We start from the raw sequence: 72,089 nt of genomic DNA, 5'->3' as shown, positions 1-72,089 counted from the left end.
GATAAAACACCAATGTACAGTTCCTTATACACCTCAACAAAATGGTGTTGCTGAGAGGAAAAACATGTCACTGACGGAAATGGCATGATGTATGGTCAAAAGTCAAGCTTTGCCGCATTCTTTTTGGCTTGAGGCCATTATGTGTGCCACTTATGTACTTAACAGGTGTCCTACGAAAGCTTTGCAGTCTATTAATCTATATGAAACATGGCATGATAGAAAGCCTTCTATTGAGCACATGCGTGTTTTTGGCTGTTTGGCATATGCTTTGGTGCCACAAGTGCAGCGCAGAAAATTGGATGATAAGGCTGTCAAATGTATTTTTGTTGGTTATAGTGCTGAAAGCAAAGGTTACAGGTTGTATCATCTGCAAACAAAACGTATTCTGGTTTCTTGGGATTTAGTGTTTGTGGAAGATTCTGTTCAGCCCTTGCTGTCATGTACTAGAGACAGTAATGTAAGCTCACAGGACATTTATGACACTTTGTTGCCTCTTTTCAGTGGTGGAAATACGAATGTAAGTTCCAATGAGGCAAATGTACAGCCTATGGGGGTTTCTGAAAATGTTTTAGATCAGCCTATTACTGATGCAGATGTACATGATGTACTTGATGAGGAAAGGGCTGAAAATGAGCAGGCTAGAGGTATGCCAAAATGGTTGGTGCACACTTTGCGTGACAGTAAATTGGATGCACCTTTGTCTAGTCGTACTCGTTCAGGCTCTTGCCGTGCATCTTATGCATCAGATTGTTATGCTTTGGCTGTGTCTAGTTTACATGATGTTGAGGAGCCTCTATCTTTTGATGAAGCACAAAATTCAGAAAATTGGATGGCTGCCATGCAATCAGAATATGATGCACTTATAGAAAATGACACATGGACTTTATGTGATTTGCCTCCAGGCAAAAAGGCCATTGGTACGAAGTGGGTTTACAAGTTGAAACGCAAGACGGATGGTGAGATCGATCGCCATAAGGCTCGACTTGTTGCAAAGGGTTATGCACAACAAAAAGGCATAGATTATGAAGAGACTTTTGCTCCCACTTGTCGTATGACTACTGTGAGTTTTCTATGTGCATTGGCAGCTCATTTTGGTTGGGATGTACATCAATCAGATATTGTTACTGCTTTCTTGAATGGTGACATATTTGAGGAAGTTTATGTAACGCAGCCTCGCGGTTTTGTCATAAAAGGACAAGAGGACAAAGTGTGCAAATGTAACAAGGCTTTATATGGGTTGAAGCAATCTCCTCGTGCTTGGTATGAGAAAGCTGACACTCATTTGGTCAAACAAGGCTTTCGTAACAGTCCAACAGAAAGCACATTGTATGTAAAGCGTGAAAGTGATGTACTTCTCATTGTGGTTCTTTATGTTGATGATTTGCTGATCACTGGATCAAATGAGAGACATATTGCTGAATTTAAGGCTGATTTGAATGCTACTTTCAAGATGAAAGATTTGGGGCTGTTGCATCATTATTTGGGTATACAGTTTAAGCAGTGTGATGGTGGTATTGCCTTGTGTTAGAAAAGTTACATAGAGACATTGCTATGTAAGTTTGGACTTGAGGATTGCAAACCTATTGTCACTCCCATGGAAACACGTTTGAAGTTGAGTCTACATGATGCTGGTGATCCTGCTGATTTCACTCTTTACCAAACTGTTGTTGGCTGCCTCATTTATGTATGCAACACGAGGCCGAATATTCAGTTTGCAGTCTCACAGGTCAGCAGATTTATGCATAGCCCAGGGTCTAAGCATTGGCAGGCTGTCAAGAGGATTTTCCGCTACCTTAGTGGCACTTTACATCTTGGCTTGTTTTATCCCAAGGGGGGATCATTGCCGCCAGACTTACATGATTTTTCGGACTCAGATTGGGCTGGTTGTTTTGACACGCGAGTGTCCACAAGTGGTTTTTGTTTCATGCTTGGCAGTTCATATATATCATGGTTGAGCAAGAAGCAACCTACTGTGGCCACTTCGAGTTGTGAGGCTGAGTACAGAGCAGTCTTCACAGCTACGGTTGAGTGTGTATGGCTCAGACACCTTATGGCTGATTTGGGTGTTGGACAGGACACTGCCAACACTATCTACACTGACAGTCAGAGCGCATTGGCAGTTGCGAGGAACCCACTTTTTCATGCTCGCACAAAGCACATTGAGGTGCATTACCACTATGTCAGGGAGAGGCTCTCAACAGGAGATATCAGCTTGGCTTATGTGCCAACACAGGACAACCTTGCAGATCTTTTCACAAAGGCATTGTCTCGTGAGAAGCTTGAAGCTTTCCGCAAAGCTTTGGGCTTACTCCCCTTTGTGGACTGATCCTGTCCTCAGGGCATGGCACTTCCCTTTACTCATCACATCACTCCAGGGGGGATTTGTTACCATATACATGTGGTAGTGATGTGTGTGAACACACTGGGACCGCCGGGGCATTTTTTCCCTCTTTAGGAGGTTTTTCCCCCCGTGCATTGTATATACGCCCATCACTCTAGGGCTATCTATCTTTCCATTGCACACTAAGTAACACACTCTCTATTGTGTGCCCTTAGATTCCTTCGTCTTCTCCAAGATGTGTGTGTTTCTCTGCAACCCTAATTCCAACAATAAATATGTGTATCTAATTAGCTAAAGAAATAGCTAATTTAGCAACACGGCAACCACTCTCTCAGATTGTGTCATGTGCTTGTTTGGTCTAACTGTACCATCTCTATGGGTGGCACCACATACACCATTATAGGCTACATAAGCCCATGTGAGGGAAACAAGTTAGTTATTGAGTTAATTACAAAACATCAACGGACTTTCACTGAAGCCATCCTCTTTGTTTGGGAACACCCTCCCCGGGCCCGCTTTCCAAAAGAGAAGAAAAAAGTAGCTACCATGGATTATTGCATGCACCCTGTTCATTTTTTTCTACTAGCTCTGGATGAGTAGAGATCAAAGAGAGCTATGTATACTTTGGGGTTGAACTTGGAGTTCATTTGTTTGTTTTAAATAGAGCCTTGAAAAATGGCAATGGAGCTTCCAAAAAGCCTCTTTGAAACCTCTTTGAATTAAGCTCTATATGGTTACTGACAACCTAGCTTGATGTGAGGAGTGATGGGACATGGTGTTTAGTCTGCCCCCATCCTCGTAATGCTAGTTTAGATGAAAACTTTGGGAAATTCTTTAGACATTTCCCAAAGTGCTAGGATTTTTCTTGTGTGATGACTAGAAGTGATAAACTTCCCAAATTTATGACTCCAAATGACGTGTAACGTCAACAACATAGCCCCCATCACTAGGTGAAGGTTTGGTATGAACATAGTTGCAAGTTGAGAATGTGTTTGGATCGCAATCCATGTAGATCCACTTGCTCAAAAGTTTTTTGCAACCCTTTTTAGACATTGGTGAGATGTATCCTTAGTGAGATTCGCACTGAGCATAGACATCCCTAACATGTACAACATGCTATGTGTTCACATGGTACGACGAAAAAATCGCTTTATGCATACATACAAAAAGATATTCTGTACTTGAAGTGTGCAATCTACATTGACTCATGCAAGTGTTTAGAAGATACCTTTAAGAGGATGCTACCGCTTGTTTCTTGTAGTGTGTATACTAGCGTGCTTGTTGACGGATACGCTGCGATGGACGTCAGCACAGCGAGAACTCACCTAACAAGATTTGTCAGCTTAGGACGAAGCTCAACCCGTAGGCCCGTGGAAGCAAGCATAGGGTGTCAACCTACACTCGACCGACTCTCGACTACTTCCTACAGAGGTCTCTACCCAATGTGTAAGTTACAGCCTTCAGAGTACATAAGAGGAGATTTCCTACGACGCTTTCAAGAGCCAAATACCCATCAAACGTTCTCGAAACGCTACGGAACTTGAAGGAAACCCTATTAACACCAATAGGTCGCTCTCCCTAAGGTCCATGAACCAAAATCCCAACCCTAAACACCAGGTGCAAAATCACGTAGGATGTCTAGTCAAAATTTGCAGAAGGTCGTTTTTAAAAACTAAAGTGCCTAATGTGTAGCTCTACTCAATGCGAATGCGTGGACATGCTGAAATGCGAAAACAGACAACGTATGCTCACCGAATCACCAGATATAGCTCGTGTATCGATCTCGCAAAGCCAGGTCGTACACACGCAATGTAGGTGTTGGCGCGTAGCTCTCTTCGGGGGCAACATGCTGCACTCCTCCGCACTCGATTCCGACCATCGGTGCGCGCATACCATCAAGATAAAACTCTCACTCTCTCTCGTACATAGAGTACACTCACTCACACAGACAAAAAACATCTGAAATGACAAAGGTCCTTTTCATTAAGGTCAAAAGTGGTATAAATACCTTACAATCTCAAACCCTAATGTTCCAATTTAACCATTCACTCAGTCTAAATGTCAAAAATGGGATACAATCTGGAAGCTTCTGCAAGCCCCACTATTTACAAAGGTGAAATGATGGTTTTCCTCAATTAAAGAATAATTACAAAAAATAATATCTTGCCGGGCAATCACCCTTCGTTGGGTGTGTCCAGCCGCTAACACTCCCTCCCTCCTAGTTCATGTCGTCCCCAATATGGCAGTAGAGCTGCGTCTTTAGTGGAGGCTTTCACGCATCTTCAGAAGAGACTCATACCGCGTATGTTGGGCCGAATATTTCTGTATTGATGGTGAAGAACCCGCTGTAGAAGCCTTCTTCAAAGGCGTGGAGGTGATACGAGGGCAAAAACATGATTCTCCGATAAAGGGCATGTATCACCTCATGAGAAGGCCGAGCAGACAGATCATATGCACATCTATATGTGTCTTGGAAGAAGAAGATGCTGTCTGTTGCCTGTCCATGTTTAAAGGTTTCAGAAACCACCATAAGGGCTTTACATATTTTTTTGAGCATGATGCAAGAGAGGTCAAGTGAGCCAGTGAACAATTTAATGGCGCCCGTTAGGGTTTTCACCATGTATTGCTCACTCATTCTCTCGCATGCCTTCAAGCCTGGAAGCTTTGGGTAGTTGAGCCATGTGGGTTGGCTTTTCTGCAGTAGCTCTTGGGCTTTCCAGGTCCGCATCCTTGGTAGAGGGCAAAAGATAAGGTTGTCTCTGAATCTTTTAGGTGCCTCTACCAGATGAACTAAATACTGCGGGTATTTGGTTAGCCATGCCTTTCTCCACTTTGGCTTAGAGTCCACAATCAGCTTAACTCCTTCTAGTTTGGAGATATCTGCTTTGTATAATGGCACTATTGGCTCCTCTTTAATCCGTTTGTTCATTGTAGCAGCTTCATACTTTAGAAGAGGATATGGGAGAGAAGGTTGTAGCCATTCATGCCGAATGATATTGGCATCTAACTTCTGAATGGTCATAGACTTAAATACTCTCTGCTCCCACTCCATTACTTATTTGGCCGTGTCTTTTATTGCTGCTTCTATTGCCTTCTGTAGATTTTCTTCTTCTTCTTGTGTCAGATCTTGGGGTTCTTGTGATGGTCCCACAAGGATGTCCTCTTGCATAGTGGTGTCCACTGGATCTGACATATTTTCTATGTCAATGCCTCCCATTGCTGTTATCCCTGTGCTCAAGTGTTTCTCTTCAGTCTGCTATTGGACTTTCAACTCATCTATCTGCTTTTGATATGCCTTCTTTTCCTGTTCAGCTTGATCTCCCATGTTCACTAAGAGGTTTTTCAAATCTGCATTGGTTTTTTCAGCCTCTTCTAGCTTCCTCTTGGTGTCTTCATTTTCTGTTTGCAATCTCTTTAATTCCTCGTCCATCTTCTTTTTCAAGGCTTCTAGCTCATCTTTCATGGCCTTGTTTTCATCTTCCAGACGTTTTTGCATTACTAGGGAGCCCTCCGCCAGCATCAGTCTTTGTCTCTTCTCTAGTGTCAACTCCTTTTGGAGTTCCTTCATCTGTTCTTCATATAGATCATTCTCTGAAGCAGTGCCAGTCGAGGTAGCAGCTGTGACTCTGGCCATCTCTGACTCTGGCCAGAGATGCCCTTAGCCTTCGGATGGTCTGACCTTTCACTTTAATTTGATCTTTTAGCTCTATCACTTCATCCTGGCTTGCCTCATGTTCTAGCTCAGCCTTTTCCTTAGCATTCCTCAAGGTTTCAACCTCTTTGGACTCATCAGCAAGCTGTACCCTCTCTTTCTCCGCATCTGTTAGTGATTTGCTGATTTTTTTGTACTCCTCCTCTGCTCTTTGAAGCTTTTGTTCCGCTGCTTGACTCTGTCTTTCCATCTCTTGGCATCTTTGTAGTGCCGCGTCCAGATCGGCTTGCATCTTGGTTTGTTTCTCTATGTTCTCTTGGTCCTGTTTTTGCAGTGAGTCCACTTCAGCTTTGATATGAACTTCATTTGTTTTGAGATTATCAATTTCAATCTCAGTGGCCATCGACCACTGAGATTATCAATTTCAATCTTAGTGGCCATCGACCTTGCTCTGAGCCCGGTGAGTTTTTGCATCACTACATCCCAATCATTGGTTGGTGGCTGTAGATTCACTGTATCTGTGGCCATCTCCTTCAACTCCACTAACTGAGCGCTCTGCATATATTCCTTGGGTCTTGTGCTTGACAACTCAAAAGCTGCATTAGCTGCCTCTTCTCGAGAGTACCCAAAAACTAGGAGATCAAGAAATATTCTATAGTTTCTTTCTTCTAGATCTGGCTTCTCATCTTTTGGCTCAACTTCTGCCTTCTGCTCTTCCTCTTTGTTCTTCTCTTGCTTGGAGTCTTGTTTCCCATCAGGTCTGTTCAACTCCTCTTTTTGTTGCGTTTGTGGAGGACTAAGAGGAGGTGGTGATGGTGGTGGGCTGGATTCTCTGCTTGATGGTGGAGCTGGTTGCTTCTTCTTGAAATCCCGATCCGCCTTTGTTTTCCTCTCTCTTTCTTGGCCTTCCCGCTCTTCTAGCAACTGCAGTCTCACTTCGTCCACCTCTTCTTCTGTAAACGGTATATTTGGGATATTCTCCGCTGTAGCATCTAAGATCTCAAAATTCTTGATATAATCTTCAAACCGATCCCTTTGAATCCTTCGGGATGATCCAGACATAGCCTCAAGGGATGGCTTCCATAACTCGCTCAGATCCCCCTTTAGCACTCTCTCGGCTCTGAAACTTTCCATTAGTCTTTCTAGCCTTGCCACTTTTTGTGACTTTTTTTCCTTGATTGGCACCTGTAGAGTTTTCTTCTTTCCCTTCTTTGGCTCTGGCGGCTCTTCTAGCATTGTCTCTAAACGGCGCTTCAACCTTGTGGCTACCCTGGGCACCTTAGGAGGTTCTTCTTCTTTGTGTTCCTTTAGCTTTAGCCAATCATTTTGTGAGGGAGGTAGAGGCCAGTTTCCCTTGGCATGCAATGCTCCATAGACAACTTTTGTTATCAGCTCACCAAGTACAATATAGGTGGTATTTTTGGTCCCCATCTTCACATGATTGTCATGGATGTAAGCGGCATATTTTATCTCTTTTGGTTTGCTCTTCTGCATTGCCCAGGTGAAGGTGGTGGCAATAGCTCCAGGTGACATCCTGTATTTCTGTGGCCGCTTGGTACACATGTGGAAGTATTGATTGTATAGTTGGCTCATGATAGCCACCTTTGGGTTTGCAATATCTTCAAATATATAGTTATTCTTCTTTTCCGAGTAGACCTTAATGTTATCTCGCCTCTTTGTCACACTGTCTCCTTTGTTAGAGATGTCAAGTGCTGCTACCACCACCTTCTCTGTGATGAAAATCATTGTATTAGGCTTGCCTTGCAGATCTATAACTCGGGCTATGCCATCCTCTTTGATTGTGGTGACAAATTCCCACACTCTTTTAACATCAATCCTTACTGGCAAGGCTTCAAAGTAATTGTGGAGATCCAGTTTCTCCAAGTAATCCCCCATCTTGCTCCTGACAAATTCATTGAGCTCTCGAGGTATCATGGGTAGCTCCACTGCATTTCCCTCCGGATCTTTAAATACTCCTTGGTAGATTCTCAGATCATTGGTCTCTAGTAGGTCATCTTGAATCCAAGTGCTTGTGGGCTTCAGGGTTCCCTCTGGGATAACAAAAGGCTCCACTTCTTCTAAGTAGTCCTTGATAGTCATCCTCTTCTTCTTTGCAGGTGATTTTGTGGCTGCCATGGATCCTGTTGCACTCAGTAGTCCAAAGTTCTTATATAGATTGGGTAGGATGTCCTAAACAGGTGGCAAATCATATTCAATTGGGTTGAAATTTGATATATAGACTTCTTATACCATGTAAATGGCTCCCATGAAGTCAATTCCTGCACAGAAGGTCAATATGACACTGGAGACATCCTACGTGTAGGATGTCTATTTTCTCAAAATGACTTGAAGTTGGTTCTGTGGGTAGCCCTTAGCATGTAGAACATGGCCCTGCTCTTAGATTTTGATTTGGATAAGGATTGGTGTTGTTAAGAGCATGTGTAGTGTTTTTAGGCTCAAAAAGTGCATCTTGGAGGTTTTGGGGACCAAATGTGATGGGAATGGCTTGAAATTTGATACACGAGCTTGTGAAGGTGTTATAAAAACATCTGGAACTCAAAAACACCAGCTGGAGGTCAAATAGGTCATTTAGACATCCTACGCATAGGATGTCTATTTCATTAATTTTCATATCTGACCCCACAGTTAGCTTGGCAATGTGCTAATGAGTAAATTGTGCAAGTTTCATGTGATTTGGACTAGTTTTGGTAGGTCTATGACCCATTATTGCCTCTATGCTCCGACTTTCCGTTTTTTGATGCATATGAGATCAACTCTTGTCCAAATGTGATGAAACTTGATGGCTAGCATGTATAAGCTATGTAGAAGCTGTGTATGAGGTGAGATGTTGAGTTTGGTCCCCAAACATGGCCTTGAGATATCCTACCTGGACATCCTACAGGTAGGATGTCTCCTGATGAATTTTATATGAGAAATGCTACTGGTACATGCCTTGAGCCCCCCTGAGTCCTCTTTAAGCCCTATTTCAATAAAAAAGTCAAATAGATAGATAGAATCTCCCTGTTTGGCTTTCAGAGCCTCTGAGCCGTTTTCTGACTCTTGGAGCGCTTTTCAGCGACGATGAAATTTCTTGATGTTAGTCTCCATAGCTTCATGGTTCCTTGGGGATCCTTGCCATATGGTTTTTGTTGGCTTTGGCTTCACCGGAGCTCCATTTGGCAATTTGTCGCTTTGGAAGCACCCGTGGTTGTGTTCACATGTCGTCGATGACTTGTGGTGGTCTACCACCATAGGACTTGGTTGTTGATGGTCTAGAGAAGCCGCTCGTGAAGTTTGGTGGCAACCGGACATCCGGTTTGGTCGTGAGAGCGAGTTGACGCTTTGTGTGTCTGAAGCTTAGTCCTGCTTCGGGTTGCCTTATGGTAATGTGGGCTATATAGCCTTGTAGAGCATGTCGAGATGCTCCTACCCATGAGTTTTGGTAGAATTTGGGCAACTTTCCACCGATTTACCATTTGGTGGCCTCTTGTAGGGCTCTAGAAGTTAGGGTTTTTCCCAATGGTTTTTTTCCGCCTTTGTGCATTCAAGAGTGGTCTCCTATGCTAGGGTAAACCTCCGATGAAGCCTTATTGCTTTTGGGTTAGCCGTTAGGTGGCCACTTCTACCTGTAGGTCTCTACTGCTCGTTTCCCGTGTGAACCCTACACTAGTTTTCGTGACAAAACATCAAACATACGCGAAAAGCTCAAGGTGGTGAGCCTACCTCTCATATCTGGAGCCCGTCGGGTGGTCGTGCGCGTCGTAGAAGCAGCTGGAAGTCCGGTTCGCTCTAGGTGGCAAGAGCTCTCTCTCAAGAAGGAAATAGTAGAAATGAGCTCTAAGTGAAGTGAAAAAATATTATAATGAGGGTCTCCGAACCACTTTCTATGAAATTTGACATGTGCTCCCAACTTCTTGCGAGATGCAGTTTATGCTCGAAAAATTCTTGATTTGGACTCCATTTTCCCAGTTTCCGAGACATTTGACATTTCGGTCAAAATCTGGCCAAAACACGCCTTCCGCTCCATTCACATAATTGCACCCCCATTGTACCATAGGTTGTCCTATAGTCACTGATTATCCCCATGTTTTTTATTTTTCATTACGACCATATTTCACCTGCTTTTTGTAATTTTGAAGTTTTTCTGCCGATAATTAGTAAAAAAAAGAAAATTAAACCCAAAAAATCCCCAAAAATCATAATAACTCAAAAAATTACCTCAAAACCCTATACACACTCACATGCAATTTTTATGGCCGGATTTCTCTGTTTTACCAATATTTTGCCCAAAAAATGGCTATTTATACATATATACACACACTTAGGGGCCTGATTTGGCGTTTGGCCCCATATACTTGTAGATTCATGCTGTATAAGGGCATATGTACTTAGGTTAGTCCAGAAAAGTTCGCAATCAAACGAAAACCCTTCAAAATAGTCGAAAAACATGCCCTTTTTTACTCTTTTTACATTCATTGGGTCTGCATTAGGAATGCCTCCCCCCGTCCTAGTTGGAGTCCTCCTGGACGACAAGGTATTTACTCAGGGTTTGTGCAGTGCATGGGTTAAAAATTGTACTAATGTGCGGCCTTGTAATGTGGCCCTATTTGATGCATACTCAGTCAATGCATGGAAAAATCAATGCTGTGCGAGAGGAGGTAATAAGCAAGATGCTTATTGGCATTCGACGTCGAGGTTTTTTGTTGGTTGTTGATTTGGTTGGTGGATTTTCTTTGCAAGTAAAAGTTGTAACTCTACAGCTCTTTGTTTGATTGTCTTTCTTGCAAAAGTCGCTTGGTTTGCCGCTACTGTCGATATGGCCATGGTTGTCTCCGTGGAGAGAATTGTCGTGGCGGAATTTGCCGTAGTCTTTTTCTCTTTTGCTTTCCATTTGTAGCTTTGTTTTGGAGGTTTTGTAAGTTTATTGCCACGTCCGTGGTCGTCATTGTTGTGCTGCTGATCGGCACCCACATAGATCGGTTTGCCGGTTTCATATGTAGTGTGTGTCGGCATGCCGGTGTTGCTTGTACTGAAGGGAGTTCCCGTTTCTTTGGTTTTGGGATCCAAATGCGAGTCGCATTTAAGTTGTTACTGAGCATTCTCTTTGGGATCCATATTTTCTTAATTCTCGTGGTTGTTGGTTGAATTGTGCTGTTAACTTCTTCTGTTCTATTGTGGTTTGTATGCAATGGCACCTCTATTCTTCCGCACCCATACTTGTTTTTTGCGTGTCGCTAATTTTGATCTTTTCACTGTGGTCTGTGTTGTGTAGTGAACCTGGTTGGCAGTTCCTTGGTTGTTCCTCATGGGTATCGTGTTGTTCTTTAGTGGCACCCATCCTTTTTTTCTTTATTCAGTGATTGTGGTGCTGTCATCTAGTTCTTCCGGGTTTACTGAGCAAAGGCTACCACCTGTTGTTCTTGTGCATGCTGAATTTTGACTGTATTCGAATTCTAATCTAGCTGCACATTATACTCTTTTTGCCAAGGTTGTCCCAACAACATGGGGTGTAGTGTGCTCTCATCCTCAACCACGTAAAACTTGTGGAGGTAAATATATTGATGTATTTGTACACGCAATATAGTCCAGCCCAATGTTCTTAGCGAATGTGGTGTACTACTTTCCAGCACTTGTGGAGTAGGACGTAGTTGATCTTTGGGCTTGAGTTGTTTGTATAATTTGTAAGAGATCAGATTTGCTTGAGCTCCAGAATCAAGCAATGCCGTCGATTCAACTTGATTGCTACCCACTTTGACTGCAATTATTGGTTCCACTGTGTCTTCACCAAAATTCGTTAGTAGAATAGCATTTATTTGCAACGGTGATCCACTTTGTTGTTGTTGTCGTAGAAGTCTTCTTTTTGCAATGCATTCTTTTGCTTCTGCTTGGGCTTCTTCTCGTACCCTCTGTTTCTCCTTCATTCGTTGTTTTTCTTGATGGATTTGTTGAAGCATATCCTGTGTTAGTGGTAAAGGATACTTTTTTAACCGACACCCACTAATCCAGTTTGGCATTTCTTCTCCTGCCAATGTAGCAAGTTTGACAGCTCCACTTTGTGATAAGTCACTAATCACAAAGGGTCCCATCCCTCGCTTTTTAAGTTTCTTGGCATGTTGCTTCAAAGTATAAACAAGTATATAATCACCTGTTTTGAACTCTTTCGTGCGCACATGCTTGTCAAAAAACTCTTTTTGTCTTCTCTTTTTAGCATAGATCGAAGCTACAGCTCTCAGTCGAAGTTCATCTAGCTTTTCAAGATCATCTATTCTTGAAGAGAGATCATGCTCTGTCCATTCTAAGTGTTTTGCTACTCGTAGAGTTGGAACTAAAAACTCTATGGGTAATATAGCGTTTAGACCAAATACCATGTTGTACGGTGTTGTTTCGATTGATGTTTTGTAAGCTACCCTGTATGCCCATAGTGTTGAGTGTAACTGTTGATCCCAGTCTGTCCTTGACTCTGAGATAATTTTAGTAAGAACAGTACATAGTGTTTTATTTGTGGCCTCAGCTTGTCCATTTTCCTGTGGATGATATGGAGCAGATTTTCTATGTATGACCATGAATTCCTCTAGCAGATATTCAATGACTTCATTAGGAAAATGTGTTCCTCGATCATTGACAATTTCTATTGGTAATCCATATCGTACAAAGACATTCTCATACAAAAATTGTGCAGTGGTTCTTGCGTCTGCTTTCTGTGTTGCCTTGGCTTCCGCCCATTTTGTGAGATAGTCCGTAGCCACAATGATATATTGGGTATGGGTGCGATATGCAGGGGGTGAAATAGGCCCACAAAATCAATGTCCCATTTTGCAAATGCCCGTGCTCCCATCATTGGCCGTAGTGGCATCTCATCTCTGTTTATCAGCACCTTAGTGCGCTGTCATGCGTCACAACGCTTTACAAACTCCTCAGCATCCATATGCAATGTAGGACATCATATTCCTGCGGTTAAGACAATTTTTTCCGTCTTATTGCTTGAAAAATGGCCTCCACTTATTCCTCGATGTGCGTGTTCTAGAATCAGCAGGTATTCACTTTCACTTGCACAGATTCTAAGTTGATTGTCCTTTCCTCGCTTGTAGAGTTGATTTCTAATTAAATTAAAGTCGCGAGCCTCCAGCTCGATAGCCCTTTTTTGCGCTTTTGTTATGTTTTCAGGAAATGTTCTTGTTGTTAAGAAATCAATGATATATTGACTCCATTCAGGTGCAATGTTTACCTGAAACAATGTCGCGTGATCCTCCGGTCGTTTGGCACTACATATAGTACAATTGTTAACATAAGCATGTGTGTCAGCATACATAGTTGGCCAATAAACTCCTAATTGTTTCAGTCTTTGGTGTGTTTTCATTGTTGAACAATGAAATGCACAATCCTGGATGTGTGATTCTTCAAGATAACACTCGAACTCCTCTGGATTTATACATAATCGTAGAATTTGGTCCGAGCCTAGATGGTACAGTCGTCCTGCAACCAACTGTAAGTTTTTTGTTTGTTGAATTGTTTGTTGTTTGGATCTGTCTTCCTTGTTATCAACTCTACCTTCAAAGGAAAGAATGCTAACAATTTCCTGAGACCATTTGGGTATCATTTCAATATTGAAAAGATAAGCATCAGGTATGTCATCGTCGACTCCTTCAGGAGCTTCCCCGTTTTGCAGCCTTGAAAGATGATCCACATGTAGATGAGTTTTACCCTTTTTTACTAGATACAAAAGAGCTTGATGATCTGTGAAGAACACAAATTTGTTTGCGAGCAAGTAATGCTGAAATTTCTTTACAGCATAAATCATTCCTAATCCCTCTCTTTCATTGGTTGTGTAGTTCTTTTCTGCACTATTTAGCTGTCGGCTCGCATAACAAACTGGAAAATCCATTGTTCCGTCTCTAGGTTGAGCTAGAATACTCCCAATTGCGTATGCAGATGCATCAATGTGAACATGGAATATCTTTTCCAAATCTGGTGCTTTAAGTACAGGTGCTGATACAAGGTTTTCCTTAAGCTTTTTGAATGAAGTTTCACACTCCTGAGTCCAGTCGTAGCTGACTAATAAACGATACAGAGGTTGTGCAATGACTGCATACACATATATGAATCTTCGATAATATCCGCAGTATCCCATGAAGGATTGTACTTGTTTGGCATTAGTAGGCCTGTGCAAGTCTACTATGACTCTTATTTTGTCTAGGTCAGTGGTTATGCCATTTCTTGAGACAATATGTCCTAAGATGCAACCTTGCCTAACCATTAAAATGCACTTTCCGGGTTGAGACAGATTCGATATGTTCTGCACTTCTCAAATACCTTTTGTAAACGGTCAGTATGTTCTTCTCGTAGAAGAGAGTGGACATAGAGATCATCCATATATATTTCTAAGAATATTCTCAGGTATTCTTTGAACTCATGAGTCATTAACCTTTGGAAGGTAGCTGGGGCATTGGTTAAGCCAAAAGCCATAACTCTATACGCATAAATTCCCCATTCTGTGGTGCTATTTTGTGTTGATCCTCTATTGCAATTGCTAGTTGGTTATACCCTGAAAACCCATCTAGAAAGGAATAAGCCCATTTCCCAGCCACCCTCTCAAGTACATGTTCTGTGATCGGCAAGGGATAATTATCCCTTATTGTGGTTGTGTTTACTTTTTTGAGGTTCACACACACACACACACACACACACACACACACACACACACACACACACACACACACACACACACACACACACACACACACACACACACACACACACACACACACACACACGCAGCTTTTCGTTCTTTTTGGGGACAACCACAATGGGTGACACCCAGTCTGTATGCTCGATTTCATAGATCAATTCAGCATCCATCAGCTTGTCAATATCCTCTTTGATTCGTTTAGCAAATGTGTCATTATAAGTGTAAGGACGCTATTTGCTAGGTTTGACATCTGATTTCAACGGAATTGTATGTTGACATATTGATGGATCAACTCCTTTTAGGTCTTGTAGGACCATGCAAACATATCTTTACACTTCTTGAGAAGTTGTGTTAGTAGCAATTCTTCTTCTTCAGGCTCCAAATCAATTGCTATATAGACCGGCTGAGGCTTTTCGCCTGGCGCAGCGAGGTCTATCCGTTTTGCATTTTTCGGCCCATCGTAAGATTCCTGGTTTGTTCTTTCCCTTATTGGTGGTGTCATTATGATTTTTCTGTCTTGGATGGTGAATTTTTGATAGTGGGATGGTACATTCATGTTTTCTTTTTCTGACTCCTCCTTACCATCACTTTCTCCCTCAGTAATCCATACCTCTCGTAACGACCATTTTAGTTCTTGGTATTTATTTTTACGCTCCATCTTGGTCCACTCTGGGTCTTTTGTTTTTTCCTGTTTTGATTGTTGAGATTTTCTTGATTTTGTTTCTATTTTAGTCTTCCATACTTGTTTCATTTCCTCACGCGTCCTTTCCCTTCGAACTCTTGAGAATCTTCATGATATTTGGTCTTTTACACAATCCTCTGCCTTGACAAGCATTAGATAGTGAGTTTTATCTTTTATCCTGGGCATCAGGTTCTCTCTAATGTTGTTTTCTGCTCTTTTTTTTCTATAGCGTTCCTAGCGTCTAGGGTGTTGATTGGAAAAATCATAAGACTTGATATTCGCTGTTTTCTCCCCACGCTTGCTTGAGCTGTCTCAATACTCGTTATCTGCATCGTTATTTAACTCTAGATGCTCAGAGGAGTCATAAAACTCTTCTTGTTCTGGTGGGTCTACATTCTCATCTCCTGCTGGTATAAGGCTTACCATGTAATAGGGTAGCACATCACAGCCATCTTTATCGCAAAATTTTGTCGTTGGGCTATCTGTAATGGTACAGACATCCAATGTTGCTAGTATGTGTTCCCATTCCAGAGGTTCTAAGGCATCTTCGGGAAAAGGTTCCAAAATGTAATCCTTGTCCTCAATAGCTCTTTCTAAGACACATTCCTCTCTTGTTAAGATCCCTCAATGTGAAGCTCCGCACATCCATCGCTCTTTTTTCTGTCCTAACCATGTTGGGAGTTCGGACCCTGCCAATGTAGCTGAATCAAACTCTTCCACTGGTGTCTGGTTCACATCTTTGTAACTATGGTCTTTTAGGTATATTTTGGTTGTAGTCTCGCCATGTCTGAGGTATGTGGTCGTAACCCCAATCCTGGACCATCTTTAATTGTCTCATGAATGGTCTTCCCAAGATGATCTCGTAATTGTTCTTTTTGTCGAAATCAACTATTGCAAATGTATGCTCATACTCGATTCTGCACGAGGTGACAATTATTTTTTCTAAAAGTCCTAGAGGCTTTTCCATGAACCCATCTGCCAGTTGCAATTTCATTCTGGTAGCTCTCAAAGCCGAATTTCCCCATTTTTTCTAGATTTCCTTGGTGGCGATAGCAACTCCTGCTCCACTGTCAAGAATAGCTTTGGAAACTACTCCTTGGAATTCTACTGGTAGTGTGGTATTTCCATCTTCTCCCTCGCAATATTCTCCAACCTTGTTTAAAGGTACTGGCCTAGTGTTTAGTTGAGGCTTGTCCAATTCTCTGATCCCTTCTTGAAGCTTTGAGGTGGGGTCTTTTACTCCAAATTTTTCTAAGCATTTGCCTACGGTGGTCCACATGTTTGGCCTTAACCTCAGGAGTTCGGCTAATGTGATTGTGCATGCCACAGGGGTGGACAATAACTCAATCAACCCTTGTAAATCCATCACTATGTTGGAAGAAAGTCTTTGAGATGGGATTGCTCTCACCTCAGACTTAGCTTCATACTCCCCTAGGTAAGAGGGTAGAGTTTTTAGCGAGTCTGGTTGGTTGTGCCCCGAACTAATCGATCCCTGGTCTCCCCCTTGTGAATGCATATCAAAGTTCATTTGTGATCTTGCCTCAAATTCTTCAATGGGAGGTAAGATATCATTTTTCTCTTTTCTCGTACTATTTATTTGGTGGCTCACCCTGTTAGCTTTGTTGGCATCACGGATTCGCTTCCACAGGTCATCTAGACCGTTACAATCCTTACCCATTTCTACCAATGTTTTAGGCTGGAAACCATCAATTGTCTCATCTGTTGTATTTGGCACTATGATAGGTTCTCTCCTAGACTCAGAGGCAGTCATGAGTCTCTCCTTTGTGTCTAATTGTTTCTCTAAAGTTGGTTTGATAGGGGTTGGAGCTAGTACCTCGTGCCAACTTGCAGGTTTACCACGCGGGTTTTCTATCCAGGATTGGGTTGTTTCAATCATCTTTCGATACATTTCCAACCTCTGTTTTTCTATTTTTGCATATGGATAAGTCATCCATCTTTTCTCTTGGGTTTGGTTGTTTTTGAGTCTGGCTTCGTATGCTTTTAAAAGTGCGTCTAACTGCTCATTTACCTTTTTTGCCAACACTGATCCTCTTGATCCTGCACTTTTGGGTTCTACTATTTCCTTGGGCCCTATGGTTGCCGCAGTGTGTGAGCTTTGACTAGTTAGATCCTCTAACCGCTGTAATCTATCCTTTGTGTGTTTTAACTCCTCGGATAGAGCCATTTGCTCTCCTTCTCTCCTGGATTTCATACGCACCTTTCTATCTTTCCAAGTGCTTCTTTGATTTTTAATTTCTGCACTTGGGACATCGGTCTTTGGCTCTTCAATTATGGGTTCATTTGTCATTCTTTGAGCTTGGGCTCATGTCACTGCGTGAATAGGTATTGCTGTCTCGTTTTCTAATCCTCCACTAGAAGGCACTACTTCCAGCATGTTCAAGATAGTTTTTTCTCCTTTGCTCGGGTTCTTAGGACAATTAGGAATCAAATGAGTAATTCCACACTCGGTGCAATATGTGTTGACTCTAATGATTTCATCATGAGGACAGTCTCTTAGCCAATGGTCTCCACCACACTTGTAGCAGGGTCCCTTAGGCTGTTGAGGTGCTCCTTGAGCTCCTCTTTGTTGGTATGCATGCCTCTACCCACCCATGCCTCCGTTGGCTATAAACAACAGTGTTCGTTCATCGAAGCTATATCTTCCATCTCCTGCTGCCTGTGTAGCTGTTGGTGGTCCTGCACTTCCCATCATGCTCCAAGGTTCTGGCGTTGGAAGAATCCCAATCTCCGAGCGAGCAAATCCGAGCGAGCACTAAACCGAGCAAACAAATACAAAGACATTGAAAACATTTAGACACATATTTGTTGATGACCAATAGTTTCCAAGGAAAACCCAAAGGATTCATATAGCGAGCAAATCCGAGTGAGCACTAAATCAAGCAAAGACATTGAAAATATTTAGACACATATTTGTTGATGACCAATAGTTTCCAAGGAAATAAATTGGTAGTTTACCGTGCCTCTGACGAGGTAAACCCATATGATTTAGAACTATGTTGTCGTATAAGGTAAAGCCAATATATTCAAAACCATGAACTCTCTTACCACGGTTGTTGGTAGTGAATGCAAAGACAGTGTAGACATTCAAACACAGTGCTATTGATGACCTATAATTTTTAAGAAAATATAGTCGAGAGCATACTAAGTAACTGAACTCACGCAATTCCTTACACGCAATTCCTTACAAGGTAAAGCCAAAAGATGCAAAAATTGTCAACTCCTAGGATAGAAGCTGATAGTAAATCCAAATGCCAACAAAAAACGACCACAATATACTAAATACATGGAAAGTTTATGTGTTCGGAGCCTTATATTTTCGACGTATCCCAAAAATTCAAAATTGCAACCTAAAAACTCCTAAGATGGTGATTGATAGTTAATGTAAACACCCACAAAAAACTACTGCAACGAGAAAATATGAGTGAGCACTAAATCGAGCAAAGACATTGAAAACATTTAGACACATATTTGTTGATGACCAATAGTTTCCAAGGAAATAAATTAATAGTTTACCTTGCCTCTTACGAGGTAAACCCATATGATTTAGAACTGTGTTGTCGTACAAGGTAAAGCCAATATATTAAAAACCACGAACTCCCTTACCATGATTGTTGGTATTGAATGCAAAAACAGTGTAGACATTTAAACACATTGCTATTGATGACCTATAATTTTTAACAAAATATAGTCGAGAGCATACTAAGGAACTGAACTCACGCAATTCCTTACAAGGCAAAGCGAAAAGATGCAAAAATGATCAACTCCCAGGATAGAAGCTGGTAGTAAATCCAAATGCCAAAAAAAAACGACAACAATATATTAAATACATGGAAAGTTTATGTGTTCAAAGCCTTACGTTCAACATTTCCCAAAAATTTCAAAATTGCAACCTAGAAACTCCTAGGATGGTGATTGATAGTTAACATAAATGCCCACAAAAAACTACTGCAACGGTGTGCAGTATATAATTTGAACATCATGTTGTGTAAGTATCCTAAGAACGCACAGCTGCCCTAGTGCCCCCCAGAGCCTGAAAAATTTCTACCTTGGATAAAGAAGCCTGGTGCATGAACTCATTGGCATGTGAGTCTAACCCAAGAATATGAAGAAACACATAGTACATGTGTTTGCACGGCACGTAGGTCTGTTTTTTTGATTCTCTCTTTTGGAAGTCCTCGCATCTGCATCGGGGAAAATGAGAGATTGTCACTGAGTATGTTATCCCCTTTGCCTTGGACCCCTCTGTACTAACATAGAAAACATGTGTTTCATTGCACACAATAATCACTTCTTTCACCAATTTTGCTTCAAGTGTGCTCCCCGAAATAATCCTTGTATGAAAATCTTTTGTCAGCTTTGATCTCCACTTAACAATCTTCCCATCCCTATACCTAGGACGGAAGGCACTGGGAACACTATTTCTTGATCGCAAACCACTACCTAAATTGGTAGATTTTGTTGTCGATTGAAGGAAAAATCCATTTTCTTGCAAGTGCTCCACCTCAACTGGCAACAATTGTGTTCCCTGCGCTACAGGCCAAACACCTGGTGCTGGCCCTGGAGCCCCTACAATCATTTCATGTATCCACCATGTATGCATGCTATTGGAGTTGCAAAACCACACAAAACCTTCCACTAAACCACTTGGATTTGAACCAGAGGCAAGATACTTTCTGCGTCCCCAAAAGCATGGAGCAGCAGTTCCACGTGTGACATCGTCATTCCCTTCATTGATGTATCGTACACATCTAACACTCTGATTATCAACCATCCCAAAGCAAGTCATCTTTCGACCAGGCTTAGTTCTTCTTATAGCCCAAAGTGTCTTTGGAACATTAACCTCGTGCCAATCTTTGCCAACTCCATAGCTAGTCTCTGGATGTACATCTGGCCCTACAAACGGCTCTGTAACTGTCACAAATTCTGGTCTATGACTTTCTTCATCAAGCAGCTCATCTGCATCAACAAATGTTGGGCGCTTCTTCTTAACACTCTTCTCTCGTAAGGGAGCTCTATTCATTTCAGAGGTTTGAAAACCCATCTCATACATTGAAGAGTGTGTCAAGTCAATGAGGGATTTGGAAGCTGACTTTGTTGATGATCGGCCCAAAAATCGCTTTGCGAGATCATCGATCCCAGGACCAGTAGCAGACCTAACACCTTTTAGATAAGCATTGTATTTGACGCTTTGTAGCACTGCCATTGCCATGTCTACACCAACTGCCTCATACAAGCTAATTTTCTCTTTGTAACCAATAGATGCATGCATGCTTGCATGCTTAACCTCAGACAAGTTTGTTGTGGGCACAAAAATTCCAGACTCATCCTGTGTTACAAATCTCCCTCCCCAATGTTGTACTCTTACATCCCACCAAGCCATCCAAGTCTCTAAACAAGCCATCTCTCCATCGACAACATGCCCTGCCTTCCAAAATTGGCGTAGATCTTCTTTACAAATGTCTGCTTGATTCTTAGATGGTGCACTCCGCCATTTTCGGCACAAGATTTTGTGATCCTCTTGTGAAGATGGACGGATACATTTCACTGCATGTCAAATCATGGATTGCTCCCAATGAAAGCCACATGATTATTCTTTGGAAGGTATTTTTGTTTTTGCTCCACCAAAGTAAACAGTCCGAACAACAACCCAATTTTCATTTGCTTCATCTGCCATAAACACTCTGAATTCTGGCTTTTCATACCCTTGATCTTGCACCACTTTATTTAACATTTTCCAAAACTCTATTTGAGCAAATTTATTTTCAACAGTGAATTCACAGGTGGCAATTGTCATTAATTCACGCACAAATGGGTCGTAGACATGAGCAGACATTGTTGGCCACCCTTGAACACGGTGCACATGATCAAAGTGAACCCACATTTTCTCTAAAGTTCCTCCTGGACTCATCTTATTCACCAAGTCAACTCCACTCCCTAGACCTATGATCGACATTTTGAACACATGTGGCTGCTCTGAACCTCCAAGCTGTCCAGGAAAAAGTACACTATGAATGAAATGATACCTACACCTGCTCTTGAGGTCTAGGACAGCTTCCAAACCTTTTGCACTGAAATGATTTGACCTCTTGAAAATCTCTAAGATCCTCTCTATTCTTTGCTTGTTAGATAGAGGAGTAATGGTATCAAGAAATTCTGAAAACTCTCCATCTTCAATAGTGTCATTTTTGCCAGCAGTTTCCATCACTAGCTTTTCTATTATCACGTCTTGGGTAGCAACACATTCTAATTGCTTGGCAGTTGTGAAAGGATTTTGGTTTGCTTTAGTTTGCAGAAGGGAATCTATCATTTGCTCAGCAGACCTATTCTTTCCTTGAACACAAGGGTGCTTATTCTCTCCCATATGAATAGCACATTGAGTAACTCTTTGCTTATCTTTTGGCAAATAGTAATAAATAACAACAGGACATGTTGCAACACAAAAAGGCATTTGATTGCAATGGACACAAACCACTATCCCCATCTCAAGTGTCAATATTCCAATGGAAATAACTTTAGAGAGACGACCACGCCATTATAATTCATTATGTACTCTTGCTCGCAAATAGAAAGGACATGCATCATTGACACAACGGAGATGACCCGAACACCTACTGAAGCGAATGGCACCAGGAAAGCAATCACTGCTACAAGTGACATATTATGTCCACAAATGAAAATCATGACGCTGCTCCATGCCAACCATTGTATTGTCGTTACTTGTTGGTGGCAATTAAAATGCAACATATCCATCGTATTGAGCAGGAATCTCCTTACATTGAACAATTTCATTAGTCTTCTTCAAAGCAGAATGAAGATTGTTTTTATTGGGCATTGATCGAATTATATCCATGACACTGGTTTGATTCTTTGTGACATCACTTGAACCAATATCCAGAACTATTGGAGAAGATTCACTTCCCGGGAACCCTTGATGTTCATGAGTGTTTGTTATTCGAACTTTAAGAAACTGGCACACTTCATGATCCAGTAAAAATACCTCTTCACCAGAACCTGACCTCAAGGATTCCATTTTTACATGTTCCCCATTCAATTTAATGGGTGCAGAGTAAACGAACTGGTAAACAAGCCAAAACCTTCTCTCACTGACTGCAGAGGTAATTCATGGTTTCTGTTTTCAAGAAGTAACAAAAGTTTCTGACCACGAACTGGACTGTAGATAGTAATCTGATGACCCATTGTAGCTGCAATCCACTAGAATGACACAACAGCTTTCAAATATGACGATTCCCTTTTTAACAAATCTAAATATGTTTTTTAATGTTTACAAAAATAAATAAAAATGATTTAACATAAACTTTAATTTTTTTTGCAAGAAAAGCGTTTCATGATTCTCGTTTCATGATTCTCATGCAAATAATTATTCCATATCCTACTACCATAAATGCAGAATCGCACGTTGCAAATGATTATTCCATATCCTGCCCACAATTCAAGACACATTAGTGACGATTTTCTTTTCAAAATATTTTAAAAAATATATATACAATTAGATTTAATATAAACTTTTTAAAAATCAACAGCGTGAACATTTAATGATTGAAAATTATTAAAAATTAAAATCATGAATGCACCAACAAACGTCGTTCAAGACAAATAACTACTCCACCAACTCAAAATCACTAATCCACTCTTCTGGTTTATTCTAACAAATGTCTTACCCCATTCAAGATCTCTGAATTTCCTGGGAGATCTTGATGTGAGCGCACATTAACATGCAGTTCTGGAAGCAGCTCTCAAATCTGCAGCAGAGCGCATGCACTTTGCGAGCAGGTGTCACAACAACTCTCTAAACAAAGTGCATGTGAACGTGCAGTCTTTGGGAGTAGGTCTTTGGACGCAAAGTGGTGCAGGTCCCGATCGGATCAGTTCTCAAAAAACCAAAGCTTTTAGTGAGCAGTGAGCGGTCTTTGAGAGCAGATTACTCAGCACTGTTCTAGAAAACCGGCTAAATTTCTCCAAAAACTGGTAGATTTTCAAAGATCTCCTTTTTTCCAACAACAATTTTTGGTAAACACTGTGGTACTCAGGTTCTTTTAAAAAAACCAAAGAGAAGCAGAGCAGTGAGCGCACGTTAACGTGCGCTCTTTGGGAGCAGAGTACGCAGGCTCAAGTCGGCAGGTCTCGGTAGGTCTGGGCAGCGCAGTTCTCGGCAAATCGCGTCAGCCTCAGGACTCAGCAAATCGCGTAAGCGGCTTCAAGTGGAAAGCGAGCCTTTGTATGTACTGTGTGTGTGTGTGTGTGTGTGTGTGTGTGAGAGAGAGAGAGAGAGAGAGAGAGAGAGAGAGAGAGAGAGAGAGAGAGAGAGAGAGAGAGAGAGAGAGAGAGAGAGAGAGAGAGAGAGAGAGAGAGAGAGAGAGAGAGAGAGAGAGAGAGAGAGAGAGAGAGAGAGAGAGAGAGAGAGAGAGAGAGAGAGAGAGAGAGAGAGAGAGAGAGAGAGCTAAGGAGGAAAATAAGGGAGCTGCAATGGTTGGAGCGTTGACGTGAATAGGATTACTCACATGACGTTATTAACATCACAAAATGAACTAATCTAGCTGCTAGGTTGTGGTACTTTGGTGGGAGCTCATGATGTTGTTCTTGATTGGGATGATGAGAATTCCCGGCTTGCATGCGCTTCCTGACTTACACAAGCTGGATCTGTCTCTTTGCAACACACTAGCACTTGATTATTCAGGTCCATTCCCAGTCTCCTTAGAGGAGCTGAGCCTCTGGGCTACTACTCTGCCAGGGTTTTCGCCCTTGACAGATTTGTTCATATCGGGTTGCTCAGAGCCATTAGAGGAGCCGAGCCTCTGGAATTGCCAGCAAGTTTTGGCTATTGCTCTGGCAGGGTTGTCGTCCTTGAGATATTTGCTCATTCCCGGGTTGCTCTGCAATGACAAAACTAGGTTGAATTTGTAGAGAATGAAAAGCCAAGATTTATAATATGAGAAATATGCTACATGGCACTTGCATTATGTTTGGTACAGGTGCTCTCCACTTTGTGTGTTGGACACACAAAGTGGATTTTTCAACTTCCTTTGACAAAAGTAGGAATGAAAGTCTGTGAGTCTATATGTTTTGAACCAAGGAGACATCAACAAATCGAGGACGAGGGACTCAAACAACAAGATCAAAAAGCTTTTCAATTTGTCCAAGGAAGATGAAGGCAAGGAAGAGGCGTAAATTCTCATTGAAAAGGCAATGAGGTTGCCGAGTATCGGAATCTACATAAGTATGGGAGCATCACGATTGAAGGAGCAGTGAGAGTCCATCTTGCTAAGAAGAGTTCATCTCGCCTCTCTGTTGCATCAAAGAGTTCATCCTAATCCAAGGCTGTATGTGCATTCAAATGCGTGAATTTGCACTTTTTTTGTCAAGTGCGATCCCTTGTGCTGGCTTTGGTTGTCTAATATTTTGAAGATTTTAAAGATTATTTCTGTTTGCAGTTTAGAGAGAGAGAGAGAGAGAGAGAGAGAGAGAGAGAGAGAGAGAGAGAGAGAGAGAGAGAGAGAGAGAGAGAGAGAGAGAGAGAGAGAGAGAGAGAGAGAGAGAGAGAGAGAGAGAGAGAGAGAGAGAGAGAGAGAGAGAGAGAGATTATTTCTGCCTCACCGTGAGTGTGCGGTCTCTTAAGGCTTTCAAAATATGGTTATGAGTCTGAGTTGCACATGCAGGAGAGAAAGCACCTGCGAAGTCTGAGCATCTGTCATCCGAGTATCGACGCAAAGCTTGCATCTACATGCCAACATCACCAAAAAATCGGAGAGGAGCAATGGCGGGACGTAAAGGACGCCCTCCTGTTAGGTACATTTTCTCACCATTTTTTTGATGTCATTATTATACATGTAGAGGTGCAAGTCAATGTGCATGCCTAAAAGCAAATTGTATAAAAAATAATGTATATATCTTTACAAAAGCAAGTTGCTTCTAGAACTACCCGTTGACGAGAATGTTTGTAGCTTGCTAAATTTTATTTAGTGTCTAAAGACCTACATGTTAACGTGAATGCCTAGAGACGATGTTTACATATGAACAAAAGCTTTCAAATCATCCAAGCTTGCTAAATTTCAGATTAATTAAAATGTCAATTAGTGTCTAAAAACCTGCATGTTAACATGCATGTTTAGAGAAAAGTGATTAATGTTTCAAAAGAGATTATTTTTGTTTTTTATATTCAAAATTAAGAAACCCTCATGTGAGGTGTCCATTGGATTATTATATTTTTTGAAATTTTGTTCCACATTCAAAGGAGGTGCTGTCCAAATATTTTCAAAGATTGATTGTGTATTTTATTGAACGTCAACTTAAAGACCTGCATGTCAATGTGCATGTTTAAACCAATGACTAGAATTTGTTCTAGTCATACATGTTACATGTTATCGTGCATCTTTACAAGCAATGTTTGGTTGGAGATAGTATTTATTTTTTGTCTTCAATCTTTATTTTTTGACTATGTAAAGATTAAATTCTATTTGAAACATTACTTATAGACATACATGTTAACGTTCATGTTTAAAGGCAATGTTTTCATTGTTAACGTTCATGTTTAGAGCTTATAGACATGCATGTTAAAGTTCATGTTTAGAGGCAATGTACAAATTTTTTCAGATGTTGATTGTGTATTTTATTTGTAGTCCATCTCGTGGAAGATTAAAGAAAAGTCTACGTAATGAAAAGTCTACACAACCACTTGAAAGTAGTGAACATGTGTCATCAGTGTCAGTAACAGAAATGTCAAAGTGTCATGGCATTGTAGAGGAAGAGATTCACTCTGTGGATGTTGACCAAGGGTCTATGCACGAAATTGATGACACATTGGCTCCTGAAGAAAACGAACTTCCAATTATCCCTTGGGAAATGCGAGATGAGGTAACTGTAGTTGCAGAGATTGATGAGGAGCAAAATATTTTTATGCATAGAGGTGCCGATGTACTTCAGACCACACGTATGTTCAGTTGCTTCGACTGTCCTCCTATACCATTGTGTAGGTTGATTCCATATGCTAGAGTCAGAGGTTTAAGATATGATTTAGGTGGATTAAAAACGGCTTTTGCAAGGGAGCTTTCATTGTTTCACTTTGGACATTTAAGAGAGAGCAAACCATTGCTACAGGTAAGTTGAAGCTTTTTAAATTTGTTAAGTGAATTTCTATTTTAAAAATTCTTTTTGAATTCACTAATTTTGGTTTCTTGTTTTGAAGATGACATCAAGGAAAAGTGGGATCCTCTTTGGATAGAAATCAATGAGGACTATGAGTTGGAGCTCAAAAGTCAACCAAGGTTTGCAGATCTGTCAGACCACATGTTTTATGTTTGGGAGGGCAACCAGTGCATGCTTGCATGGACTGAAGCTATCAAAGAGAAGTTTTCCAACTCAAAGGAGAGACATTGTAGGGTCCTTTGTACTATCATAGATCCCACCAAGGTTCCTGAGATTGCATTGCTAAGTAGCTTGCAACGAATGAATGTGTGAGTATCTACTAAAGCATATATCTTGTTGTTGAATACTTTATTATTGAAACAAATCAATATGGGTTTTATGAACATGCATGCTTTGGTGGCCACTCACATACGGGATGAGATTGTGAACACCAATCACATATGTGTAGCTGAACATGAAAGCTACCTAAAAAGTCTCCCCGACAAAGATCAAAAACTAATTACATCTGTGCGAAGAAAGTATGCTAAAGGTGCAGAACCTTGGTATCCACTCACACGACGCTACCTTGGCATGCTAGTTTATGATGTGAGTTTTGTTTTTTTTTTTGCTTGCAAATTATTTTTAAGTCATTTGAATAACTCTTAGACAAATTGTTTTTTTTTTTAGATTCAAATAACTAAAGAGAAAGAGTCTAGATTGACTCAACTCAAGCAAGGAATGCCTGTAGAGGATGTGAAGAAGGAGGAGAAGAGCATTCATCGTGAGATAATACATAAATATCAAGAACGCATTGGAAAGGTACACTTCACCAAATAATCAAGCAATAGTCATTGTGTTGATTGTTGTTATGGATGTGAAGTAAAACTTCATGCTCTTTGTATTGTGTTGTAGCTCTTGAATATTTTGGATCCCAATCTTGGGATAGACTGGTTGGCAAAGATTATGTCACTCAAATGGGGACATGACAGCTGGGCAACTTTGGAGAAGCTAAACTTGATTGCACTCCATGATGCCCCTATGCAGAATAGAATCCAATGGGTTTCACTACTCGAGTCTGATAGGATCACAAGGACTGCTTTTGGTTTGAAGAAGGGAGATAATTTGTTTCGACAGTAAGTATGGTTTACTAGTTATTTAATGTTTGGCTTGCTTTGTCTAAGAAATAATATTTGTTGTGGTGTTTTGCTTTTTTTAAATTTGTAGTTGGCTGCGTAGAGAGGGCTACCTTGCGCCTTGTTTTGGACAATTCAAATGTGCCAGGAGGGGTACCATTGCCACATGAATGCACATTGGGGTTCTACTTTGATGAAATTAAGTTTGAAGCTAGGCCTTTTCTCTATCCTTTGGAGGTTTCTTTGGAGGCCAAAAGCAAAGATGTAGAGAAACAAGCACTCAAGAAAGTTGATACTTTTCGAATGGCAGCTCAACGATTGGATTACAGGTTTGTAACACTTTTGATCTTGCTTTGTATGTCACTATCGAGTCATATGTTCAATGTTTTTGTTTCTTGTTAGGTTTTTGTCACTTTTGGTTTCAAAGCGGATCTTGCCAACTCTCCCATTTATGGTGAGACAGTGGGCACAGACTGTGTCAAAGGACACATATATGTACCCCCCTAGCATGCCCACTTTGACAACATGGGAGAAAGATACATGTCCATGGTGGTTAGATATGGTGCAGGGTCACATCCTTGAGAGAGAGAAAGAGCTTCGAGAAACCATGCTTAGGGATGCAGCAGCAGAGGTGAGACAACCACCACCTGCTACTTCAGAGGCGAGACAACCAGGTATGCTTATGTCATTCTTTAACTTTTATGTTTTCATGCTGTTGATTCTTGTAGGTTATAAAACTGTTGTATATGTCTTTTAAGGTGTCCACTTGTCTAGTGAGAGGATGGAGACTGTAGTTGATACCACTATTGTGAAGGATGTTCTAGAGCATGGTAAGTGTCGGAATTTTTATTGTCGACTATTATTAATACTTTGTGAAAAAGTTCACATATCATAAATATGTTGTCGCAGACTCCTCGTGCTTGATTGTTGTTAGGAGGAGCATACAATTTGTCTATGTTTTGGAGTCTCCTTTGCGTTACCCAATGCTTCCTGTTGATACACGATGTATTGCTATTGTTGGTGATTACATTTCTATCGCTGCAAACTATAGAGAGGGTACTCGCAATGCATCATGGAATCTTGTGCATCAACATATGTCTCGAGTTTGCTCAAGCGGTGTGCCATACACTCGTGGGGGAAAGTCTGTTTCGTGGGCCGCATATTTTGTCTTCTTGGATCTTCCTTTTGGTGGATTGCATATTGGTTCTTCTTCTCCATCTCGTTGGGATATTTGCACTGAGGAGCATGTACGATCTGCTATCCATTTGACTTTTTCTACACTTGCAGATTCTGGATGGCTGCTTATTATGGCTTCTACTGCAGGTATTTGTGTTGTGTTTGATTACTTGCATTAATATTATTTCATAATATCGGTAGTTTTTTCTTACAAGAACCTATGAATAGGAGAGGTTATTGGATGGGTGGAGAGGTTCTGTCGTGCTTCAGAGATGGTGGTACATCGTCGCATTATAGTGCTCCATCATAGTTCATATGGATATGTTGAGAGTTTATCTGGTCGAATGCAGGTATTGTTTTCACTTCAGTATTGCATAGTTTTGTTGAGGCCCCTCTTTCGCATGGTGTGTTCTTTTACCCAAATGGCCAGGACTAAGCAAACTACAAGGAAGGTCTACCAAGCCCCAACTGATCTAGAAATAGGTGATGCTGAGAAAGATGCAGAGAAAGCACCCCCTCCACAACCTCGTCAGAGGCCCAATGCCAGAAAAAGATTGAATTATTAGGTGAAGTCCCTAAGAGAAATAAGAAAAGCACAAAAGTCTACTTGTCTACTAATTCCAAAGCTCTCTTTCATGAGGGTTGTGAAAGAGATATCTGATAGACTTGTAAGCATGATGAATATCAAAAATTTTGTCTCAGTAAGGTGGCAGTCTCAAGCTGTGATGTGCCTTCAGGAAGCTGCTGAGGATTTTCTCATTTTCTCATAGACTTTATGAATGATAGCTACATTGCAGCTGCATTTGCTCACAGGGTCACACTTATGAGCAAAGATTCTGTGCTTGTGTCAAGGCTAAGGTACAAGTTTGATAAGGCTCTTGAGCTCATTCCTAGTGAGGATCTTAGAGCCTTCCAAATTTTAAACATCCCTCCTTCCAGGCAGCAGAAAGATTCTGGGGTTGTCATTGAGGATGTTACACATGAGTACGAGACAAGAAAGTCTCAGGATATTAAAGCAGGAAAGGAAGTTGAGAGGGAGCAAGACATGATATCCGAGGACGCTATCCTTAAAGAGAAAGCTGAAATTTTTAGAGCATCCAACTCTCTTCTTTATGAAAAAGTCACAAGCCAAATGGTGGTGGATGTCTCCTTGTTTGGAGATACTGAGGCATATTTGGACATATTCCCTCAAGACACAAGTATGCTTGTAAATCCCAACATTGACCTTGGTGACACTGTGCTCTATATCTCTCTCAGGTGTGTTGCTTTGCTAATTATTATAATGTGCATGTGCATGGTAGACAGGCACAAGGGGCTCATTGTGGCTTGTGTTTCCTTTTCCAGGTGTCTTATGAGGGATCTTCCAGAGGCTCCAGCTATGCAAATTTCCATACTTGACCCCTCTAGTGACACAGTGCCTTTTCAACAAGCAAAGAACCCTTTCAAGTTTTTTTGATGATTTTAACATGCTGACCTGCAATTACATATTATACCCCTATGTTGAAGCGTAATTCTTAACTCCTTACATGTTATTTTTAACATTTTGTGATATTCTTAGTTAATTTGTTTCTTATTTTGTAGAGGACATTGGAGTCTTATTATCTTCAATCTTTTGGAGAAAGATATTATATTTATGAATTCATTGTCAAGTATCCATGGGAAAAGTAAACTGTAAGTATAAAGCATAATCTATGCTTGATGATGGCCCATTGTTTTCTATTAGTAGCTTTTTGATTCAATGTCTTCTTGCAGTGCTGCCAAACTTATTGTTGGTCACCTGAGTAGCACAAACAAGGATTACAATATAGAAGCTTTCAAGTTCTACAATCAAAAAGTTCCTTTACAGACAGACTCAACATCTTGTGGATGGAGGGTGCTTGCAAATGCATGGAGATATCTTGAGTCAAGGTGCCGGATGACTACACTCACTATAAGTGTGGTTCATGTATTTATTTTGATGTTTTATGTATGTATGTCATGTCCTTTAGTTCCTTTTTCTATTTTTTTCAGTTGCATGACTATCCAGAGTCTTGGGTCACGTGGGTGAGAGAGAAGGCTGTTTCTATGGTTTTGGAAAGATCAATAAATCCAAATGACCCAGATTCTCCTTTGCCACCAAAGAAAGGTAGAGCCACCAAAGGTTTGGATGCAAAGAAAATGGATCAAAAGAAGAAAAGTCCTGCAAAGAGTCATACAAAGAAAAAGGATCACAAGAAGAGTCCTACCAAGGTGAAGAGTCCTGCCAAGGGGAAGAGTCCCAAGAAGAAGATCCCTGCCAAGGGGAAGAGTCCTGCCAAAGGGAAGAGTCCCAAGAAGAAGTTCCCTGCCAAGGGGAAGAGTCCCACTAAGAAGACTACCAAGGGAAAGAGTCCCATTAAGAGCCCTGCAAAAAAAAGAGAAGATACAAAGGGCCATCCATTCCACTCACCATTGAAATTTAAGGTTCAAAAGCGTCGTACACTGAAGAACAATAAGGGGGAGTCACCTAGCTCACCTTTCAAGCTACCATTTATGTTGTCAAAGAAAGCTGCCAAATCACCCAAGACAGCCAGTCCTAAGGAGCCCAAAGCACCAACCCCTACCAAGTCACCCGTGCCAAGCCCTAAGGGTTCCAAAGCACCAACCCCTGCCAAGTCACCACCACCACCCACTCCTGAACTTTCACCCCCTTCTGAACACAAAAGGAAAAGGGTCTCTGAGGATGCAGAATCCTCTCAGGCAAAAAGAAAAGTGGAATTTCATGATTGAATAGTTCACAAAAGCTATGTACATTTTTGTTGTTCATTTTGTCCATATGAACATATATATATACCCTTTGGTGATTCATAATTTTGTACTTCAAATACTTAATACCAACTGTCGATTCTTAAATGTGTATCATGATGTCATGTAAGTTTAAAACAACATAAGTAGAGAAAAGATAAATATATTTGCAAAATGATTACAATATTGAACTTGTTTTTTCAAGTCCTTGCAAGTGGCTCAAATACAACTCTTTTTGGGGGAAGGCATGTGATGCAAGAGGTTGAATTCTCCTCTTGCATGTGATGCAAGAGGTTGAATTCTCCATCCTTGTGCTCACCACAATTTCATCCACTTTGAATCTATACTCGGGAGATGTTTCATCAAGAAACTCAAGAGATTCTCTAACATCATTTAGTCTCCAATTTGTTGTTACTATCAGGCTTCTATACTCGGTGTGTGGATGTACTGTGACCTTTAGTTCAAACTCTGGAAAATTTTCCTCAAAGTCGAGAGGAACCCAGCTACCTAATTTGCTTCTCCATCTCCTATAGTCGTAACCCATAACTAATGATTGACGACATAGTTGATATGAGATAGACATAGAATTTGGGCTTACTCTACAACTAATATTGTCACCAATATGGAAAGTTTCTTTGGTGCTCCATCTGTCTCCAAGAACATTATCAAGTTCAGTCATAGAAAGTCTTCTATTAAGCCACATCGCCTTTGTCCTCTGCAAATCCATTGTTTTGAAACATGCCACAAAGACATGTATAGGCAAGAACCATTGAACTTTAATCCTTCTTGATATCCTGCCCGGAGACATAGCTTTAAGGATGTCTTCTTTGATCGTGGATTTGAAGCTTGATATAGTACATGCATCAGGAGCTTCCCAATCAAGTGAACTTATGGTGGGAACGGGTAACTGATGTAGTTCTCCATATGCACCTTCTCGTGATGGAACTTTGTATTCTGCAAAATAGACAAACAAATCCATTGTTTTGTAAAAGGAAGGTGGCTTGTCAGCATACATAGCATTTGCAATCCCTTTATGCATTGCTTTGAACGTCCCACTCAGACTCTCCACAGGCTGCCATTCCACAGCTGTTGAAGGAAATATATCTGGAATGGAATCAAAAAATGAGAAAAACAATGGGATAATGAAAAAAATTACTGTATCAAATAGTTTTTTTTGTACTTACAGTAAGAATGCAGTGTGGGATGTTCTTCCCAGTCTAACACCATATCCTTGGCCATGTACACATGTTGAACCTTAGCTAGCCAACCATTGTCGGTCACTTTGAAAGCAAGAACATGACCTTTCCAATGGTTTTTTACTTTATTGCGTTTAGTTCTCTTCACTCTGTGTACACCTTTGCATGAAGGAATCATTGTTACCCAGTCATTCACACGAAAAGATATGGACTTCCAAAGACCATCCTCTCTAACGTTATGAAAGTCATAAGAAGTTATGTTATGTGAAGGGCGACGTGCAAAAGACGCCATGGAAACTCAGATATTAGAGAAGAAAGAAAGTATAGACGAAAACTAGAGAAACTAAAACCTCTCACAAACTAGAGAGCGAGAAAGGTATACGTTTGAAAAAAGTAGGTGATTTGTCATTAATGCTCTTGTTTTGAGAGCCTTCTGACATAGATTTCCTATCTTTTGACAACGCTTTTGTGAAATATAAAATAGAATAAAAGACGAGACTTCATTGCTTTGAGCCGCAAATTTAATGAGCTCTCTCGCCGAAAGCACCTAAATATAGCAGTTTCAGCCTTGTGATCAAGACATTTAGCGGTTCTCCGTCAAAATAGGACCACCAAAACCCACAATAGAGGAGACAAGAGTGCCATACTTTTGTATACGTGTCAAATAACTATTGGACTATTCCTTAATCCTTAGATTAACAAACAGCCCTTTTTGAGTCGTTTTTGGCCCTAATGTTGACTTGCACATTATGGTGGGATGCTATCTCAGCATTTTCAAGGATCTCCGCAATGAGAACATACATATGTTGTAGAGGATGCTCAAGTTCTTGCAAGGTGGGAGATGGATCAATGATCCCAATCCCATCGAAAATGTTTTCCTTATTGATAATACCCTCTCCCAAGAGCCGTTACACTTGATGAGAGGAATTTTGAAGATATACTTGAGCACCTCCATGATCTTGGTTCTATGTTACCCTTGGAGTCTCTTATGCAAGGGCTTGCCACTTGTTTTCTTTAATGCAATTGATAGGGACATCAAGAAACCAGTGGGGTGGAAGTTTGATGATAGTAGGCCTATTTTTTGGGTGGATCCCCAAGGTGCATACTTCTAAAATTGAATGGATGGAAACTTTTACACCATCATACCCAAAGGGACATTCATCCTATTGGATCTCACTACAACTTGACATGTCATAGTTTTTATTAGTTCCTTCTTATGATAGTTTAGGTTTAGCTTACCTAGTACGTTCAAGTTTGCGGTTGTATCCTCCCTAGCTATTTTGACACATGAGTAGTGGACACCATTACTTGTAAGATGTGAGACTTCAATACTACCATATTTAATGCATTGTTAGAATAATGTCTTAATCTTAGTATATTGAGCTCTTGATGGGTCATTCATGTACATGGATCATGGATATACTCCTGTCTGAAATTTTTGAAGATTTCTTGTTTAAGACTACAGTTTAAATTAAGGTCGTTTCCTTAACTTTTTTATATAGGCACTAGTGGTTACACTCTTAAGTTTGGGGATGCTTTGAGTGCAGATAGTATTGACATGTACTTACATTGAAGTATGCATAATTTTGCTTGTATTTGCTAAGTTGGAAAAAAAAGGCATGCTCAAAGATGATCTAAAATGCAGTATGGACTTCATGTATGATTTCCATTTGGTTTATGTTTACATTTTAAAAATGGAGGCTATAATCCCCTTTATTTTTTGCTACTGATTGGTCCTTATTGGTATTTGTTCCTTATGGGAAGGGTGAACACAATTGATAGTGCAATTGCAATGGCACACTGGGAGCAAGATGCATAAGTAGAGGCATCCAAATGTCCCAAGATGGAGGAGCCCGATGCTACAAAGGAGGTCAAAGACCTGAAGAAACTTTTCAGCCAATCTCTTGCAAAGATTCCCAGCCTCAGAGATGGCTAGAGTTATCAGAGGCACGCATATAGGTGTTGGAGGCAGGAAATCCAAACCTTTACTCCTAGCTCTCTCTCAACCGAGAGTTCGCAATCGCAAACTTGATTTAAGCTTGCATGCACACTTTGATGGCGTCGTTAGTGACATTGCTAGTAAAGAGGTTGCTCTATTGCCACTTGTGGCATGGCAAGGACCATGGCCAAAACGAAAATTGCTGAGCATTAGCTATTTAATTATGTGGTGCCTCTTTTACAACCAAATTCTATACAAACCAACACTTTTGGTGCAAGATTTTTTTTGGGAGTAGCTAGGGGCTGAGATTTTACCTCTAGCCCCCTCAACAATGCGCTTCAAAGTTTTTAGGTCTTCCTCGTTGTAGCTGGCTACTATTAACATTGCTGTCCCTCAACTAATGCTTCTGGATAAGGATAAGGTAAAAGCTTATATGCAGCCAGCAGAGCCCTTTGACTTGCACATTATGGTGGGATGCTATCTCAGCAATTTCAAGGATCTCCACAATGAGAACATACATATGTTTGAGAGGATGCTCAAATTCTTGCAAGGTGGGAGATGGATCAATTATCCCAATCCCATACACAATGGTTTCCTTATTGTTGATAATACCCTCTCCCTCGAGTAGTTACGCTTAATGAGAGGCATTTTGAAAGAATATACTTGAGCACCTCCATGATCTTGGTTCTATGTTACCCTTAAAGCCTCTTGTGCAAGGGATTTCCAGTTGTTTTCTTTATTGCAATTGATAGGGACATCAAGAAACCAGTGGGCTGGAAGATTGATGATAGTATGCCTATTTTTTGGGTGGATCCCCAAGGTGCATACATCTACAATCGAATGGATGGCAAGTTTTACACCATCACACCCGAAGGGACATTCACCCTTTTGGACCTCACTAAAACTTGACATGTCATAGTTTTTATTAGTTTCTTCTCATGATAATTTAGGTTTAGCTTTTACCTAGTACGTTCAAAGTTGTGGTTGTATTCTCCCTAGCTATTTTGACACATCAGTAGTGGACACCTTTACTTGTAAGATGTGAGACTTCAATACTGCCATATTTAGTGCAATGATAGAATAAGGTGTTAATCGTATTATATTCAGCTGATGGGTCATTCATATACATGGATCATGGATATACTCATGTCTCAAATGATTTCTTGTTTAACACTACAGTTTAGATTAAGGCCGCTTCCTTAATTTTTTTATATAGGGACTAGTGGTTACACTCTTACGTGTGGGGATGCTTTGATTGATATGTACTTACATTGAAGTATACATAATTGTGCTTGTATTTGCTAAGTTGGAAAAAAAGGCATGTTGGTAGATTATCTAAAGTGCAATATGGACTTCATGTACGATTTCCATTTGGTTTGTGTTTACATTTGAAATTGAGGATATAGTCCCCCTTATTTGTTGCTACCGATTGGTCCTTATTGGTATTTGTTTGTTATGGGAAGGGTAAACACACTTTTATTCAATATATGTATAGAGTTCATAGTGAAATTGCAATGGCACATCGGGAGCAAGATGCATCAGCAGAGGCATCCAAACATCCCAAGCTAGAGGAGCCCCTTGCTACAAAAGAGCTCAGAGACCTGAAGGAAATTTTAAGTCAACCTCTTGTAGACATTCCCAAAATCGATAGACGGCTAGAGTTATCAGAGGAACGCGTACAAGTGTTGGAGGTAGCAAATCCAAACCTGTACTCCCCCCTTTCTCTCAATCGGAAATTGTCAATCAAAAACTTGATTCATGCTTGCATACGCACGTTGAATGACATCGTTAGCGACATTGCTAGTAGAGAGGTTGGTCTTTTGCCACTTGTGGCACGGCAAGGACCATGGCCGAGGAGAAAATTGATGAGCATTAGCTATTCAAATATGTGGTGGCTCTTTTACAACCAAGTTTTGTACAAACCACAAGCTTTTTTCTAGGAGCAGCTAAGGGCTGAGATTCCACCTCCAGTTCCCTCAACAACGCACTTCAAAGTTGTCAGGTCTTCCTCATTGTACCAGGCTGCGTTGTCCCTCAACTAATGCTTCAGGCTGAGGATAAAGTAAAAAATTATATGCAGCCAACAGAGCCCTTTGAATTGCACATTATGGTGGGAAGCTATCTCATCATTTTCAAGGATCTCCACAATGAGAACATACATATGTTTGAGAGGATTCTCAAGTTCTTGCAAGGCGGGAGATAGATCAATGATCCCAATCCCATCCACAATGTTTTCCTTATTGATAATACCCTCTCCCTGGAGCAGTTACACTTGATGAGAGGCATTTTGAAGGATATACTTGAGCACCTTGATGATCGTGGTTCTATGTTACCCTTGAAGCCTCTTGTGCAAGGGCTCGCCACTTGTTTTCTTTAATGCAATTGATAGGGACATCAAGAAACCAGTGGAGTGGAAGATTGATGATAGTATGCCTATTTTTTGGGTGGATCCCCATGGTGCATACTTCTACAATCGAATGATGGCAGCTTTTACACAATCACACCCAAAGGGACATTCCTCCTATTGGATCGCACTACAACTTGACATGTCATAGTTTTTATTAGTTCCTTCTCATGATAGTTTAGGTTTAGCTTTTACCTAGTAGGTTCAAAGTTTGTGGTTGTATCCTCCCTAGATATTTTGAAACATTAGTAGTGGACACCATTACTTGTAAGATGTGAGAACTCAATACTGCCATATAGAGTGCAATGTTAGAATAATTTGTTAATCTTATTATATTAAGCTCTTGATGGGTCATTCATATACATGGATCATGGATATACTCCTATCTGAAATATATAAAGATATCTTGTTTAGGACTACAATTTAAATTAAGGTCGCTTGCTTAAATTTTGTATATAGGGACTAGTGGTTACACTCCTACATGTGGGGATGCTTTGAGTGCTGATAGTATTGAAATGTACTTGCATTGAAGAATGCATAATTGTGGGTGTATTTGCTAAGTTGGAAAAAGAAGACATGCTGGAAGATTATTGAAAATGCAGTATGGACTTCATGTACGATTTCCATTTGGTTTGTTTTTAGATTTGGGTAATTGAGGCTATAATCCCCCTTATTTGTTGCTACTGATTGGTCCTTATTGGTATTTATTCCTTATGGGAATGGTGAACACAGTTTTATTCAATACATGCATAGAGTTCATAGTGCAATTGCAATGGCACACCGGGAGCAAGATGCATCAGTAGAGGCATCCAAACGTCCCAAGCTGGAGGAGCCCGATGCTACAAAGGAGCTCAGAGACCTGAAGGACCTTTTCAGCCAATCTCTTGTAGAGATTCCCATACTCAAGAGATTGCTAGAGTTATCAGAGGCAGACATACAGGTGTTGGAAGGAGAAAATCCAAACCTCTACTCACCCCTCTCTCTCCACCGGGAGTTGGCAATCACAAACTTGATTCATGCTTGCATACACACTTTGGATGGAGTTGTCAGGGACATTGCTAGTAGAGAGGTTGGTGTTTTTCCACTTGTGGTACGGCAAGGACCATGGCTAAATCAAAAATTGATGAGCATTAGCTATTCAAATATGTGGTGGCTCTTTTACAACCAAGTTCTATACAAACCAACAGTTTTGATGCATGCTTTTTTTGAGAGTAGCTAGGAGCTCAAATTCCACCTGCAGCCCCCTCAACAATGCGCTTCAAAGTTTTCAGGTCTTCCTCGTTGTACCAGGATACTATTAACCTTGTTATCCCTCAAATGATCCCTCTAATTTAGGATAAAGTAAAATCTTATATGCAGCCAACATATCCCTTTGACTTGCACATTATGGTGGGATGCTATCTAAGCATTTTTAAGGATCTTCGGAATGAGAACGTACATACGTTGTAGAGGATGCTCAAGTTCTTGCAAGGCGGGAGATAAATCAATGATAGTATGCCTATTTATTGGGTGCATCCCCAAGGTGCATACTTCTATAGTCGTATGGATGAAATATTTTACACCCTCACACCCCAAGGGATATTCATCCTATTGAATCTCACTACAACTTGACATGTCATAGTTTTCATTAGCTCCTTCTCATGATAGCTTAGGTTTAACTTTTACCTAGTACATTCAAAGTTTGCGGTTGTATCCTCCCTAGCTATTTTGACACATTAGTAGTGGACACCATTACTTGTAAGATGTGAGACTTGAGTATTGCCATATTTAGTGCAATGGTAGAAGAAGGTGTTAATCTTATTATATTCAGCTCTTTATGGGTCATGCATATACATGGATCATGGATATACTCTTCTCTGAAATATTTGAAGATTTCTTATTTAGAACTACATTTCAAATTAAGGTCACTTCCTTAACTTTGTTATAAAGGGATTAGTGGTTACACTCTTACATTTGGGGATTCTTTGAGTGTTGATAGTATTGACATGTACTTACATTGAAGTATGCATAATTCTCGGGGGGTTCACTATGTGTAAAACTACCATATCACGTGCGTTCAAGACATGTTTATAAAACCCCTTATCTGTGAATTTTGTTAAGAATATAATGTACCCTTTTCTTTGAAAATCTGTAAGTTTTTTTCAAATTTGAAAAAATAATGCCCTTTTGTATATATATTTCTGTAAATTTCAAGAACTTTAAATACCCTTCTGTTGAACTCACGTGATAGGTTACATTTTTATTAAGTGACCTACCTGGGGCATAATTGTGCTTGTATTTTCTAAGATGGAAAAAAAAGGTATGCCTGAAGATGATCTAAAATGTAGTATGGACTTAATGTACGATTTCCATTTGGTTTGTGTTTACATTTGGGAAATTGAGGCTATACCCTTCATTATTTGTTGCTAATTGTTCCTTATTGGTATTTGTTCCTTATGGGAAGGGTGAACACACTTTTATTCAATACATGCATATAGTTCATAGTGCAATTGCAATGGCACACTAGGAGCAAGATGCTTATGTAGAGGTATCCATACGTCCCAAGTTGGAGGAGTTCAATGCTACAAAGGAGCTCAGAGACCTGAAGGACTTTTTCAGCCAATCTCTTGGAGAGATTCCAAGCCTCAGGAGATAACTAGAGTTATCAAAGGAACGCATACAGGTTTTGGAGGGAGAAAATCCAAACCTCTACTCCCCCCTCTCTCTCAATTGAGAGTTGGCAATCACAAACTTGATTCATGATTGCGTACACACTTTGGATGGCGTCGTAGGCAACATTTCTAGTATAGAGGTTGGTCTTTTGACACTTGTGGCATGACAAGGACCATGGACGAACAAAATATTACAGAACATTAGCTATTTGAATCTGTGGTGTCTCTTTTACAACCAAGTTCTATACAAACCAACAGTTTCGGTGCAAGCTATTTTCTTGGAGGAGGTAGGAACTGAGATTCCACTTCCAAGCCCCTTAACAATGCACTTCAAAGTTGTCGGGTCTTCCTCGTTCTACCAGGCTGCTATTAAACTTGGTGTCCCTCAACTGATGCTTCAGGTTGACGATAAAGTAAAAGCTTATATGCAGCCAATAGAGCCCTTTGACGTGCACTATGGTGGGAAGCTATATCAGCATTTTCAAGGATCTCCACAATGAGAACATACATATGTTTGAGAGGATGCTCAAGTGCTTGCAAGGTGGGAGATGGATCAATGATCCCAATCCCATCAATAATGTTTTCCTTATTGATCATACCCTCTCCCTGGAGCAGTTACACTTGATGAGAGGAATTTTGAAGGATATACTTGAGAACCTCCATTTCTTGGTGCTATGTTACCCTTGCAGCCTCTTGTGCAAGGGATTGCCACTTTTTTTATTTAATGCAATTGATAGGGACATCAAGAAAGCAGTGAGGTGGAAGATTGATGGCAGTATGCCTATTTATTGAGTGGATCCCCAAGGTGCATACTTCTACAGTCGAATCGATGGAAACTTCTACACCCTCACACCCGAAGGGACATTCATCCTATTGGATCTCACTACAGCTTGACATGTCATAGTTTTTATTAGTTCCTTCTCATGATAGTTTAGGTTTAGCTTTTACCTAGTATGTTCAAAGTTTGCAGTTGTATCCTCCCTAACTATTTTGACACATCATTAGTGGACACCATTACTTGTAATATGTGAGACTTCAGTACTACCATATTTAGTGCAATGTTAGAAGAAGGTGTTAATCTTATTATATTTAGCTCTTGATGGGTCATGCATATACATGAATCATGGATATACTCCTGTCTGAAATATTTAAAGATTTTTTTTTTAAGACTACAATTGAAATTAAGGTTGCTTCCTTTACTTTTTTATATAGGGACTAGTGGTTACACTCTTACATGTGGGATGCTTTGAGTGCTAATAGTATTGATGTGTACTTACATTGAAGTATACATAATTGTACTTGTATTTGCTAAGCTGGAAAAAAAGGCATGCTGGAAAATTATCTAAAATGCTGTACGGACTTCATGTACGGTTTCCATTTGGTTTGTGTTTACATTTGGGAAATTGAGGCTATAATCCCCCTTATTCGTTGCTATTGATTTTTCATAAAATCTAATATCTAACCAACCCAAATGTTTATTTCATATTAAACTAATCATTTAATGTGTGAGACAAAACGGGAACAAGGGGTAAGATATAGACATGTGCTTATAGATCTATCTCAACACGGGGCCAATGGTAAAGGGGTCCAAATGAGAGATGGTATTTCAAAGTGCAAGGCTTAACCAATGGAGCATAAGACCTTAGGGTTAGCTTCATTGAAGACCTCCAATAGTTAGTGTAAAAGTACTTTTACCTTAGGTAAGATAGGGCTGAGATTGAGGTGGGAACCCGGCCCAAGCTTGAGGTGGCTGAGGTGCTTGACATGCTAGGGCTGTACTTGAGGTGAGAACCCAACCCAAGCTTAAAGTGCTTAAGGGCCAACCTTGTAGTGGGAACTGGGTCTAAGCTTGAGGTGTCAAAAGTCAAAGATTCAATCCCTACAAGGAGTGGGCGAGCCCTCTATGAGGGGGGATGAGAGAGAACACCCACACACTCACACAAAGCATACTTGGTACAAAGAAAGCATAAGGGATACTTGTCAAGTTACTCCTTATGTTTCCCTCATGGTGTGCCTGAAGCCTATTGGTTGGCCACCCAAGCGGTCCAATGATAATTTAGGAGATTTAATTAATTGTCTTTGCATTTATCAAGTCCTCTCTCTCAAAGGGAAAAGGGGGACACTTGTCCCAAGGCTATCCTTGTTGCTTGTGATGCTTCCTTCTTGTGATTGGCTAGGCCTAAAAAGGTTCAATGAGCTTCAAGCATGAGCTACAAGGGGGGATCGACCACAACAAGCTACGGGGTTGCTTAGGGGGTATTCTCTCCAACATACTCTCATTATGATTTGTGCAAAGTGCAAGAGCTCCGTCTCCTTCTCTTTGCAAGTAGAGGTTGAGAGCCTACACCAACACTCTTGGCTATGGAGTGCAAATCCAACCAAGAGCCATGATTCAATGCTTAAGCTTGCCATCTTCTCCATCTTCATTACTATGCTATTACGTATGCTAGCAAGAAGAGTTATGATAAGTGAGGAACTAATTCTTTCTCCTATGAAATGTTTCGTCTTCCTCTTCCCTAACCTCATTCCCTGCTAGCTCTCTCCACCTTTGAAGGTGTTTGAGGTCTAGGGACTGAGGCTTGGGATAGTTAAAGATTTATTCAAAGTTTTATGTTGTGCTTGTGAACACACAGATTGTATTGTAACAAGTCTCTCTTAATGGGAGGAATCATAATACAAATGCCTATTGGAGGGGGGGCCGGCCCCACATAAATGCGGTCCTCAATTGTTGTCATGTTCTCTAAATTCTCTCTCTTTCAAAAGTATTGTTCATGCCAAGTTAACTAATTGCTATGTTTATGTTGTTATCTTCAACTATGTTCACCCGCTATGCTCACAAAGTAGTTTCTTAAAAGTATTCTCATTAATTACCTATGGTTCTGCTGCGAGTGGAAAAAATTATGTTCCTAATGCTTCTACTGGCAGCAATTCGTCTGGAAATTCTGGTGATAAGGGCAAAAAGAAGAAGCGTTGCCATTATTGTAAAGCCAATGATCACTTGATCAAGTCGTGTCCTAAGTTGAAGGCCAAATAGGCTAAGAAGAAAGAGGGTGGTTCCACTGCAAATGCTGGTTCCACTACAAATGAAGCCATTGTTGAGTCTTCTGTGAAAGGAGACTGTGTTGCTGATGTTGATGCAGAATGGGCTTTTAGCGCAGAGTGCACTTACAATCCTGCTGTCCATGATGCATGCTTGTCAGTTTTGCTGCAGATTCACATGTGTGGTATTTCGACAGTGGTGCTACAAAGCACATTATCTCACATCATGAATTGTTTACCTCTCTCGAGTTTGTCCCTCATGGGAATTCAGTCACTTGTGCCAACAACGCCTCTTATCCAGTTCAAAGAGTTGGAAAGATTGTGCTCACTACTGCTAATGGCAGTTACTTCACACTTGTTGATGCACTTTATGTACCTGGGATCAAGAAGAATCTCTTGTCTGTATCCACACTTGCTAGACTTGGACTTGTATCCACACTTGCTAGACTTGGACTTGTAGTCAAATTTGTGGATGACAGATGTACAGTTCATGATCTTAGTTTTGGTGATGAAATTATTGCATCTGGGCTTTTGTGCTGTGGGCTGTATAAGCTCACTTTGTATGACAAGTGTGGACAAAATTTTGCAAATGCTGTTGCAGATTCGAGGGCTATTTCAGATGCAAAACTTTGGCATGCACATTTTGGTCATCTGAATTTTGCCAGTTTGCTGCGTTTACAAAAATCTGATATGGTTGCTTCTTTGCCAGCTCTTGAAGCACCTGTCAAACATGTTTGTGAAGGCTGTATTTTGGGTAAGATGCAGCGTTCTAAATTTCCAAAGGATGGTTCAGTTCGGGCCACATGCAGGTTGCAGCTTGTGCATAGTGATGTTTGTGGGCCCATGCAAACTCCGTCTTTGGGCAATAACCTGTACTTCATGACTTTCATTGATGATTAATCTAGGCATGCATGGGTATTTCCGCTTAAAGCGAAGTCTGAAGTTTTTATGTGCTTCAAACAATTTCTAGCTATGGCTGAAAATGTCTCGAAATGTACTATGTGCACCCTCCGTTCCGATCGAGGGGGGGAGTATATGTCTCATGAATTTAATGCATTTCTGGCTAGTCGTGGGATAAAACACCAATGTACAGTGCCTTATACACCTCAGCAAAATGGTGTTGCTGAGAGGAAAAACAGGTCACTGACGGAAATGGCACGATGTATAGTCAAAAGTCAAGCTTGCCGCATTCTTTTTGGCTTGAGGCCATCATGTGTGCCACTTATGTACTTAACAAGTGTCCTACGAAAGCTTTGCAGTCTATTACTCCATATGAAGCATGGCATGATAGAAAGCCTTCTATTGAGCACAAGCGTGTTTTTGGCTGTTTGGCATATGCTTTGGTGCCACAAGTGCAGCGCAAAAAATTGGATGAGAAGGCTGTCAAATGTATTTTTGTTGGTTATAGTGCTGAAAGAAAAGGTTACAGGTTGTATCATCCACAAACAAAACGTATTCTGGTTTCTCGGGATGTAGTGTTTGTGGAAGATTCTGTTCAGCCCTTGCTGTCATGTACTAGAGATAGTAATGTAAGCTCACAGAACATTGATGACACTTTGTTGCCTCTTTTCAGTGGTGGAAATAGGAATGTAAGTTCCAATGAGGCAAATGTACAGCCTATGGGGGTTTCTGAAAATGTTTTAGATCAGCCTATTACTGATGCAGATGTACATGATGTACTTGATGAGGAAAGGGCTGAAAATGAGTAGGCTAGAGGTATGCCAAAATGGCTCGTGCACACTTTGCGTGACAGTAAATTGGATGCACCTTTGTCTAGTCGTACTTGTTCAAGCTCTCACCATGCATCTTATGCATCAGATTGTTATGCTTTGGCTGTGTCTAGTTTACATGATGTTGAGGAGCCTCTGTCTTTTGATGAAGCATAGAATTCAAAAAATTGGATGGTTGCCATGCAATTAGAATATGATGCACTTATAGAAAATGACGCATGGACTTTATGTGATTTGCCTCCTGGAAAAAAGGCCATTAGTACAAAGTGGGTTTACAAGTTGAAACGCAAGCCGGATGGTGAGATCGATCGCCGTAAGGCTCGACTTGTTGCAAAGGGTTATGCACAGCAAAAAGGCATAGATTATGAAGAGACTTTTGCTCCCACTTGTCGTATGACTACTGTGCGTTTTCTATGTGCATTGGCAGCTCATTTTGGTTGGGATGTACATGAATCAGACATTGTTACTGCTTTCTTGAATGGTGACATATTTGAGGAAGTTTATGTAACGCAGCCTCGCAGTTTTGTCATAAAAGTACAAGAGGACAAAGTGTGCAGATGTAAGAAGGCTTTGTATGGGTTGAAGCAATCTCCTCCTGCTTGGTATGAGAAAGCTGACACTCATTTGGTTAAACGAGGCTTTCGTAACAGTCCAACTGAAAGCACATTGTATGTAAAGCATGAGGATGATGTATTTCTCATTGTGGTTTTTTATGTCGATGATTTGTTGATCACTGGACCAAATGAGAGACATATTGCTGAATTTAAGGCTGATTTGAATGCTACTTTCAAGATGAAAGATTTGGGACTGTTGCATCATTACTTGGGTATACAGTTTAAGCAGTGTGATGGTGGTATTGCCTTGTGTCAGAAAAGTTACATAGAGACATTGCTATGTAAGTTTGGACTTGAGGATTGCAAACCTATTGCCACTCCCATGGAAACAGGTTTGAAGTTGAGTCTACATGATGCGGGCAATCCTGTTGATGTCACTCTTTACCAAAGTGTTGTTGGCTGCCTCATTTATGTATGAAACACGAGGCCAAATATTCAGTTTGCAGTTTCACAGGTTAGCAGATTTATGCATAGCCCAGGGTCTAAGCATTGGCAGGCTATCACGAGGATTTTTCGCTACCTTAGTGGCACTTTACATCTTGGCTTGTTTTATCCCAAGGGGGGATCATTACCACCAGACTTACATGCTTTTTCGGACTCAGATTGGGCTGGTTGTTTTGACACGCGAGTGTCCACAAGTGGTTTTTGTTTCATGCTTGGCAGTTCATGTATATCATGGTTAAGCAAGAAGCAACCTACTGTGGCCACTTCGAGTTGTGAGGCTGAGTATAGGGAAGTCTTTACAGCTACGGTTGAGTGTGTATGGCTCAGATGCCTTATGGCTGATTTGGGTGTTGGACAGGACACTACCAACACTATCTACACTGACAGTCAGAGCGCATTGGCAATTGCGAGGAACCCAGTTTTTCATGCTCGCACAAAGCACATTGAGGTGCATTACCACTATGTCAGGGAGAGGCTCTCAGCAAAAGAGATCATCTTGGCTTATGTGCCAACACAGGACAACCTTGCGGATCTTTTCACAAAGGCATTGTCTCGTGAGAAGCTTGAAGCTTTCCACAAATCTTTGGGCTTACTCCCCTTTGTGGACTGATCCTGTCCTTAGGGCATGGAACTTCCCTTTACGCATGTGCCAACTCTCGCTCACCGCATCACTCCAGGGGGTATTTGTTACCATATACATACGGTAGTGATGTGTGTGAACACACTAGGACCGCCGTGACATTTTTCCCCTCTTTAGGAGGTTTTCCCCCCGTGCATTGTATATACGCCTATCACTCTAGGGCTATCTATATTTCTATTACACACTAAGTAACACACTCTCTATTGTGTGCCTTGAGCTTCCTTCGTCTTCTCCAAGCTGTGTCTGTTTCTCTGCAACCCTAATTCCAACAAAAGCATCTCTCCATGTTTCTTGTGTTCTAGGAGGAATCCTTGGCAGACTTCTTCCCCTTGCAAATGGTCCTCATGACCCCACCATAGCAATATATCCTCCAACATAGTTTAGGTGATTTTTGCTTTGGGTCTCGTAGACAACCATCGTAGAATTATGTGATCCCAGTGATCCTATCTGTTGAGTCCCACAAACATAAGTATGCTCCCTTGGCTCATTGGTCCCATTCTCCTAGTCTGATCCTCTAGTCCCCTATGGATTAGGCTCATGTCTACCATGTGGGTCTATAACTCGTGGAATATAGTAGGATGAGATTGGATTCTTCATAAAGGTGTATTTATCCAACTCTTATTGGTCTACCATTTTATACTCCTGCTCGTATTTTTCTACTAAGAAGAGCTGTATTCTTTGGAGGTCTGAATACGTGAAAGCATATAGGTTTTATAGTCTTACAATTATCTAGGATTGGGCTCTAGGAAATTGTTCTAACTTTTCCTTGCTCTTGAACTCCGTGTAAAGCGGTTGCACAAGATGTATGCGCTCCGCTATGTTTGGCAAGGAAGTAATTGCAAGATTTTTCAGTTCTTGAAAGGTTTTCATGATTTGTCCAATGGTTTGTTTGACCATGTTTACTAAAGCACCTGATGTCAGGAGGGCTATGTCAAAAATAGCTGGTGCAAACTCTTCCTGGAGCTGCTCAAACACAGACTTGGTCAGAGTCTCTGTAAGCTGATAAAAATGCTCCGGAGCGACAGGGTTTAAACAACGCCTAATCTCTACCTCTGACGTGTAATTAAAGTGTCCCACAATCACTTCGGAGAAGAACTTTTGTTGATGTTTCGTTAGCTTCGTGTCTGCCATATCTGTATGACAAAATTATAAATTAAGAATCTTACGAAAAGATTGTACACCATAGTAACATAGTTATTATATAATGAGTGTTAACCCTATATATATTAAATGATGATACAAATTTATTAAACAATATTAAATTATTTCAAATTAAAGAGAATCTTTTGATTACAAACCACATTGTGCGAATCGACCATGAAAATTAAATTAGAGAGAGAGAGAGAGAGAGAGAGAGAGAGAGAGAGAGAGAGAGAGAGAGAGAGAGAGAGAGAGAGAGAGAGAGAGAGAGAGAGAGAGAGAGAGAGACAGAGACAGAGAGACAGAGAAAGAGGCCAGGAGTGTGAGATGCTCTCAGCACAAGAACTGGACCCTGCTATGTGCAGAAGTGTGAGATGATGAAAGAAATTACATCTAAAGGGTTGGAAAATCGTACATGTGAACATCTCAGCTAGTGTGAGATATTCTCAGCACAAGTCCTGGATGCTGTTGTAAAATAGATTGATAGCTTTTATCAATCTAATCCCTGATAAAGTGTGTGGAACTCACAACACAACTATCAGCGGATAAATTAACAATTGCAGATGTAAGTTACCTATCGTATGTGTTTACGTCCAAAACAACACCAAGTCATTTAATGATGAAAAATAATGTTCTTTTGGAATATGAAACACACGAGTAACTAGTATGTTACATTAAGGTGAAGAGGGCATGAAAATATGCATCTCTTCACTCTTAATATAACGAGTGGTAACGCTTGTGTTTCTATGTAACAGATAACAGAAAAACTTAATCTAAAATTGTAAATTTTATAAGCTATTTCTAATGGAGTGTGTGGAACGCACAACACAACCATCAGCAAACAGCTCAACAATCTCAAATGTAAATCAATTGTTGTATATATCTACGTTCAGAGTAACACCAAGTCATCTGCTGATGAACAATGATATTACTACAGAAATAGAAGCACAAAAATAACGAAAGTCGCATTAAGATGAAGAGGGCATAAAGTATGCATCTCTACACTCTTAAAATGACGAACGTTAATCTTTGTGCTTCTATGTAGAATAATCAATAATGATTTACTTTAAGATTGTAAATTTTATAGGCCACTCTGAAGTGAGAGGTGTAGCATCATGCCTACTACACTCCACGAGTTGACCTCTAATCCTAACTCATCTCTATGGTGAGAGATATACTACTACACCATACGAGTAAGAATCTAAATTTACCCTAAACCTTCCCTGGAGTGATTTATATAACTACACACCACGGGAAAGGAAACTATATTCTATACACCTCTGGAGTGAGCCATATCGCTACACACCACGAAGTGGCCTACGACCTGCAAGCCAACTTTGTGGTGAGAGTCGAAACTACTGCACCACACAAGTCTGGCACAACACAAAAAAAAAGTTAGTATTTACTGAAAATTAAAAAAATATACCTAAAAACTGTTGTAAACCGAGGAGGCTGTCGCTATCTGCTAATCTCTCAAAAGCTCCAAGCTCTCCAACCTCCAAAAAAGTCCACAATGCTTTTCGATATAATACGACGACGATTGTATATATATACAGTTTCTCGATCGAGATATTTTTCGATCGAAATACTTTTCGATCAAAAAATATCTCGATCGAAAACTGTTTTATACAGATATTCGGTAATTATTCAGAAATACGGCATATACTCACGTTTTATACGTATATTTTTTGTTATACGGGCGTATAAATGCAACGTAGGGAAGAAGGAGGCAAGGAAACAGAGCTTAGTTTTAAAAAATGCAGAAGATTGAGCATTAAATTCAGCACTCATCACGCATAGTGAAGTGTTATCATGACTGGAATACTTTTTGGGTTTTTTAATAAATGTACCTTGAATGAATAAGATATCCTGATTTTAGAAAACATGTATGAAAAAGGGTTAAAATTATTTTTCTAATATCTCTCTCTACATTGACATGGCATTTCTTACAAGCTTCAAATTTGAGTCCATAATATTCCTAATGTAAGTTTAATTAGCATGGCTGACAATAACCAAGAGAGTAGAATGAACATTGATAACTTTGATTTTGCATATGAAGGTGCTAATGATGATGCCCCCATGTTTGTTAATTACCTTCTTACTAGGTTGCAGCAAGCTATGGGCCACCCTGCTTTGCAAGCCAATGTTACCTGTTAGCAGGCTGGACACACCCAACGGAGAATGATTGCTCGGCGAAATATTATTTTTTGTAATTATTCTTCAATTGAGAAAACCCGACATTTCACCTTTGTAAATAGTGGGGCTTGCAGGAGCTTCCAGATTGTATCTCATTTTTGACATTTAGATTGAGTAGATGGTTAAATTGGAACATTAGGGTTTGAGATTGTAAGGTATTTATACCACTTTTGACCTTAATGAAAAGAACCTTTGTCGTTTTTAAAAAAAGTTCTGTCCGTGTGAGTGAGCGTATTGTGTACGAGAGAGAGTGAGAGTTTCATCTTGACGCTACACGCGCATCGATGGTCAGAATTGAGTGCGGATAAGTGCAGCGTGTTGCCCCCGACGAGAGCTACGCGCCAATACCTACATTGAGGGTGTACGGTATGGTTTCACGAACTCGACCCACGAGCTACATCTGGTGATTCGGTGAGCATACGTTGTCTGTTTTTGCATTTCAACATATCCACGCATTCGCATCGAGTAGAGCTACACATTAAGCACTTTAGTTTTTGGAAACGACGACCTGCAATTTTCGACCAGACATCCTACGTGATTTTGCACCAAGTGTTTAGGGTTGGGATTTTGGTTCATGGACCTTAGGGAGAGTGACCTATTGGTGTTAGTAGGGTCTCCTTCAAGTTCTGTGGCGTTTCGAGAATGTTTGATGGGTATTAGGCTCTTGGAAGCGTTGTAGGAAATCTCCTCTTATGCACTCCTGAAGGCTATAGCTAAGACATTGGGTAGAGACCTTTGTAGGAAGTAGTCAAGAGTTGGTCGAGTGTAGGTTGACACCCTATGCTTGCTTCCACTTGCCTGCGGGTCGAGCTTCGTCCTTAGCTGACAAATCTTGTTAGGTGAGTTCTCGCTGTGATGACGTCCGTCGCGGCGTATCTGCTACCATTGGCGCCACTGCCGAGGACGAAAAACCTAGGTAGGTGACTGAGACTAGTCCTTGAGGATAGGGATTCTCTGGCTTGCCAGAGTTTCATTTTACATCTAGATAGGATCAGAGGGTGGAGGACTCTCTAGGTCTTAGGAGGAGTCCAGGGAGCGTGTGTCTAGCCGAGATCCTTCGACTTAGGTAGACTTAGATAGTTTTAGGTATTAGTTGAGTTGTGGTGTAGAGAGTAGGAGTTGGAGTGGTAAAAGCGGTGAAAGGAGAGCTTGAGAGTCCGGAGAGGCTAGGAAGCAACCGAGACACCAATATCACCATTTCGCATGATGAGTAGGAGTAGGGTAAGTAGGACATCATGAATTATGATTTGGAGCACTGCATGTATGTTATATTTGCTGTTAGGCTCATCACAAGGTTGTAAAAGACGGAAAAGAGTGTTTAGAAGCTGAAGTGGAGTTCAAAAGTTTCTCTGAGTGTTTCTGATAGAGCTGGAGAGCATCAGGAGTACTTCTGTCAGGAAAAAAATAAATTTTAAGCCAAGAGACATCCTATGCGTAGAATGTCTATAGGGTGATTTGGTGGAAATTAGAAATTCTGAGTTGACCAGTGTGTTTAGAAGGTAGGTTTTACCCTATTTTCACCTGGAAAGTGGAAGTTTGACCATATCTTGACAGGATAAGGCCAGATAGACAAAAATTGCCAGACATCCTACCCAAATTGTGCCAAGGCATTATTTTAAGACCAAAACCATAGGATGGCTGCATCAGCATGATCTGCATGATTTATTGAGTGCCTGAGAAAGGTTTCATCTCAATTGGGTGAGAAAATTGGGTTTTAAGCAGGCCTTAGCATTTTTGACTGAAAAGGGCTAGGAAAGCTAAAATTGGGGTCTTTTGAAATCCAAACTAAAATCTAAGCATAGCACTGGGTTACTGACATCAAGGGGAAGCTATGGCTCAAGTTTGGGGTCAAACAGACCAAATAGACATCCTACGCGTAGGATGTGTTCTGTGTGATTTAGCACTCCAAACCCTGATTTGAGCATGCCAAAGTGATCAGCACCTTAAGAGGAGTCTGTGCTTTGCATTTGAAGCTATTTTGGGCAATTAGACATGCTACGCAAAGAATGTCTAATGCATGAAATTGAAGCCAGAAATTTATTGTAGGCACAGCAGGGTGTTGTATAGCCTGAGGCAAGCCTCCTAGTCAATTTTGGTCCAAATTGGAGTTGATTTGACTGGTCAGACCAATATCAGGCTGTTGGAATAGATTTCTGATCAATTGACCAACTTATAGGAGTCCAAATCAAAAAGTCAAAACAGCTGTGGACTCAGCACATCAAGGGTAATCCATAGTGCGAACTCCAGGCAAAACAAAGCAGATAGACATCCTACGTGTAGGATGTCTACAGGGGCTTAGTGAAGAGAAAAGCTGACTGAGGATATAGGGTGATGTTCCAATTGACTTGAGGGCTCCAAAAATTCTTTCAGAAGTGAAATTGGACCTTGTTTGACCTTTTGACGGAGCAAAGACGAAATTAAGACTTTCCATGTAAAATGTCCAACATCCGAGGGAAGTACAGTTCCAAATTGGCAGACCCAATCAGAACATCAGAAGTGTATAAAATACAATAGTGGTTGCGGTTAACCCTCCAGTTATACCAATCATTACTAAGACTACCTCTAATGCTTTGATTTGATTGCCGAAATTAAACGCTTGTGTACAGGTATATTTAGTGGCAAAGCAAGAAGTTGGGCAGAAATTGATCCTTTACCAGGTGAGTGGTTGGATTTGTGATAAGTTGCATTGCTAAGTTTGATGAATTTAAGATCAGGAAGACACATTCTTAGAGATCAAAATGTGGCAGTGATCAAGGTAGCTTAGTGTCCACCGAAGAGAGTGTAACTTAGGCAAGGCTAGATCCATTAGCACCGATCATTAAGGAGGGTAGTGATACTGACACTTCATCAGATAAGTCCTTCTTCATGATGGGTAGTCAACAGCCAGGAGGTTTCTTCGATGAAGGACCAATGCTAGGAGGAAGCACCTCCCTAAATCCTTTGAACGATTCCAAGTTCACTATAATCTTCTTAGAAGGAACAAACTCTAGGGGAGCCCTAGTTTATTCTGACTATCAAGGACGGAAGTGTATTTATATTAAAGAAAGACCTGCTCAGATATTGGATATAATTTGTATATTCCGAGATGAAAAGGGGAACCACTATCTGATAGTTAGTAACGCTGAGGATTACAATAGATATGGAGATAAAGTGGCAAAAGGAAAAATGGTTTCAGAAACTCAAGAACCGCCTCCAAACATTGATCGACCTGGAGCTCTTTTTATGTATGATAAGAAAACAACCACGGTCTCTACTTATAAGGAGAATGTGGGAATTTACAAGCATGAGAGCGAGGGAATAGTCTCTTACTTTTGGTGCAAAGAACCCTACCCAAACGAATTAAGCAAAGACAAGGTTCTTTACTTATTCTCTTATGAAATTGCTATGGGGAAGGATATCGTTTTTGTTGATAGGTACGGGCGAGAATACAAATGTATTCTCCCAGAGGAGGTAGAAAAGGCAACAGTTCTAGAAGCATCAACATATGCCCCCAAAGAAGTGCCAAGGGTTTCCTACACCCCTAGCAATTCGACAAATCCATTTTTAGAAGAGTATGACGCGACCTCACATTCTACCCGACAACAGACGTTCAACTACCATAACCAACCAGCAACCCAACCATCATTGCAGGCATGGCTTCGATAGAGTGCAACATTAGAACAAGACCAAAATCGAGATGGTTATCCAACCGCACAAGGGCTAAGGGAATTACAAGAACCACCACTCTATTCACGGTATCAAGGTGAAAGTAAGCCAAAAACTCAAGGGTCAACAGAGCTTGGAAGACAACCCATAGAACGAGTTCAAAGAGATGAACCATCTCTTGCAAAGACCGTCAAAAATTATGGCTTAGGAGCATCACTGGGAGAGGAAACCACCCACTACCGAAGGCCAGAGGAGGTATATCGATTGGGACGAGGAGAACCTATGATGAGATTTGTAGACCATCGTAGAATTAGACCTTCTCAGGTGCAAAACTGGGTAAACAAGAAATACACAGGAAACAGAGATCCTAGGGATCATGTAGCAGCCTTTGTGCGTGTAATTAGAGCTAAAGAGGTGTTAAACTTCCCTACCCAATTTGCAGGGTTTGGACTGACCCTAGAAGATGATGCTGCTACTTGGTTTGACTTTGTGGAGCGTAGAGACTTTGAGTCTATGGAGGAGGTGTTTGACGAGTTTATTGAGGAATTCACACAAAGGGGGATAGCTCATAATATAGTCTCACAAATCCATAAATTCAAACAGAAAGAAGGGGAGTCTGTGCGAAAGACAGCCCTACGACTAAAAAGATATGTTAAGTTCTACCCTGTGGAAGAACTGCCAACTCAGTCCAGACTTATGCTTATATTTATCCAAGGACTAAGGAATGCAGATCTCTAGAAGAACTTACATATGAAGAGGAGCATGACGTTAAATGAGTTAACTAAGGAGGCTCTTTACCTGGTAGACAATTGTGCGGTCTACAAGGAGGGTGAATTCAAGAATCTTGATCACGATCTATCCTCACAACAAAGTGGAAGCAAGTTCCCTAAGACAACACCGAAAGGAGAACTAGCTGTAAGCCAGGAGCAGCTTGTAGAGGAAGTGCTAAAAAAGATTAACCTGTATGCCAAACCTCAGCGTAAAAAATCCAAAGTGATGTGCTATTGAATAAAAATGGACAAACCATGTGACGGAGGAACATTATTATAACAAGGGATATGTGAGAGAGAGACCTTATGCTCCTCAGAATCAGGTAGCATCTCCTCAACTTCCACCGATGCCTAGGTATCAAGCAGGCAACCTACCAGGACCTGTAGGTGTAGAAAGACCACAACCAGTGTTGGGGCAGCAACCACCCCTACCAGGATTACGACCAATCGGCATAAGATACATACCAACCGTAACCAAACCAGAAGATAAGGATTTGGTGCCTATGCATGCATATTATGAAGATCCCAATGGATATGATGCAAATCCTATTTATTATCCACTGGAAGAATCCCCAACACCAGAACCTTGGAGCATGATGGGAAGTGCAGGACCACCAATAGCTGCACAGGCAGGAAGAGAAGGAAGATATAGCTTGGATGAACGAACATTTTTGTTCATAGCGAATGGAGGCATGGGCGGGCAGAGACATGCATACCAACAAAGAGGAGCTCAAGGAGCACCTCAACAGCCTAAGGGACCCTGCTAAAAGTGTGGTGGAGACCATTGGCTAAGAGATTGTCCTCATGATGAAATCATTAGAGTCAACGCATATTGCACCGAGTGTGGAATTACTCATTTGATTCCTGATTGCCCTAAGAACCCGAGCAAAGGAGCAAAAAATACCATGAATATGCTGGAAGCAGTGCCTTCCAGTGGAGGTTCATAAAACGAGACAGTAATACCTATTCAGACACTGACACGAGCCCAAGCTCAAAGAATGACGAATGAACCCATAATTAAAGAGCCAAAAACCGATGCCCCAAGTTCAGAAATGAAAAATTAGAGAAGCACTTGGAAAGCTAGAAAGGCGCTGTGAGGATTTTTTTGGAGCAAGGGATTGCGCATATGTACATATACATGCATGGTGCATCAAATAAAGAATTGCCCATTTTTCAGAGCCAGGTGGTTATGTGGGGCCCACATGTGTACAAGTAGGACAGGGTGTACATAGTGCATCGATTTTCACTATTACCAGTACCACTGTGTTTTTTCTACAATAAGGAGGAGTTGGTAGCGCGTAAAAACTCTCGAGTAATCTATCCGCGGGCCGACGACATGAGGTAAGCAGGTGCGTCAGATGGCATCGAGTGGCGTAAGGAGGTCGAACGGGGTCAATACTTGCACGCGGAGAAGTATGGACACGACGTGGGTGTTTTCTTGTGATACTTATGCAGAAAGGTCATCATGAGGACCACTTTCTGGGGCCAATTCACGTGGTTGCGGGATGCATCATTGGGAAAAACTGAGTGCCAGGTGTGCGGATGATGCAAAAAGGTGACAACTATGCACTGCGAGGTCAGTTTTTGGCCTGTTTGGGGTCCGTTTGGGGTCATCTAAAAGGCCAAGGGTGCCCAAATAATAAAGCTAAGTGTGGGAACTGAAAAAATAGAGAGAAGACCAGAAAAAACGTGGAGAAGAGAGGAGGAACAACCGCAAGTGTGTTTTTGCTGTTTTTGGAGCATTTTTTGGCCCTAAACTGCTCATCCGAGGTCGGATTTGAGCACTGTGACATAGTAGGGTGGGGTTTTTGGGCGTTCCGGACGCAATGGCACTGTCCATTTTGCCAAATTCCTCACAGATTTTCTACTGTTTTTCTGTGTAATCTTCTCCGGTGAGTGAAGCCTCTGCTTAACTTTGTGGTTGTATCTGGTGTATTTCCTCAATACTGTGTAAACTATTTGCCCCATTGGTGTTGGGCTGAGCTTCATTGAGTCTAAAAAAAAATAATTTGCCTCCTTTGAGCTGAATTGAGAGTGTGTGTGTGTGAGTGTGTATGTGTGAGTGTTGAGTGGGCAAGTGGAAAATCTCTCTCTTCTCACTCCATCTGTGTGTTTCCTGTCTCGGCCAGGCTGGTTGTGTAAGCCGAGTGGTGCCCCATAATGTGTGTGTGTATCATCCCAAGAGTGTGTGTCGGGTCATTATAGAGGTGTTGTGTGTGTTTCCATCCCGCTCACAGCGCGTATGAAAGCCAGGAGAGAACGAGAGCAAACAGCTCTATCCGAGGAGTTAAAACACACGAAGGATATATTAGAGCGGTTAGAGGATCTAGCTAGTCTAAGCTCACACACTGCAGTAACCATAGCACCCAAGGAAATAGTAGAACCCAAAAGTGCAGGATCAGGGGGATCATTGCTGGCAAAAAAGGTAAATGAGCAGTTACATGCACTTTTAAAAGCATACGAAGCCAGACTCAAAAACAACCAAACCCAAGAGCAAAGATGGATGACTTATCCATATGCCAAAAAAGAAAAACAAAGGTTGGAAATGTGTCGAAATATGATTGAAACAGCTCAATCCTTGATAGAAACCCGCTTGGTAAACCTGCAAGTTGGCACGAAGTACCAGCTCCAACCCCTATCAAACCAACCTTAGAGAAACAATTAGAAATGAAGGAGAGACTCACGACTGCCTCTGAGTCTAAGAGGGAACCTATCATAGTGCCAAATACAACAGATGAGACAATTGATGGTTTTCAACATAAAACATTGGTAGAAATGGGTAAGGATTGTAACGGTCTAGATGATTTGTGGAAGGAAATCCGTGATGCCAACGAAGCTAACAGGGTGAGTTACCAAATGAATAGCACGAGAAAAGAGAAAAATGAGATCTTACCTCCTATTGAAGAATTTGAGGCAAGATTACAAATGAAATTTGATATGCATTCACAAGGGGGGGACCAGGGATCAATTAGTTAGGGGCACAGCCAACCAGACTCGCTGAAAACTCTACCCTCTTACCTAGGGGAGTGTGAATCCAAGTTTGAGGTGAGAGCAATCCCATCTCAAAGACTTTCTTCTAACAGAGTGATGGATTCACAAGGGTTGAATTGAGCTATTGTCCATCCCTGTGGCATGCACAATCACATTAGCCGAACTCCTAAGGCTACGGCCAAACATGTGGACCACCGTAGGCAAATGCTTAGAAAAATTTGGAGTAAAAGACCCCACCTCGAAGCTTCAAGAAGGGATTAGAGAATTGGACAAGCCTCAACTAAACACTAGGCCAGTATCTTTAAACAAGGTTGGAGAATATTGCAAGGGAGAAGATGGAAACACCACGCTACCAGCAGAATTCCAAGGAGTAGTTTCCAAAGCTATTCTTGACAGTGGAGCAGGAGTCGCTATCGCCACTAAGAAAATCTAGAAAAAATGGGGAAAACCAGCTTTGAGAGCTACCAGAATGAAATTGCAACTGGCAGATGGGTTCATGGAAAAGCCTCTAGGACTTTTAGAAAAAATAATTGTCACCTTGTGCGGAATTGAGTATGAGCATACATTGCAATAGTGGATTTCAACAAAAAGAACAATTACGAGATCATCTTGGGAAGACCATTCATGAGACAATTAAAGATGGTCCAGGATTGGGGTTACGACCACATATACCTCAGACATGGTGAGACTACAACCAAAATACACCTAAAAGACCATAGTTACAAAGATGTTAACCAAACACCAGTGGAAGAGTTTGATTCAGCTACATTGGTAGGGTCCGAACTCCCAGCATGGTTAGGGCAAAAAAAGGAGCTATGGATGTGCGAAGATTCACATTGTGGGAGCTTAAAAAGAGAGGAATGCGTCTTAGAAAGAGCTATTGAGGACAAGGATTATATTCCAGAACCTTTACCCGAAGATGCCTTAGAACCTCTGGAATGGGAACACATACTAGCAACATTGGATGTCTGTACCATTACAGATAGCCCAACGACAAAATTTTGCGATAAGGACGGCTATGATGTGCTACCCTATTACATGGTAAACCTTATACCAGCAGAAGATGAAATTGTAGAACCACCAAAACAAGAAGAGTTTTATAACTCCTCTGAGCATCTGGAGGTAAATAACGATGCAGATAACGAGTGTTCAGACAGCTCAAGCTAGCGTGGGGAGAAAACAGCTAATATCAAGTTTTATGATTTTTCCAATCAGCACCCTAGACGCCAAGAACGCTATAGGAAAAAACGAGAAGAAAACAAAATGAGAGAGAACCTGATGCCCAGGATAAAAGATAGAACTCACTATCCAATGTTTGTCAAAGTAGAGGATTGTGTAAAAGACCAAATATCATGCAAATTCTCAAAAGTTCAAAGGGAAGGAACGCAAAAGGAAATAAAACAAGTACGAAAGATTAAAACAGAAACAAAATCAAAAAAATCTCAACAATCAAAACATGAAAAAATAAAAGACCCAGAGTGGACCAAATTGGAGTGTAAAAAGAAATACCAAGAACTAAAACGGTCATTACAAGAGGTATGGACTACTGAGGGAGAAAGTGATGGTAAGGAGGAGTTAGAAAAAGGAAACATGAATGTACCATCCCACTATCGAAAATTCACCATCCATGACAGAAAAATCATAATGACACCCACCAGTCAGGGAAAGAATAAACCAGGAATCTTACGATGGGCCGGAAAATGCAAAACCAATAGAGCTCTCTGAGCGAGGTGAAAAGCCTCAGCCGGTCTATATCGCAACTGATTAGAGCCTGAAGAAGAAGAACTTCTAACACAAATTCTCAAGAAGTATAAAGATGTGTTTGCATGGTCCTACAAAGACCTCAAAGGAGTTGATCCATAGATATGCCAACATACAATTCCTTTGAAATCAGATGCCAAATGTAGCAAACAGCGTCCTTACACATATAATGACACATTTGCTAAACGAATCAAAGAGGAGATTGACAAGCTAATGGATGTTGAATTCATCTATGCAATCAAACATACAGATTGGGTTTCACCCATTGTGGTTGTCCCCAAAAAGAATGGAAAGTTGCGCGTGTGTGTGAACCTCAAAAAAGTAAATGCAGCCACCATAAGGGATAATTATCCCTTGCCGATCACACAGAACATGTACTTGAGAGGGTGGCTGGGAAACGGGCTTATTCCTTTCTAGATGGATTTTAAGGGTAGAACCAACTGGCAATTGCAATAGAGGATCAACATAAAACAACATTTGCCACAGAATGGGGAATATATGCATATAGAGTTATGCCTTTTGGCTTGATCGATGCCCCAGCTACCTTTAAAAGGTTAATGACTCATGCCTTCAAAGAATACCTGAGAATATTCTTAGAAATATATATGGATGATCTTTGTGTACACTCTCTTCTACGAGAAGAACATATTGACCATTACAAAAGATATTTCAGAAGTGCAGAACATATCGAATCTGTCTTAACCCGAAAAAGTGTATTTTTATGGTTAGGCAAGGCCACATCTTAGGACATATTGTCTCAAGAAATGGCATAACCACTGACCTAGACAAAATTAGAGTCATAGTAGACTTACCCAGGCCTACTAATGCGAAACAAGTACAATCCTTCATGGGACAAGCCAAAAACTTCCAATTGATTGCAGGACGCTGATTGCAGGACGACTGTATCATCTAGGCTCGGACCAAATTCTACGATTATGTATAAATTCGGAGGAATTCGAGTGTTATCTTGAAGAAGCACACGTCCAAGATTGTACATTTCATTGTTCAACGATGAAAACACACCAAAGACTGAAACAATTAGGGGTTTATCGGCCAACTATGTATGCTGACACACATGCTTATGTTAACAATTGTACTATATGTAGTGCCAAACGACTCGTGGATCACGCGACATTGTTTCAGGTAAACATTGCACCTGCATGGGGTCAATATATCATTGATTTCTTAACCACAAGGAAATTTCCTGAAAACATAACAAAAGCACGGAAAAGGGCTATAGAGCTGGAGGCGTCGACTTTAATTTAATTGGGAATTAACTCTATAAGCGAGAAAAGGATAATCAACTTAGAATCTGTGCAAGTGAAAGTGAATACATGCTGATTCTAGAATACGCACATGGAGGCATAAGTGGAGGCCATTTTTCAGGCGATAAGACGACAAAAATGATCTTAACCGCAGGAATATGGTGGCCTACCTTGCATATGGATGCTGAGGAGTTTGTAAAGTGTTGTGACGCATGTCAGCACACCAAGGTGCCGATAAAGAGAGATGAGATGCCACTACGGCCAATGATGGGAGCAAGGGAAATTGCAAAATGGGGAATTGATTTTGTGGGACCTATTTCACCCCCTGTATATTGCACCCATACCCAATATATCATTGTGGCTACAGACTATCTCACAAAATGGGCGGAAGCCAAGGAAACACAAAAAGCAGACGCATGAACTACTGCACATATTTTGTATGATAATGTCTTTGTACGATACGGATTACCAATAGAAATTGTCAGTGATCGAGGAACACATTTTCTTAATGAAGTCATTGAGTATCTGCTAGAGGAATTCATGGTCATACATAGAAAATCTGCTCCATATCATCCACAGGCAAATGGACAAGCTAAGGCCACAAATAAAACACTATGCACTGTTCTCACTAAAATTGTATCAGAGTCAAGGACAGACTGGGATCAACAGCTACACTCAACACTATGGGCATACAGGGTAGCTTACAAAACATCAATAGGAACAACATCGTACAACATGGTGTTTGGCCTAAACACTATATTACCCATAGAGTTTTTAATTCCAACTCTACGAGTGGCGAAACTCTTAGAATGGATAGGGTACGAGCTCTCTTCAAGAAGAAATGATCTTGAAAAGCTAGATGAACTTCGATTGAGAGCTGTAGCTTCAATCTATGCTAAAAAGAGAAGACAAAAAGAGTTTTCTGACAAGCATGTGCGTAGGAAAGAGTTCAACACAGGTGATTATGTACTTGTTTATACCTTGAAGCAACATGCCAAGAAACTTAAAAAGCGAGGGATAGGACCCTTTGTGATTAGTGACTTATCACAAAGTGGAGCTGTCAAGCTTGCTATATTAGCAGGAGAAGAAATGCCAAATTGGATTAGTGGGTGTCGATTAAAAAAGTATCATTTACCACTAACAACGGATATGCTTCAACAAATCCATCAAGAAAAACAACGGATGAAGGAGAAACAGAGGATACGAGAAGAGGCCCAAGCAGCAGCAAAAGAACGCATTTCAAAAAGATGGCTTCTACGACAACAACAATGTGGATCACCGTTGTGAATAAATGCTATTCGACTAACAAATTTTGATGAAGACACAGTGTTGGAAAGTAGTACATCACATTCGCTGAAAACATTGGGCTGGATTATATTGCATGTACAAGTATATCAATATATTTACTCACACAAGTTTTATGTGGTTGAGGATGAGAGCACACAACACCCCATGTTGTTGGGACAACCTTGGCAAAAAGAGTATAATGTGCAGATAGATTGGAATGCGGATGCAGTCAAAATTCAGCATGGACAAGAACAACAGGTGGTAGCCTTTTATCAGAAACCCCGAAAGAACCAGATGGTAGAAACACAATCACTGGATAAAGAACCAAAAGGATGGGTGCCACTAAAGAACAACACGATACCCATGGCGAACAAATAGGGAACTGCCTACCATGTTCACTACAAACATCCAACGAAACAGACCGCAATGCCAAGATCAAGGTTATCAACACGCGACAAATAAGTATGGGTGCGGAAGGATAGAGGTGACATGGCAGACAAACCATAATACAAAAGAAGAATTCAATAGAAGCAGACAGTTCAACCAAAAACCAAGGAATAAAAAAGATATGGATCCCAAAGAGAATGCTCGGTAGTAACAACTTACATGCGACTTGCATTTGGATCCCGAAACCCAAGCAACAGGAACTCCCTTCAGTACAAGCAAGATCGGCATGCAGACACACACTACATATGAAATCGGGCAACCGATCTAGGTGGGTGCCAATCAGCAGCACAACAATGCCAACCGCGGAAGTAGCAATAAACCTACAAAAACCTCCAAAACAAAGAAACAAATGGAAAGCAAAAGAGACAAAGACTACGGCCAACTTCGCCACGACAATTCTCTCCAAGGAGACAACCATGGCCATTTCGACAGTAGTAGCAAACCAACGACTTTTGCAAGAAAGACGATCAAACAGAGAGCTGTAGAGTTACAATTGTTACTTGCAAAGAAAATCCGCCAACCAAATCAACAACAAACAAGAAACCTCGACGTCGAATGCCAAGAAGCATCTTGCTTATACCCTCCTCTTGCATAGCATTGATTTTTCCATGCATTGACCGAGTATGCATCATATATTCCACATTACACGGCTGAGCATTAGCACAATTTTTTTACTCCATGCATGGCACATACACCGAGGCGATACCTTGTCGTCCGGGAGGACTCCGGCTAGGAGGGGGGGAGGCATTCTCAAATGCGGACCCAATGGTAAAAAGAGCAAAAAAGGGCATGTTTTTCGACTATTTTAAAGGGTTGTCGTTTGATTGCAATTTTTTTTGGATTAACCTAAGTACATATGCCCTTATATAGCATCAATCTACAAGTGTATGGGGCCAAACGCCAAATCAAGCCCCTAGGTGTGTGTATATAAGTAAGAATAGCCATTTTTCGGGCAAAATCATGGTGAAACGGAGAAATCCGGCCAGAAAAATTGCATGTGAGTGTATATAGCATTTTGCGGTGATGTTTTTGATTTATTATGATTTTTGGGAATTTTTTGGATTTAATTTGCTATTTTCTTTTTAATTTTACTAATTATCGATAGAAAAACTTCAAAAAAACAAGAAACAGGTGAAATACGATCATAATTAAAAACAAATAATATGGGGATAATCAATGACTATAGGACAACCTATGGTACAATGGGGGTGCAATTATGAGAATGCAGCGAAAAGCGTGTTTTGGCCAGATTTTGATCGAAACGTCAAATTTCTTGGAAACTGGGCAAATGGAGTCCAAATCAAGAATTTTTTTCAGCCTAAACCGCATCTCACAATAAGTTAGGAGCACATGTCAAATTTCATGGAAAGTGGTTCGGGGACCCCCATTACAAGATTTTTTCACTTCATTTAAAGCTCATTTCTACTATTGCCTTTTGAGAGAGAGCTCTTGCCACCTAAAGCAAACCGGACTTCCAGCGGCCTCTACGACGCGCACGACCACCCGACAGGCTCTAGACATGAGAGGTAGGCTCACCACCTTGATTTTTGCGTATGTTTGATGTTTTGTCTCGAAAACTAGCATAGGGTTCACACGGGAAGAGGGCAGTAGAGACCTACAGGTAGAAGTGGCCACCTAACGGCTAACCCAAAGCAATGAGGCTTCATCGGCGGCTTACCCTAGCATAGGAGACCACTTTTGAATACCCAAAGGCGGCGGAAGACCATTGGAAAAAACCCTAACTTCTAGAGCCTTGCAAGAGGCCACCAAATGGTAAATCGGTGGAAAGGCACCCAAATGCTACGAAAACTCATGGGTAGGAGCATCTCGACATGCTCTTCAAGTCTATATAGCCCACATAGCCATAAGGAGACTCGAAGTGGCACTAAGCTTCTGAAACGGCATTAGACACACAGAGCGTCACTTAGCTCTCACGGCCAAACCGCATGTCCATTTTCCACCAAACTTCACGAGCAGCTTTCCTAGACCATCAACAACCAAGTACTATGGTGGTAGACAACCACAAGTCATCGACGGCATGTAAATGCAACCATGGGCACTTCCAGAGCGACAAATTGCCAAACGGAGCTCCGGTGAAGCCAAAGTCGGCAAAAACCATATGGCAAGGATCCCCAATGGACCGTGAAGCTATGGAGACCAACATCAAGAAATTTCATCGCCGAAAATCACTCCAAGAGTCAAAAAACGGTTTAGAGGCTCTGAAAGCCAAACAGGGAGTTTCTTTCTATCTATTTGATTTTTTTGTTGAAATAGGGCTTAAAAGAGACTCAGGGAGGCTCAAGGCAGGCACCAGTAGCACTTATCACATAAATTTCATCAGGAGACATCCTACGCATAGGATGTCCATATCTGGGCACCAAAGTCAACATCTCATATCACACACAGTTTCTGAATAACCTGTACATGCTAGCCACCAAGTTTCATCACATTTGGACAAAAGTTGACCTCATGTGCATCAAAAAAACGCAAAGTCAGAGCATAGAGGCAATAATGGGTCATAGACCTACCAAAACTAGTCCAAATCACATGAAACTTGCACAATATACTGATGAGCACAATGTGAAGCTAACTGTGGGGTCAGATGTGAAAAATGATGAAATAGACATGCTACGCGTAGGATGTCTAAATGATCAATTTGACCCCCATATGGTATTTTTCAGTTCCAGATCTCTTTATAACACCTTCATAGGCTCATATGTCAAGTTTCAAGCCATTCCCATCACATTTGGCCCCCAACACCTCCAAGATGCACTTTTTGAGCCTAAAAACACTACGCATTCTCTCTTTAAAACACCAATGCTTATCCAAATCAAAATCTAAGAGCAGGGCCATGTTCCACATGCTAAGGGCTACCCCCATAACCAACTTCAAGTCATTTTGATGAAATAGACATATTAAGCATAGGATGTCTCCAGTGTGATTTTGACCTACTGTGCAGGATTTGACTTCATGGAAGCCATTAACATGGTGTAAGAAGCCTGTATATCAACTTTCAACCCATTTGAATATCATTTGCCACCTGTTGAGGACATCCTACCCAATTTGTGAGCCAAAAGCCTGAATCTGCCAAGAATTGCACTTTTTGATGGCCAAATCCAATTCCAATAACATAGCCATGTTGCACAGGTCAAGGACCACCAGTTTGCCAAGTTTCACAAAAAACAGGCAAGGTAGACATCCTACGTGTAGGATGTCTAAATGATAATTTTTAGCCAAAAAGCTACTGTGAGCACATGCAGAGTTTCCCTAGTTCCTTTTGAGCTTTATTTTCAATTTTCAAGTCATTGGGATAGTTAGAACTCAGTTTATCAGAGCTAATATGGAAAAAACGCTAACTTTGGACTACTGAGTGCAACAGGATCCATGGCAGCCGCAAAATTATCTGCAAAGAAGAAGAGGATGACTATAAAAGACTACTTGGAAGAAGTGGATCCATTTGTGATCCCAGAAGGAACTCTGAAACCCACAATCACATGGATTCAGGATGATTTGGCGTATTAAAAGACCCTGAAGGAAATTCAGTGGAGCTACCCATGATACCATGGGAGCATAATGAATTTTTCAGAAGCAAGATGGGGGATTACCTGGAGAAGCAGGATCTACACAACTACTTTGAAGCTTTGCCAGCAGGAATTGACATCAAAAGAGTATGGGAATTTGGAACCACGATCAAGGAAGAGGGAGTGGCCCGAGTCACCGATCTGCAAGGCAAGCCAGATACCATGATTGTCATCACAGAGAGGGTGGTGGCAGCCGCACTTGACATCTCAAACAAAGGAGAGATGAATTCAAGGTGTACTCGGAAAACAAGAACAACTACACTTTTGAAGATATTGCAAATCCAAAAGTGACTATCATGATCCAGCGCTACAATCAATACTTCCACATGTGTACAAAGCGGCCACAAAAGTACAGGATGCCACCTGGAGCCATTGCCACCACCTTCACCTGGGCAATGCAGAAGAGCAAACCAAAAGTGATCAATTATGCTGCTTACATCCATGAAAACCTGGTGAAGATGGGGAACAAAAATCCCACCTATATTGTACCTGATGAGATGATAACAAAAGTGGTCTATGGATCATTGCATGCAAAAGGAAACTGGCCTGAACCTCCCTCACAGAATGATTGGCTAAATCTAAAGGAAGATAAAGAAGAAGAACCTCCCAAAGCACCCAGTGTTCTACGTATGCTACCCTATACTTTCTTGCGAATGGGATTTGATAGAGAGCCTTGCATGTGAGAGAAATTTTGAGGAGTTAGAATGGCTGATACGTCTATGGCTAACTAGTGATCCCTACCCAGTAGCGAATGTGTCTCCAATGGCACATGCTTATTCTTTTGCACAAGATGAGTATCCACGCATCGCGAGGTTCTTGATTAGCATGCTTGCACAAGAGGATGATGAAGAGGAACTAATAGAGACCGAGGAAGACTATGGCCTCACGGACAACGATTTTATTTATCTAGATGATGAGGCAAGAGGCCTAGCCTTAGGGTGGCCACCCGGTTTATATAATATCCTCTTTCCTTGATTCTAAAAGGGGTGACAAATAGGTAGGTTAGGGGTCTAGATTGTGTTTTGAGTTTGTTTTTTAGGAGTTTTAATTTTTCACACTGACATGCCTCATAGAGGTATAGTGCCGGTTTTTGGATGTGTTAGGTAGGACTTATATGGATCTCCATCCTAACTCTTTGAATATTCCAGTTAGAGTGCGCCTGTCATCGGCGATCACCCTTACCCTGTTCCTATTGGTCCGACAAGCCCGGTACCTGACTCTAAACAATACAACGTTTATAGATCATAGGGTGTCCGTGTGTCGTGAGGGTTAACATGCCCCCCTTCCTGATGTAGATTCCGTCCTCGGAAGCTATCCAGTTGAAGCTCGTTTGTCGAGATGGGAGAGCAATCGACATGGATGTGTGTAGCCTTCTTCAATCACTGCAAAATCAAAACAACAGTGCCACAATAATTGCATTCTCATATACAATTAAAAATCATATGCAATTTTAGACAGACAAATTGATTGGTAACAGAATTTTAGACAATTTGTCATTAATAAACATTAAATTGCAATATAATCAAATGCATAAACAGATGTAAAGGTAAAAAATTAAACAAGTCCGGGGTCGCTAATTTAACGGTCAAAAGGCACTAGAGCTCGACTATTAATACCATGGGTAACTTCTCAATTTTTTCTGGTCATTTAAGTTGTTTAATCGTGAGAGCCAAGTATTTGATGTTCGAGGGCTGACTAGAGGCTATACCTAGAAGACCTTGTAGTTAAGCTACAATAAAAGTAATTTCTCATGAAATCATCGCCTGACTGATTACCTTTTCTTTGACCCCCCAAAGTCTTTTCACATTGATTCAATTTTGATGTGTGTGCTTATTTTGTATGCCTTGGGTTTTTTGCTTTTCAAGGAAAAGCGCCCACACTGGGAACCTCTAGGGCTCTAGTACCATAGGCGATACGTGTGAGTGAAGTATCAATTTAAGCAAATGTTCAACAAACTCAAGATCAAGAGAACGACAAAAGATTGAGTGTCTCCAACGATGATCAAATTCAGCATATGTGGAGAAACAAGCTTAAAATCACATATTCAGTTTTGATAGATCCAGATGCGACAAAGAATCTAATGTCTTATGGAACGTGGACAATGATGTGAAAGTCATCGATCACTGAGCTAGAGGAGATAGTGTACACAAGTTCCAAAATGACGATTCCTAGCTTTGGAGTGGCATAAGCCGTACTCAAGTTAAGTATTGGGGAATTCAATGACACTTTCCACATCATCAACTCCCATCACATCAAGGAGAATCTGGTCCTGACAGAAACCTGAAGAAACATCTTCTTTCATCAACAACCAAAAGCTTCGACAACAATAACGGTAAGAATCCCTGAATCTTCTCAAATCCATGCAAAAATGATACAACCATCCATAGCCAAAAAAGGTAAAGCTAAGGTAAACATTGAAGTAGATCGACCTTGCAAGATGACTTTACCTTCAACAAGCCTCCATCAAACTTCTACATCAAGAGCCACACCATTGACAATGCAATGGAAACCACACCATTGACAATGCAATGGAAACCAAAGCAAAAAGTTTATCAACCAAAGTTTCCATCACAAAAAAGCCTCCAAAAGAAGCCAAAGAGAATCAACCAAGTGTTGGTATCCAAAGAGCACATCAAAGTCAAAGATCCAATTTGGATACACCACTTACAAGCCCAACCTCAAAAATCAAAGGTGATAGGGTGGGTAGTATCAAATGAATCACTGCTCAAGGCTACTTCTAGGGAAACACCAATGTTTTGGCCAAAAAGCCTAAAGTAACAGCCTAGACCTACTTACCTCAATCAAAGATTTCTACAAAGAGCAAGCCTATCTATCAATAAAAGACAAACACGGCAAGCGGGAGAAAGAACAACCACAATTGGCAAAGAAAAGATCAAAGAAACAAGCAATGCGATGAGCATGGCTACCAAAGTCAGACTTCAACAAAGCTACCCAACAAAGACAGGTGCAGCAACGAATGATTCCAGTCAAGCTATTCGAAGCTCAAGGGTTTTATGAAGGTAACACTTAAATATGGTTACCAAAAGTAGTGAGCAACTGAGATCAGTCAGGGAACACAGGGCTCCACTCTTCAATGTTTCTTCAATGTTGTGGTTTTGTAATTTGATTTGCATTGCTAGTGCTCTATGCTACTTATGGTACACAGGATTGGGATGCAGCCAACATGCTTTGTGGCTGAAAGCACCACTATGTTCTCTCGCTTGGGTATCCAGCCTTCAGATTCGTTCATGACACACCATTTTCCGGAGCCTTCCTTAGCTAGATCAGGATCAGGGATGCCTTGGCGGGGTGAGATGCAGCGGAGCCAGGCTTTTGTTGTAGCTTTTGTTGAGCTGCTTTGTCGACATGGAGGTATTTGTTTGGAGCTTGGGTGTGGTGCAGCTCCCGTTTTGGTTGCATGTTTATCATCTGAACGAGCATGTGCTGCGCTTGACACCGATGAGTCTCTTATTAGAGACTATGTGGTTCCCTTGCTTTGCCCTAAAAAGCGAAGCCGAGAGGAGGCATCTACTTCTCTGGATGTTGAGGATGAGGGTGACATGCCATCGCGTGTTGACCCTTATGATGACTAGCGAGACTTCGCTCCTACTATGACATTGACATTACTTTTGTGTTTTTGATCTTTATGTTGTGTTTCACTTTTTGGCATTTATGTATCGTGCATAAAAATTACGTCTAATGTTATTAGATCCATAGATTAAATTTTGATTACATTCATAATAACCACATATACTGTTGTTTGTTTGTGGAAGTGCATTGCCGATTTATGCAGAGGCAGCGGCTCAAAGAATGGAGAAGGAATTGAGATACGACTTTCGTATATGTGAAATGCGTCATAAACGCAATGTTTTCATTGATGACGAATGCGACTCTTCATAGAGTCTAAGAATTATTAGCGAGTGCTTATGATATAGAGTTCAAGTATTGACAAATGGACATATCATTCCTTCTATGATTTTGAAATTGAATATTTTGAAATCCTCATGTGAGGTGTCCATTGGACCATGGTTAGTTTGAAATTTTCTTCATTTTACAAAGGAAGCTTTGTCCAATTTTTTTAATGAAAGGATCTTGTATTAATGATTTGACAACATAATTTGTATTATGGATAATACATAACATTGTGAATTGATGAGAAGAATGCGACTCCTTCAAGAATTTAGAGAATTATTGACAAGTGTTTGTGATGTAGGGTTTAGTTATTAACAAATAAGATAGTGTTTGTGAAAATGTAGCTTGTTGAGTTCATTTTCTTGTATTATGATTCACTTCCCTATTTTGTTTCCTCTGTGTTTTGGGTCTTTATGTTATGTTTCACTTTTCGACATTTATGTATCTTGCGAAAGAATTACGTTTAATGTTATTAATGAGATCCATAGATTGAATTTTGAGTGCATGCATATTGACTACATTCACTTTTGCTTGTTTGTGGAAGTGCATTGCCGATCTATGTAGAGGCAGCGGCTCAAAGGATGGTGAAGCAATTGTGATACGACTTTCATATCTATGAAATGCGTCATAAACGCAATGTTTTCATTAATGACAGATGCGACTCTTCATAGAGTCTATAATTATTATCAAGTGCTTATGATCTAGAGTTTAAGTATTGACAAATGGACATGTCATTCCTTGTATGATTTTGAAAGTGAATATTTTGAAATCCTCATGTGAGGTGTCCAATGGACCATGGTTAGTTTGATTTTTTTTTCATTTTACAAAGAAAACTTTGTCCATTTTTTATGGAATGCTCTTGTATTAATGATCTCACAATGTAATTTGTGTTATGGATAAACATTAAGTCATTGATGAGACGAAAGCAACTCTTTAAAGAATTTAGAGAACTATTGGCAAGTAATTGTGATGTAGGGTTTAGTTATTAACAAATGGGATAGTGTTTGTAATACTATAACTTGTTGAGTTCATTTTCATGTATTATGATTCACTTTCTTAATTTGTTTTCTCGGATCTGTGTTCGCTCGGAAAATGTCGCTCGGGGTATGGTAAGACTCCTGGCGTTGGGGGTTCTTCCAGTGGATAATAGACAGAATTTGCAGCATATCCATTGGAATCTTTGTAATATGCATGCATAGGTACTAAAGCCTTCTCTTCTGGTTCGTTTACTATTGGTGTGTATCTTATGCCGACTGGTTGTAATCTTGGTAGGGGTGGTTGCTGCCCCAATACTGGTTGTGGTCTTTCTACACCTACAGGTCCTGGTAGGTTGCCTGCTTAATACCTAGGCATCGGTGGAAGTTGAGGAGATGCTACCTGAGCCTGGGGAGCATAAGGTTGCTCTCTCACATATCCCTTGTTATAATAACATTCCTCCGTCACATGGTTTGCCCATTCTTGTTCAATAGCACACCACTTTGGCTGTTTAGCCTGAGGCTTGGCATACATATTAATCTTTTTTAGCACTTCCTCTACAAGCTGCTCCTGGCTTACAACTACTTCTCCTTTCGGTGTTGTCTTAGCGGACTTGCTTCCACTTTGTTGTGAGGATGAATCATCATCAAGATCCTTGAATTCACCCTCTTTGTAGACCGCACAATTGTCTACAAGGTAAAGAGACTCCTTAGTTAACTCATTTAACGTCGTGATCCTCTTCATATGTAAGTCCTTCTGGAGATCTGCGTTCCTTAGTCCTTGAATAAATATAAGCATAAGTATGGACTAACTTGGCAGTTCTTCCATAGGACAGAACTTCACATATCTTTTTAGTCGTAGGGCTGCCTTTCGGCTGGAGGTGTTTTGGCTCGCTCCCAAAGAAGTGAAATTCTCTCTATTTGTAGTAGAGAAAAAGTGGATGGGTGGACCGGTCAATCCCTACATAGGGTATGGTGCTCTGCTAGCTATTTTGTTATACTTTTTGATGTTATGGTATACCCAGATTTTGTGATTGCATTAATACATGGTTGTCTATTTGATTTAGATGGGGCATTTAAAGATTCTCTTTTGTCATTCTCTTATGTCTCTGTGCACTCTACTTCACCCTCCACTATATTCTCTCTCTCTCTCTCATATTTCCTGCAATGCGGTGCACACATATATTCACCCTCCACAATGTTATTTTTTCTTGAGTATGCTATCATTCATAACACCCATTCAGAGGTAGCACTAGTCGCTAGGTGCCTCTGGATGCAGTCCCTGGCTCATGGCCTAAACTCCATGCTAGGTTGGGTGCAGAGAACTCCTCCCCTATGCAAATGCTTTCACAACTCTCATGTATATTGGAAATTGTATATGGAAAATTGTACAAGGGTGTAAATTGTGTATTTCGTGCATAGACCCCTGGGAAGGGGTATTTCTCAGTCTTTGACTTTATATCTTTGAATGGAAATTTGAATCCCACTTCTTCTAAGTTCTTGCCCACTTTAGCCCACACATGTGGCTTAATTACATGGGAAGCAGTACATCAATTTTAGAAATCTTGATCATTGAGCATATCCATGGGGTACCTCATGCAAAATCACTACCTGATAAAGTTATGGTGGTATTTCCATGCACCCCCGTATGCACAATATATTCTCCAAGATCTAGCATCCCAACTTCTCCACCTTGTTGCAAAACATAGGCAATGCTATTTGACAATAGGTTCTCTCTCTCTCTCTCTCTCTCTCTCTCTCTCTCTCTCTCTCTCTCATTGGCACAAAGTGTGATACAACATAACAAAAGGTATGCACATTGTTGTTGCAAATACATTTTTTCACAATCTCTCTCTCTCTCTCTCTCTCT

General features: G+C 40.9%; 1 pseudogene; it reads left to right on the top strand.

Moving 5' to 3' along the window:
- Positions 1–27,059: 27,059 nt before the first annotated feature.
- On the top strand, positions 27,060–68,926 carry LOC147426486 (uncharacterized; annotated as a pseudogene).
- Positions 68,927–72,089: the final 3,163 nt, after the last annotated feature.

This window comes from Adiantum capillus-veneris, chromosome 24 (assembly GCF_014529385.1).
Source record: "Adiantum capillus-veneris isolate H3 chromosome 24, ASM1452938v2, whole genome shotgun sequence".
Classification (NCBI taxonomy): domain Eukaryota; kingdom Viridiplantae; phylum Streptophyta; class Polypodiopsida; order Polypodiales; family Pteridaceae; genus Adiantum; species Adiantum capillus-veneris.
This window is presented reverse-complemented; position numbering and strand designations above follow the sequence as displayed.